The 72,089-nt window shown below is 36.4% G+C and overlaps 1 protein-coding gene across 3 annotated transcripts; it reads left to right on the top strand.

Annotated features, from left to right (window-relative positions):
* Positions 1-32,616: 32,616 nt before the first annotated feature.
* On the top strand, positions 32,617-51,267 carry LOC145052630 (uncharacterized). Of its 3 annotated transcripts, none has more exons than XM_079000477.1 (11): positions 32,617-32,964; positions 33,919-34,855; positions 38,129-38,176; positions 45,185-46,195; positions 46,952-47,881; positions 47,992-48,135; positions 48,793-48,899; positions 49,776-50,142; positions 50,240-50,446; positions 50,544-50,653; positions 50,739-51,267. In XM_079000477.1, exons 2-11 carry the CDS (start codon positions 33,932-33,934, stop codon positions 51,151-51,153), a joined length of 4,263 nt encoding a protein of 1,420 aa, XP_078856603.1. In that variant the 5' UTR covers positions 32,617-32,964; positions 33,919-33,931; the 3' UTR covers positions 51,154-51,267. The 3 variants fall into 3 exon arrangements, with proteins under 3 accessions (XP_078856603.1, XP_078856605.1, XP_078856604.1); XM_079000479.1 differs by having other exon boundaries at positions 50,745-51,267; XM_079000478.1 differs by having other exon boundaries at positions 47,992-48,132.
* Positions 51,268-72,089: the final 20,822 nt, after the last annotated feature.

Genomic DNA, 72,089 nt, shown 5'->3' on the forward strand with positions numbered 1-72,089 from the left:
TTTCCCCTTGACCCTGAGATGGTTCCCCCTAGATTTTTGAGAGAGTGATAACCCTTGGGTCGGTTCTTGTGTAAATGGTCTCGATGTTATCATTGTCTGAGTCTGAGGATACAGTTGAAGGTAGTGATCCTTTGCAGGGAGGGATAGGAGATGCATCCTCAAGAACTGGTACTTCGATGGTTGCCACCTGATCCGGAGTTGAGCTTTCTCCTTCAATTAGTAGATAGGAAGTATTGAGTGACGCTTCATCGGATAGAGTAGGACCAGAAACTTCGACATGTTGCTGTTGAACTTCCAAAGACACGAGAACTTCAAATAGTTGTGTTGTCTTTACAGGGTCAAAGAGATTATCATATTTTATTTCAACTATGTTAAGAGGACCCGAAGAGGATATGATATCACTTTCTAGGATTGCTTTAGTTTCATTCGTTGGGCCAGTGTTGCGAACGTAGTAGTCATCGAATCTGACGTCAATGCTTTCGACTATTAGTCTTGTACGTCTTATGAGAACCGTATAGGCTACTTTGTTTGTTGAGTAACCAAAGAAAATGCCTTCATCTGACTTCAGTGAAAACTTGTTCAAGTGATCCTTATTATCGATCACAAAGCATATACACCCAAAGATGTGAAAGAATCTGACATTCGGCTTGCGGTTCTTATGGCCCTCATATGGAGTTTTGCTGAGACGCTTGCACACAATGCTTCGGTTTTGAACAAAGCATGCCTTGGCCACTGCTTCGGCCCAGAAGTAGAGAGGAAGATTGGAAACATTCAGCATAGATCTGGCTTCTCCCACCAGAGTTTGATTTATTCGCTCTACTACTCCATTCTGCTACGGTGTGTAAGGAGCTGAGAAATTATGGCTGATCTCCTTTGAAACCAAGAAACTGTTCAAGAGATGATTAGAGAACTCGTTTCCATTATCACTTTGGATGCGTTGTACTGGTAATTGGATCTACAGTTCAATATCCTTGATGAAATTGATCATGATATGCGGTGTTTCAGACTTGAGTCTCAAGAAGAAGACCCATGTGAAATGAGTGAAGTCATCTACTATAACCAGTATGTATTTCTTGTGATGGAGACTGGATATGGTATATGGACCACATATATCAATATGTAATAGCTCAAGAGGATTAGAGATTGAAGAATCAATCACCATAGGATGGCTTGCTTTGGATTGTTTGCCACATTCATAGGCAGAGCACAAGGTATCGTTGCTAAATTTGAGAATTAGGAGACCTCGGACAAGTTCTCCGATGACCAGGCTGTTAAGATACCTGAAGTTAAGATGAGCTAGCTTGCGATGCCATAACCAGCTAACCTCGGATACTACTTTTGACAGAAAGCATAACTACGATTTTCCAATTATTAGAGAAACTTCCAAAGGGTACATGGTCCCTTCAGACTTAGATTTGATCAAGCATGTGCTTCTATCACTCATCATTATGTTGCAGTAATCCTTGTCAAATTCAACTTTGTGGCCTGCTTTACATAGTTGTCTTACACAAATGAGATTGTGTTTGAGACCTTCCACATACGCAACCTTTTGGATAGATAAATTCCTTGTAGTAAGAACACCACAACCTCAGATTATCCCATTCACGTTGTTGCTGAAAGTAACATTTCCACTGTTGTAGATTGGCCTGAAATCCCGAAGGTATTCTAACATTCTGGTCATGTGCAAGGATCAGGAACTGTCAATTAACCACTCCTCTTCTTGTTCCACCTTACACATCGCCTGAAATCTACACGGTTAGTTTGGGCACCCAAACAAGTTTGGAGTCTGGGGCTACAGGTGGATTTTTTATAGATGCATGAACCAAGGTTGCAGGGATGGATTTCGTGTTAACTTTAAATCCTAGACCTGGGTACTTGTGAGCTTTTGGAGTGTAGTGAGATTTTGAAGAGTTACGAGACTTCTGAAAAGTGCGAGTTTTTGGAAAGCATGAGATTTCATACAAGTACTAGGTTTTTGAAAAATATGATCCTTTTGAAAAGAACGAGGTGGGGCTCGAGATGAAACCTTTTGATGAAATCCAGATGAAGATTTTTTAGCATTACTCCTGACATTATTTTTGATCAGTGGTTTGAAAGGTGTCAGATTAGTCTAGGAACCAGTCCGAGGAAGAGATCGAACATTTGTGCTTTTTTGCTTTTGAAACAGTGTAAGGTGTGTATGCACATGTAAATATTTTAGGATGTGATTTTTCAAGAGGTTGATGTGATTTAACAAGTGTTGGTGTTGGCAAAATCCCCTTCCATTTTGGGTCGTCTGAGGAATAGATTATAAAATCATTTCTTCAAAAAGACTATACTTTCTTTTGGGTTTTGTCAGGAGTCTCTGAAAAAGTTTGAGAAACTGTACATTCCTTTTTGAAAAAACAGGTTGAGAAAGCAGGCTTTTCTGGACTCTTGGGATTTGAAATTTTGATTTGAAATTTTTTTTTCGAAAAGTTTTTCAATTTTTAATTACAAGTTTGAAATTCTTCTTTGAAAGCATTTTTGGCAAGAGTTTCTGAAGAACCACAGTCAATGAGATTCAACTACGGTTTCTTAGAGTCCTTAGATAGCTTTTTAAAACAAGGGCTTGACTCATCTGAACTAGATGATTCAAGATTCTTGGAACTTGACCATACTTCAAATTTTCTATAGGCAACTCATGATGGATTAGCTAAATGGTCACATAACTCTTAACTGTGGTCTGCGGTAAGGACGATTGAACTACCGTAGAGTAAGATTGAGTAGTGGGACATTTTATGAGGGGCGGTTGGTAAGACTGTGGTTCAAAATTGTAGTGGGCAAAACTGCGGTCTGAAGGTAATGAAGGAAAGTTTAGAGGAGCCTCGGGTCCATCCATAAGAGTTTCTTCATCAACAACTGATGAAATCTGAGATTCGGGATCAATTTTGTCAATGATAGGGATTTGATCACTTGGGTGATCTGAGGATTCAGGAATAATTTCCTCAATAACACAATTGTTGCTCAGATTATGAATTCAACCAAAATGAGCTCTGATGTCCTCTGGAAAAGTTTTGCCATTGATAGGGAAATGGAACTCTCGGTCCGGAGGAACATAGGGACGGTCTTTGTTAAAACGGGGTGATGAGTCCTTTGCGGTATTGTACCCATTGGACCAACCCCAATTACAATTGTTATCTATGGTTCCATTATTCACAAGGTTCTCAATAGCTTCGCTTTCATTAAAAAATCTTTTCTATTAAAAGATTTAAATGTACATTTTCAGTTTGAGCTAAATATCTTTGATTCAAAGCTATCCATAACCACATTTCACACAACATTATAACATCTTTTTCTAACACTAGATCCCTCTCTAACATAGCTACTTAGAGCCTCTTGTCCTCTAGTCGTCCTCTTACATGAAACTTCTCTTGGGACGCTATATTCTTCTTATCTAGGGCTTTGTTATAGTCTGTAAGGACAACAGCACATGTTTCATTTAGGTTGTCTATGAATGCTTGACAATCATGCATGCTATAATTAAGAGTTTGGATCATAAGTTTTACCTGCTCAACGATGCTTAGAGTTCCATCCTTAGCCACGTAGCAGTAGTTCTTTTCAAGCTTGGTTGACCCATCCTCATCCGCAGTTGCCATCATAAAGATCTTGCCTTTTCCCTTGATTTTGCTGTCCTCATCTTCATCTCCGGATAACCATACTTGATGGTCTCTCTTGACATGGGCTACGTATACCCTTTCTTTCTCCTTTTCATCCATTTCTTGAGTCATTCTAAGGTAGAATGATCTGTCTTTCACCATATTGGCTTTGCAATCTTTAGCATAGTGATTCTCCTTGTTACACTTGTGACAAATTATGACATCAGACTTGTCTTCATTTGAGGTACCTGAGTCATTCTTGATAGGTTGTGGTACCTCTTTGGATTGAGTGTTTTGAGGTTGCGATGATGGGTGGGGATTTTTTGGATACCGAGAATGGTTATTCTAAGGATTGAAGTTGCGGTTAAAGGGAGTCTTAGTGAACTGCTGATTTTTGTGGAAAGATGAGGGTGGTAGCCGATTGAATTGTAGGCTAACTAGAGCTCCTTCCCCTTCGATGAAGAGCTACCTGAAAACAAAACAAAAAACTGTAAGCACAAATCTTAGTGAGTTCCCCCATCTTACCACATACCATATATAACATATACTACCAAGCATATCCGGGTGCCCGACCTACCCTGCTGAGCATACCGGAGTGCTCAACCTACCCTTGCTAGGTATATCGGGGTGCCTAACCAACCCCTGTCAGAAATACCAGGATGTCTAACCTACCCCTCCGGTTTAACTTAACCGGTTACGGACTACCATATAAAAGCATAACATAATCATTCTGTCAAGCATACCGAGGTACCCGACCTGCCCTTTGGTCCTATCGACCGGATATGGGGACTATTCACCCTATTATCACATAACATCATATCATGCTAGCACATAAACATAACAGATACCAATATACCATATAATTATCACGAAGACAATTATGTATACCAAAACTCTTACTAGTGGGTCGGCCTTGGTGCCTTCGACCCACTTCTACTGGAAGGTAACTCACCTCAATGTCATGAAGTGTCTGAACTGTCCTCGATGCTGGGATAAACTCCTATCAAACTCCTACACATAAAAACCTTCCTTAATTACCATTTCATATTTTTAACCCTTTCAAGGGTCAAATCAGGTCAAATTCAAAGTCAAGGTAAACACCATGGTCAAAGTCAACTTTTGGTCAAATTCAACATCTGGTTTACTCAACTCGCCGTGTTGGTCCACCAACTTGTCGAGTTCCATAATCCACAAAATATTGGAACTTCAATTCTACTCTTTGATTATTTAAAGAAATTGTCGAGTTCTCCTTCATACAGAAGCGTGACCTTTTGCTTATGACTCGTCGAGCTCATCCTTGAACTCGTCGAGTCCTGCTTCATACAAGTAGAAGTGTTTAGTCCTTGACTCGCTGAGTTCTTCCTTGAACTCATCGAGTTCTTCTTCATATATGTTGGGACATCACCTTGAACTCGTGGAGTTCATCCTTGAACTTGTCGATTTCTTTGATCTTCATGTCCATATTCATGTCTATCTTGTTGAGTCCTCTGCTAGACTCAACCAGATCAATCAGAAACAGAAAAGTTTGGGAAACCATAACACAACTCGCTGAGTCCCATGAACGACTCGTCGAGTCCCCCAGAGTCCATGTCTATCTAGTCGATTTCAGTCAGGCTTAATGCATCTAGAACATATATATGACCTCCTAGGATCGATATAGCATGTAAAGTTACAAACTTTACATGCGTGCATGGGTTAACTAGCTCATAAAGACCTAGAATGAAGTCTACAAGGTGCATGGGACTCCCATGGCCATAAAGTTGGAACCTTTATGCCATATGAACCCATAAAGGTCAATATCTGAATATACAACCCCATAATATCTTCAGCCTCCATCCCTCTAAACCCTATAAATCAACCCCTAGCCCCTATTTGAATGATTCTTGAGCTTCAAAGTGGTTTTATGTGTGTTTTAGGTGCTTGAGGAGGATGAAGGTGTTGGATTTAGTGTCTAATCTCATAACTATAATTGGTATATACTTGACCCGAGAGTAGCATGATCCATTTAGGTTGCATGGCACCAGAATAATTTGTAGGATGGACTTTTGAGAAGAGGATATTTATGATTTATTAATATATTATAAGTTCTAATATATTAATACGAAATCATATTATTTAATTAGTATTGATCAAGACTTAGTTTGGAATTAAATTTGTGATCAAAAGAAACTAATTAAATAAATGGGGATTGCTTTGGTAAATCATTCATACTTATAAAGTGGGCATATGATCCATAGTTCTTCATGTTGGCTAAACCCATGTGGTGACCCATGGATAATCCATGGAGGTTAAAACTCATGGAGCATGAGGAATGTGGAATGTCATGCACATTAGGGTTTGCATGGTGTAATCGTAGTTGTGTTACACTATAGAAAGAACCCCATAGCTACCAAAATCGACATTTAAATGAAAGAAAATAGGGCTAGCTGATTTTGAGTGCAAGTATACTTCTCTCAAGTTCTTCCAAGTGTTGGTGGTGTTGTGTGAAGCATTTAAGGCATCACACTTGGGGTGCTAGGCTCTTAAAGGCTTAAGGAATCAAGCTACAAGAAAATTATGTCATTCTACTAGATTTTTGTATTACATATACTTCATGGTATGTTAGTTAGGATGGAGCCTTGGAAAAATCAAAGTTAGCATGTATAATAGAGAAAACATAGATCCAAGGTTTCTAGGGTTGTATGCACACCTTAGGAGTGTTAAAATGCTCAAAACCCTGCAGTAGTATCAGAGACGAGGCTTGTTTTCAATTATACTTGATGCAACTTGTGTTTATAGCTTTAAAAATCAAAATTTTGGTTGTCTAGACAGTGGATTCGTTGAGTCCAAGCAGAAATTCATCCAACTTGCCAAATCAGTTCATGCACTTGATGAATTGGTGCTCCAGATTGCAGATATTTGACTTTTAAAGTTGGAATTAGACTGGGATCATTACTCTATACTGTTTTCTACTTATAATCATGTTTTTGGTGTGCTAATGATCATGTTAATCCAATTTCAAAGATAATTGTCAAAGTTTCAAGTTTTATGTTAGTTTATATGATTCTTGAAAATTGTTGAACTGAATTATCCATGCTTATGAATTTTTGGTAGATCATATTATTTGGCAATTGCTTGTTAGTTTAATTGTTGATCTAAATTCCTTTTAATGTACTCCATAACTTGTCCTTAAGTTATGGAATTCCAAAAGTATTTTCCTTAAAAGTTATTAAAACTCATAAGTTATAGAAATGAAACGTTTTGAATAGTTTCAAAACTTGTCCTCAAGTTTTGGAATTTGTAAAGTCACTTTAGTAAACTTTAATTCCAAACCCTAGAATTTTAAAAGATTAAAATTCAATCCTTATACTTTATAGTATTATAAGTTAATAATATATATATATATATATATATATATATATATATATATATATATATAAAGATAAAGTCAGTCTTACCGTTAGTAGGCCTCATTCACGAAGCCGGTCTATAAGGGGGGGTATAAGGTTACTACCTATAAAATGGCAGTTTAATGGGTGTCCAATCTCACCCACCACTTCCTTGACTGGTGGAGGGTCGTTAGCCGAACGGGTAGGATAGGACTATAATTCTCATTAAGTGTAATGATAATAAAGTACCTAAATGTTTTATTAAATTCCAAATCTTAGTTACTTTAGGAAAATCTAAAATTGATGCTAATCCATGAAAATTGCACTTTGCACCTTACCAAGTCGTTAATGGAGTGTGTGTGGTTAATCGGCACATTAAATTGGAGTAGTAAGGGTGGCAAAGGGTGGCTTGATGTTTATCATAAGATCAATGGAGTGTGTGTCGTTAATCGTCACATTGATTGGGTGATAAAGTCGAGAATACTAAGCACATTTTGCATGGTTATTCACACCTTGTTTGTGATCCTCGGTATCCTAGTCTCAAACCTGAAGGGCATAATCGAGAATTAAACATGTCATTGAATTATTCAATGAATCTCAAAGGATCTAGGAGTTTCAATCCAATTAAAACCTAATATCTATTTCGTTTTTCATTGTGGAAATTGGTAAATTGTCATTTACCTACCTTCAAATATTTTGCAAGTTGGATTACTGCATCCATATTCCAATTTGTACAATATTGTGTTGGGTTCTAGCCTTAATATTTCATTTGGGTGTTATATTAAGGATTATATATCTAATCTAAACTTTGTCTTTCTTCTTTTCAGATGTCTTCCAACATTGCTTCTTGCTCAAACCCTATCGACTCCTTCTCTCTCATGAACCTTTGTAGGAGAGTCATCTTCGATGGTTCAAACTTCAATGATTGGATTAGGAACATCAGGATGCTCACTCGCTATAAGGATAAGGAATATGTCCTCAAAAAGGAGCTAAAGGAAATCGATGAGTCTTCTGCTACTCCTGAGGAGATTGATGAATTTAGGGCACATGAGAAGGATGCCATCAAGGTAGCCTGTATCATGCTTGCCACAATGTCGACTGAACTCCAAAAGTCCTATGAGGACTTCTACCCTTTTGAGATGCACCAGGACCTGATGGAAAGATACCATCAGAGTGCTCGTCAAGAGAGGTATGAAATAATCTATTCCATGATAACAACAAGAATGAAGGATGGTGAACCCATCACGGTCCACTTGTAGAAAATCCAAAGGTTTATGGACCATCTACTAAAGTTAAATGTGAACTTCCTGAGGAGCTGACGACAGATTTCATTTTACACTCCTTAACTCCATTTTATGATCAGTTCCGCATGACTTATCATATGAATAAGGAGGAAGTAACACTTAGCAAGCTTCAAGGGCTTTTGAGGACCGCTGAAAATGGTCTCAAAGGTAAAAATGTTGTTTCTACTCCTACCGCAATTGCCCTATTCTAGCAATAGGACAAGCGAAAGGGAAGAAGAGGAAGGCTCCCTCAAAGAGTTGCAAGGGAAAGTCTCTTGATGGATCCCATTCAAGTGGGACCAAGGATAGTTTTGCTGCTCCCATTTCCATTCCTAAGGAAGCAGAGTGTTTCTACTGTCACGAAAAAGGGCACTGGAAGCAAAGCTGCCCCAAATACTTGCAGGATGTTAAGGATCGGAAGGTTAAACCCACCTAAGCAGGTATTTATACTATTCTATTTAAAAACTCATCACATACTAACTCTTGGGTGCTTGACACAGGTTGTGGAATTCATATTTTTTCTAATATGCAGGGTAAAAAGAAGTAAGGATGTGGAGCACAAGAAGATAAACCTGATCATGGGGAATAGGAAGGTTTCACCTGTCACCAAGATTGGAGTTTATTCTTTATTGCTTAGTAGTGGGTTAGGAATAGATTTTAATAATTGTTTCTACTCGTCGGATATGGCGAGAAATATTATTTCCTTTCATGGTTTGTAAAAACAAGGTTTTGCGTTTTCGTTTGATAATGAAATCGGTGCAATAAATGCTTATTATATTGATGTTTTTATTTTTATTTTAAGGCATTACCTTGTAATGGTGTATATGAAACTGTGAATGTTGTAGACAACTTAGAAAATGATGTGTTGCATATCGATTCTTCCAATGAATTGGATAAAGCATGCTTGTAACATTGTCATTTTGGACATGTCAGCAAGAAGCGCATAGGCCAACTCCAGAAGGCTGGAGTTTTTGGAGTCATTCGACTTAAGGTCGGATGACACTTGCTAATCTTGCTTGCTTGGAAAGATGACTAAATCACCCTTCACTGGTACTTGTGAGAGGGGTGAGGGTTTATTGGATCTCATACACACCGATGTGTGAGGGCCCTTCGGAACCGCCACAAGGGATTCTAACCGCTTCTATGTGACTTTTATTGATGATTACAGTAGATATGGTTATTTCTACTTAATCAAGGATAAGTTAGAACCCTTTGACAAATTCAAAGAGTTTAAACAGGAAGTGGAATATCAGTTGGGCAAGAATATAAAGATGCTCCAATCCAATCGAGGTGGTAAGTATCTTAGTATCAAGTTACTAGACTATATTAAGGATTGTGGAAGTGTTTCATAGTTGACGCCACTAGGACACCGCGGCTTCATGGTGTGCCTGAGAGGCACAAACGAACCTTGGTGGACATGGTTTATTCCATGATGAGTCGAGCTTCATTACCAATCTCATTCTTGGTGTATGCCTTAGAGACTGCCGCCCATATCCTTAATTTAGTCCCTACCAAGAAGGTTTCCAAATCACCTCACGAGATGTGGACTGGGAAGGCTCCCACATTAGACCACATCAAGGTTTGGGGCTGCGAGGCTTTCGTGAGATGCGAGACTCATGACAAGCTTGAACCTCGGAGTGAGCAGTGTATTTTCATTGGCTACCCACATAAATCCTTTGGTTATATCTTTTAAAGACCGAGTGATAATGTTGTCTTCATTGCGAGGAGAGGAGTCTTTCGCGAGAGAGAGGTCATAGGACAAGGAGAAAGTGGGAAGAAAATTGACCTTGAATAACTTCAAGAGTCAAGCGGTAAAGGAACCTCAAACACTAGCGATCAACCTGAGGAGGAAACTCCTTTTGAGCCGATTGGCAAGTTTGTACCTCTGAGGCATTCCAGTAGAGTTAGTGTTCCACTTGTGTTGTATGGTTTCCATATAACATCTGAGGGTGACACATTTATCAGTGATAGCCCACTGATAAATTTGGATGAACCTAATAACTACAAGGAAGCCATGGCAAGCCCTAAGTCTGCTAAATGGAAAGAGGCAATGGACATCGAGATTCAGTCTATGTATGACACTCAACTTTGGAACTTGGTTGACAATGTATCGGGTTGTAAGACAGTCAGGTGAAAATGGATCTTCAAGAAGTAGACCGACGTGGATAGGAATGTACACACATATAAGGCACTGACTAGTTGCGAAAGGTTTTACTTAAACTCTGGGAATTGATATTGATGAAACCTTCTCACCAGTAGCGAATATTGATTCTATTTGGTTTATGCTAGCCCTTGTTGTATTTCATGATTATGAAATATGGAAAATGGATGTCAAAACCACTTTCCTTTATGGAAAGTTGGCTGAGGATGTTTACATGAGTCAGCCAAAGGGTTTTTTCGATGCAAAGTACCCTAATAGAGTGTATAAGCTTGAGAAATCCATTTATGGATTGAAACAAGCATCTCGTAGATGGAATCTTAATTTCAATGAGACAATCAAAGAGTTTGGTTTTTCGAGAAGCGAGGATGAGTCATGTGTATATGTCAAGGCTAGTGGGAGCATAGTTATCTTTCTGGTATTATACGTGGATGACATACTACTCATAGCAAATGACATCCCAACCTTGCAAGAGGCTAAGTCCAGGCTTGGGAAGTGTTTCACTATGAAGGTCCTCGGAGAAGCTGCCTATATTCTTGGGATAAGGATATCGACAGACAGGAGTAGAAGACTAATTGGACTTAGTCAAAGTACCTACTGGGATAAGGTGTTGAAAAGATTCAGCATGCATGATTCCAAGAAAGGTGAATTACCGATGCAGAGCAACGCCAGGTTAAGTAAAGCTCAGAGTCCGAGTATAGAGGTTGAGATAGCTAAGATGAGTCGAATACCTTATGCTTCCGATGTTGGCTCGATCATGTATGTTATGACTTGCACTCGCCCTAATGTGGCCTTTGCTTTGAGCATGGTCAACAAATATCAAGGGAACCTAGGAAAGGCTCACTGGACTGTGGTAAAGAACATTCTCAAGTACTTGTGGAGGACTAAGGAATGGGTCCTTACCCTCGGTGGGAGTGATGACTTGAGAGTGGTGGGGTATAGTGACACTAGCTTTCATATTGACAAGGATAATTTCCGCTCTCAGTCGGGCTAGGTCTTTACCCTGAATGGAGGAGCAATAACTTGGAATAGTTCCAAGCATGAGACAGTAGCTGATTCAACTTGCAAATCGGAGTATATAACAGCAAGCGAGGCGGTGAAGGATGCAATATGGCTGAAGAACTTCATTAGAGACCTTGTAGTTGTACCAGCTATAAAGGAACCTATGGAGATTTTCTGTGATAGCGAGAGTGCAGTTGCCTTAGCCAAGGAACCAAGGGATCACGATAGATCCAAGCACATTGACAGAAAATACCACTTCATTAGACATCGAATAGAAGAAGGACTCCTCATGGCAAAGTGGGTATCATCATATGAGAAACCGGCAGATCCCCTCAAGAAGGGACTGAGTAGGGTTAAGCATTTACAACATGCAAGGTGCATTGGGCTGAAGGATGATATTAGTTTTAATGATTAGATAGCTTTCAAAACTTGTAATAGTTGAAATGTAATTGAAATTTTATGCTTAAGTAAAAGGTGTTTTTTATTTACTAGTGTGGTACAGTCTTGTGTCAATCATTTACTATTGTTTCATTTTGCATGTTGTGACTTCCAGAATAATTATGTTATGGTATATCATATTATTCAAACTATCCACAGTCGACCATATATTGGAAGTAGGTATTGAATCACGACTGTCATGAATTTGGTTTGTAGATTTGTCTGAACGGTATTAGACATAGCAAGTTTGCTACAACATTCATGAGTGTTGTCTGAGTATTGGATTCAACCCGCGCTCACTTATATCACTTCATGGAATTTATCTCGAGTGATCGTGAGACGGTAATATCATATAAGTCTTCTAACCTATATATATGAGTTGTTGACTATGAGTTGGTTGTACAATGATAGTACGAAAATGCATCGGTAACTCGATGTTATAAAACGTGTTGTTGTGTATGATTAGATGAATAGTTAGTACAAGCATATACTGGAAAAGTTTGTCTGTTCCTTTTAGTCCTTGGAGGATTAAAAGAGATATCTTAGGCCCCTTGATGATTTTGTTTTGGCCTATGTATCGGGCCTGGTCAGAACTAAATTGTTGTGTTCGATTAAGTTCTATGTCAAAGAAATCGGAAATCGGGAAACAAACTGCTGGACAATAAGTATGACGTTGTTCCATGTATTTGTCTGGCTGATATCTTGAACATAGGATTATATGATCACTTATCTAAAATGGAGCGTCTCGTTTCGACAGAGGCTTTTAAGAGCTGCGATTACTAGTTGGTGTTTTAACTCGTACTTGCAGTTATAGTTATTAGACTTATCCAAGTGGGAGACTGTTGGATTTAGTGTCTAAGCCCATAACTATAATTGGTATGTACTTGACCCCGAGAGTAACATGGTCCATTTGGGTTGCATGGCACCGGAACAATTTGTAGGATGGACTTTTGAGAAGAGGATATTTATGATTTATTAATATATTATAAGTTCTAATATATTAATATAAAATCATATTATTTAATTAGTATTGATCAAGAATTAGTTTGGAATTAATTTTGTGAGCAAAAGAGACTAATTAAATAAACGAGGATTGATTTGGCAAATCATTCATTCCTATAAAGTGGGCTTATGATCTATAGTTCTTCATGTTGGGCTAAACCCATGTGGTGAACCATGGATACTCCACAGAGGTTAAAACCCATGGTGCATGAGGAATGTGGAAATTCATGCACATTAGGGTTTGCATGGTGTAACCCTAGTTGTGTCACACTATATAAAGAACCCTATAGTTACCAAAATCGGCACTTAATTGAAAGGAAAGAGGGCTAGCTAATTTTTAGTGCAAGTATACTTCTCTCAAGTTCTTCCAAGTGTTGGTCGTGTTGTGTGAAGCATTTGGGCATCACACTTGGGGTGCTAGGCTCTTAAAGGCTTAAGGAATCAAGCTACAAGAAAAGGTATGTCATTCTACTAGATTTTTGTAATACATATACTTCATGGTATGCTAGTTAGGATGGAACCTTAGAAAAATCAAAGTTTGCATGTATAATAGAGAAAACATAGATCCAAGGTTTCTAGGGTTGCATGCACACCTTAGGAGTGTTAGAATGCTCAAAACCCTTCAGAAGGAACTTCTTGAAGAGTTATTGCTTGACTTGGAGCTTTTGGATCCAGGCTTTGTTCACCTAAATCTAACTTCTAGAGGTATGAAGTCTCAACCTTAACAAATCTTTCTTTTAGATCTAGCTAGGTGGAACTTTGTTATCATATTGGTCCCTTTGTGGTCGTTCTTATGAGTATAACTTACTCCAGAACCTTTGAGCTTCATATTTGGCCTTTTTTGGGATTATGGAGTTATAAAGTTTGGATCTTGATGAGTATAAATCTTCGATGCATGATTTTGTAGTGTTTTGGTGAAGCTTGGGACTTAGGGTTTTGACTTGGATCCCATTGGGTCATGATAAATCATAAATTCAGGAACTTTATGACTTAAGAAGTCCCTTTGAATCAGATCTAGAAGTTTACACTAAGGTCTTAAGGTATTAAGAAGTTTTTTAAGACATTTTAGAGTGATTTTTACCTTTATAGTTCATCTTTGGTGTTGGGCTTCATTAAACCATGCAAAGGTTTAAAGCCTTCTATAATGATGTAAAATTTTCAAACAAAATTTCATTTTTCAACACGGTAAATTACATATCACACTTCTCCAAAACTTCAAGTATCAATGTCAAACCATAATTTCAAAAATAGTTTATCACAAATCCAGGATCCAATAATAGATATAACTCCAGCTCAAGTGTGTGTGTACAATCAAGCTTGTGCCTTCCCACGATCCTCGGAAGTACTTGAAACCAATAACACATAACACGGTAAGCACAAAGCTTAGTGAGTTCCCTAAAATGCCACGCACATATAATAAGCCACTCAAGGCTATAGCTCTATAAGACCCTCCGGTCAATGTGTCTCAGTGGGACCCTCCAGTCCCACAACTCGTTGGACCTTCTGGTCCGGTCTAAGTGAGGACCCTCCAGTCTCACTACTCGTTGGACCCTCCGATCTCATAGTTCGTTGGATCCTCTGGTCCGGACTAAGTATCTCATAATATAGCACACAGTACATATCACACAGAAAATACATAACTCAAGCAAGCACATAAGACCCTATGGTCACACATAATTACCACTCTAGGTAAAGTATAGTGAGAAGACTCACCTCGTAAGAAGTTGGATAATCTTGAACTCGAATCACCGGTCTAGCCTCCGCCTAACACACACAATAATTATCCATAATTAATAACAACTTTCACAAGGCTAGACTAACCCTTCCATACACTCATAGAAGGGTAAAATACCATTTTACCCCTCCATGGGCTTAATAGACCACATGTTGACCAAACCCTAAAAGTCAACGGCAGGGAGTACGCTATGCGTACTAACTCTCTACGTTGGGCATACTCGGCTGCCATGCAGGCATCGGGGATGCTCGACCCCTACGTTACGCGTACTGGGATTATACCAAGCGAACGTCCTCGTTTCACTCTCCGCATTTTTTTGGTCTTCATCATCTGGACTCCCTAAAGTCTCTTAATCCATAAAGTCAGTGACTTTAAGCGTTTTCATGGCCGATTAGGTCACAAACACTCAAAACACCCATCCCCTTTCCTTATGAAGCTCATAACTCATGCATGGCTTACTCCAAACATCCAAGATTGGATTTTTATGACTCTAGTCCACAAAATATACTGAAAAGGGGTAGATCAAGGTCTCTGGAGCTCATTATCTCAAAAAGTCTCCATCTTTTGGGACAAAACCCTCAAATACTTCATATGAATGAACCAATCAATAGAGTGAGAAAGCTTGAAGCTTTATACCTTTATGTGAAGCTTTCCACACAGCTAAGCTCATATCCAAACTCATGGGGCTCTCACTCCTTCTTCTACAAAGCTTCTTCTCTACTTCAAGAACACAAGATTACACTCACAAGCTCTCAAATGCACTCTCCAGCTATAATGATGAAGATTTACAGTTAGGAGGGTTTGGTGTCTGGGAATGGTGGCCAGGAATGAGGCCATCATGTCCTTTAAATAGGGAGCTCACTAAGAATTAGGGTTTCATTTTGGGCCTAGTACGCCCAGCGTACTAAGTAGCCTCCACGTCACATGCACGCGTTCGAGTACGTTGAGCGTACACTCAAGTACGCCTCGTGTACTTGTTTACCACCCTTTCTCTAATAAGGGCCAAAATGGACAAGAGCTTAAAAGATCAAGGTTTTACAAGATATACCTGGACTTGGGATGTTACACCTTCGACTTTATGGATCAAGTCACTTATATTTAGCTATTTTGAGGTTTTTTACGTCTTGGCTTAATGGATTAAGAGCTAGAATTATGAGTTGGTCAAATAGGAGGAGTATGCTAGGTGTACAAGCCTATACATGTAGCGTACAAGCTCTTAAGCCAGTACGCCCTTAGCGTACAAGCTGAGTACACCTCGCGTAATCAGTAGAGTGGGATTTTGGTATTTAGGCTTCGATTTGGGCCAACTTGTGGGCTTTGTTGTTTTGGGCCCTGTTGATCCATTAGGTTTTGGGTTGATATTTATTTGTAGAGGCACACTATGGATTAGGGCCCAATTTGGAAAATTGGGTCATGGATTGGGCCAACGTAGTTTTTGGTATTGGGCCTTGTGGATTATTAGGTGTGGGCCTAAGTATTGGTCTAAAAGTCTGTGAGGGGTAAATTGGTCATTTACCCTAGTAATCGATTTATGGGTACGGATTAGGACCTAAATGTTGATTGGGCATTGCTTTAATAGTTCAGGGATCGATCCACCAACAACCACAGATTATCCGCAAGATTCAACAGTGCGAGGTGAGTCTCCTTACTGGGTTTAGCAGGTCGAAGGCACCAATGTCGACCCTTATTTTTATGTTAGGATGTTGGGAGTTTGTGTGACCCTTTCATGTGTTATCGGCTGCTATATATACCGGGCAGGGCTCGATGTCGGGCGAGGCCTGGTGACTAGATCATATGTTATGGTTTATGATATTATATGTGTTAGCTAGATTATGTGATATGATTACCGGGCAAGGCTTGATTAGTAGATTCTATGCTAAGTTATTAATATATGATTTTATGCTTACCGGGCGAGGACCGATGTTGGGAGAGGCTCGATGGTTGTCGAAAATGCTATAGTCTTTGTGATTATCGCACTTTCTAGTAAGATTATTTGTTTATACGATTATGTGTATCGGGCGGGGCCTAAAGTCATGCGAGGCCTAGTGATTGACAAATATGTAATCTGAGAGGGGCTCGATACCGGACGGGGCCCGAGGCCCAATAGGACTCTAGACACGTCGGGGCCAGAGGGAGGGCAGGGGGCAGTATGTGATTGATGAATGTATGGTATATGGTAACTTGGGAAACTCATTAAGGTTTGTGCTTACAATTTTCAGTTTATGTTTCAGGTACTTCGGTTTTGAAAAGGAAGAGCTCGGGATGATTGCATAACACACACCATATATTTCCGCATTTTGTGATTTACTATAATTTAATAATGTTTTGATAAATCTAGATCAATTTGGTTTAATGGAAATGATATGTATTAACGATTTAGTAACTTAAAAACAAAAATAATAATAATAATAATAAAATAAAAAATTGGTATTATTTTTGGGACTGTAACATCCCAAAAATGTAGGCCAAAAATTTCATTTTTATTTATGTTATTAAATAAAACCATCAGTATAAAAACATTCATAATAAAGTCTCATGTCAAGACCCAAGTGACAGTAATCAAAAACATAGTATCATAAAACCATATCAGAGTGTAATCCCCAAGGATCTCATGTGCGGAAAACATAGTGTGATGCGTTGCGATCGAGCCAGCTCCTTTCCTTTGAAAACGAAGTACCTAAAACCAAAACTGAAAACCGTAAGCACAAAGCTTAGTGAGTTCCCCCATCATACCACATACCATACAATCATATCACATACATACTGCCAGGCATTTCTGGGGTGCCCGACTTACCAGGTACGGCCATTCTGGGGTGCCGACCTACCCATGCGGCCATTTTGGGGTGCCGTCCTTCCCGTGTCAAGCCATTATGGGGCGCTGACCTACCCATGTCGAGCCATTCTAGGGTGCTGACTACCCTTCGGTCCTAACAACCGAACCTCGGGGACTATTTCACCCCCTACTACTACTACTATCACATATAACATAACATAAACATATTATCAGACATATCTGGGGTGCTTGAACTACCCTTCGGTCCTAACAACTGAACTCGGGGACTGGTCCCCTACTACTACCTCTATTGCATATAACATAACAAGCCAGCATGCAAACATATCATCACATACTAGCAGACGTACCTGAGGTGTCTGACTACCCTTCGATCCTAACAACCGAACTCTACTACTATCACATACAACATATCATGCTAGCATATAACTTATCAGGTAGTAGCAAACCTAGATAATATCACAAAGACAATCATCTATCATACGTCTCCTAACTGTGGGCCGACATTGTGGCTTTAGACCCACCGCTACTGGAAGGTAACTCACCTCGCACTACTGAAGTCCCGTAAACACAATCCCACACTTGCTAAAGTCACGCAGACTCAACCCCAACTGTTGGATGACAGATTCCCGAATTGTCAACACCAAAACAACACCCAATTAATAATTGCGTCCCAACACATAACCATAATACATATTTGGATAATTACTTCACTACCCCAGGCTTGGCTTATATAAGCCCAAGGCCCAATCCACAGGCCCAAAGCGAATTAGGAATCAAAGCCCAGCATATGACCCAATTTTCCAAATTAGGCCCAGGCCTATATGTGGTCTTATTATACAATCATTAAGGCCCAACTATGGTCCATCTATGGCCCAATTTTCCAAATTGGGCCTAACCCTCCACATGGGACTTACCTTAGGCCCATTAAATTATTTTAGTCCATATAATTATTCTTGGATGGCCCATTAATAATCCAATCATCAAGGCCCAATAAAAAGGCCCAACAATAAATCCAAGTGAAGTTAGGGTTTCACATAAAATGTCGATTAGGGTTAAGTTTCCTACTTAACCCATTAAGGAATTATTCCTCTAAGGACTTAATCCATTAAGTCCATCATTCTTCTAAATAAGTCATATGATGTGATTGGGCTTAATCACACAATTCTATTCCAATGGCCCAAATGTGGGTCTCGAAAAGTCCAAGCCCAGAATCCCAAATTAGAGTTTTCACATGAAATGATGATTAAGGTTCGGTGTTTCTTTCTTAACCCATTAAGGACTTAATCCATTAAGTCCATTATGCCTTATGCTAGTTTGCCAATGATTATTAATTAATATTTAAGATTTAATAATTAATTCTCGTGTGTGTCCCAAGCAATTTCCACAAATTAGGGTTTTATTGGTATTATGGTGTTCCAATCCAAATATTAGCACATTTATCAATTTATTGGCCTTTTATGATAATTAGGGCTTTATTGGGCCTAATAAGCCCACTAAAATCTTATTAAGCCCATATGGATTTAATTAGGTCCATTAGAGTCCATTAAGCTTCATTGGGCCCATTAGAGCTCCTTTGCGCCCATTAGGGTTTCTAGCACCCCAAACGAATCTATCACAAGAGGCAAAGCGCACCGCACCCGACACGGCGCAGCCGGTGGCGGCAGCCACCACCCTACGGTGGTGATTTTCGGTTTTCTTTTCATTATTCCAATTTGTAGTACACTTTACAATGGTAAATATCAACTAAAAAACGCACACACCCACTAAACACACACATACATAGCGGTGTATGGTGGCAGCCACCACCTCACGGTGGTGACGGTGGCTTTTACCGGGAACCTCGGCTAAACAGATGTATTACAATTCTCCCCCACTTAAATTAGATTTCATCCTCGAAATCATTCCTTACCATTTCTCATGCACCAACCACTCAGAAACATGGTCACTACACTAAGCATGCCCTAGCATTCCCAGGGTAACCATGACCAATCTTTGCTAAGCCCTAACCATCCACAAGTGAGTGAATTTCTTGCAACAAGATCACATCTACTCCGTCTGAAACCTGTTGTCTTGAGATGGTCTGATTCCCCGATAGACCATTCATACTGAATCATTACTGATGGAACCAACCCGCTTATCCCTCAACTGACTACTCCACTTTTGATAGCTTGAGATTCTCATTATAAAACAGGGTCACAGACCCAATTATCCTTGCAGACCACTAATACTTGGCTAAGGCTCAGATACTCCCGTTGTGAGTGACTTGGAATACCCCAAACAATCTGTTATTCTGTCCATACTTGCAACCCAAAACACAAATACTAATACTGCTCACATGCTGGAACTGCTTGAACATTGAACTGCTGAAGCAGTATGCCGTTACATAGCTGTTTCCCAAGATCTATCGAGACCTCCCTGGTCTCAATTCATCCGTCAGTCATCTGAAATATTAGGTTTCAACCTGACTACGGAGCCGAAAGACTCATACACAGTCGCTCTACACAAATTCTGAACGAAATCCTTCTCTGAAACTAGTTGCCACTATGGCTCTAACAAACCCTCTATCTAACCAATCAGGTCCATGCATCGAATCCTATCATCATCAAATCCAAGGCTAAAAGTGATTGCTACCTGACCAATGGTATCCTTATCTCACCCATCCTGAAGCAGTCCATTGCTCCTTTGATCTCATAACTGTAGTGATGTCCCTACGGTCTCATTACTGGCTTTACCAGATCATATCCATTTGGGTAAATCCGAAATCCAATAGGTGGATTTCCATATCCTCACTGCTACACCAGAACTGGTGGGTACTATTGTTCCTTCTGCATCCTAACAATGCGCTCACACTATCTACTAACCTGGTGAATGCTACGGCTACACCCGCAGTCTCACAACACTCTATCCTTATCCGACCGCTAGTGAATGCTACGGCTACCCCCGCAATCGTACAACACTTCCCATGCTAACTGACCACTAGTGAATGATACGGCTACCCCCACAGTCTTACAACACTTTCCATACTATCTGACTACTAGTGAATGCTACGACTACCCCCGTAGTCTTACAACACTTTCCATACCGGGTCGGACACGCACTCGACCTAACACATCACTGAAATGGAGTCCTAACCGGAACTATGACATGGTTCCCAAAACCTACTATCATGTGACCCCACTGTATCAGTACCATACCCATGACCGTGTTCAAAGCGTCATAGTAAACCATGAAATCATCTACATCCTCTTGCAGGGTGAGAATCAGTGCCTCGCACAACTGCTGTCTGGGAGTATTGAAGGCTGCCTGCTATTCAGGCCCTCAACGAAAGGCCACTGACTTCTTGGTCAGTCGGGTCAAAGGAACCGCAATCTCGGAGAAGTCCCATGTAAATCTCCGGTAGTAACCTGCTAGACCCAAGAAACTTTGAATCTCAGATGGAGACCTCGAATTCTCCCACTGTATCACGACCTCTATCTTGGTCGGATCAACTAGCATACCCTTCTGGTTGACAAGGTGCCCAAGAGATTGCACCCCACGCAACCAGAACTCGCATTTGGAGAACTTTATAAAAAGTATCTCCCCCACTTAGATTCAACTAAGTCTTCACAACACACAAGAATTGAAGGATTCCCAATCCTTCTCACTTTCTAGTATCCCACTGATGATAACCTGTGCTTACTAATGCTTGCGATTAATCACCAATTAAACCTTGAGATCTCACATCCTCGGAATTCTCGATGAGTACTCTTTACATTTGATCCAGTCTGACACCTCGATCCATCTATTGAAGGTCTCAATCTTCACTCTAGATGACAAATCCTCGTTCTCATTTCCAATCTTGCAGTACCACTAAACTCTAACCGAACACAGCCCCTGCGAAAACACAATTATCCTGATCATGCGATGACCAACCACTCATGCATCTAACACCCGCGATTGACACTACCCTTTTCATGTCACCAGTTCTGTCCTAGCAATGGTAGTGCCTTGAACTCCAAAAGTTCATCCATTGACAATTACCGACCATACCTGAACAATGATAGAACCCCTGAACGTTGACTTCACTATATAACTATTACTCTAACCTTGACCGAGGATCTTCCCAAACAATACTCTTGCACAGATCTCAACAAAGATCCGGAGTGATAACGGTACATGCGGATCCCGCTCCGCAAGATGCATCCCTTGTGGGTTCATCAATGACTTTTCGGCCTGCAAGATGACGTATTTGATCCCTGATAACCCAAACACTAGCAGGAAACCGACACGAGATCTAACTTATCCAAACTTACTCATAACTCCAACGCGATACGTATCCCCAACATACATCTAATAGCAATAGAAGATGACATTCCTGCAACATCTGGTGGAATACTAATCACCTTCTGTTGACATGACCAACCCCGCTACCCTGTAGTAGCCTAAACCCCTGTAGCGACAAACTCTCTTGTACACTGTCCTGTACGTGCTGCACTGACTCTGGCCCTGCTGGCTCTTCACCTGATGATCAGAAATCATGGGTCTCTTCCCGATACCCCTACTATACGCACCTGGGACACAACTCTCTTTTCAGGGTGCTCCCAAATCGATCCCGCATTTGCAACTCTTGGAAATCATATCCTTCAGGGTCTGACACCCTGTCACGCTCACTAGCTCTCTTACCAATGGCTAAGCTACAACAACTGGAACATCCTCTATCCCCAAACTGGGTCACAAACTCTTCCCTGAATCTTCTTAGATTCTCCAAGACTCTCACCGATTCGAGTATGAATCCTGTGCTTTCAGTAGTACGGGCCCAATACTACCTTCCACACCTATCCATACTTTCCTCAGCAATCCTCCCGGATCCTCCAAGTCACTTCCTCAACTGGTACACCCAAGTCTAACTGAGCCTCACTACTAACTCACTAAAGTATATCCTAGGCTTCCCTAGGTTTCCGAACTCACCCAGTCCTCAGCTGATGAAAGATTCTCAGTAATGTCAACTAGCTACCTCATGAATATAGCCACATGCAATAGAGATCAGATAATCCTTCAAGTAACAGACTCATCCGTATAACGGTTAGACTCAAACGAGAGTTGCGCAATAGGGTCAAATTTGTCACTCTGAGATTATCCAGCCTGTGCCACATGTGACTTAGCATATTAACTTAATAGATAACTCACATTACTAAGATTCCTACAAAGCACAAAGCAAGCATCATTCAGAAAATGGAAAATCTAACCATCATATTCCAATAAAATCATTCTATCCTCTAATCAGGAATCTGTACATGCAATTCAAAGGCTCATACAATCAGGCATAACCTAAACAGGCTATCCTATCACTAACTGATCAGTACTAGCATGCAAGTCTACAAGCACATATAATAGGCATATAAGGCATCCTCCTAGATCCTTATACCTAATCTAGCATGTAGTTCTCATAATCATATCAGAGCATAACATATCATAACATGTGTGGGTATCTTGGGGAAAACTTACTTGATCTCGACTGATTGCACGCATCACACACCTAGTTCTTTTCAAAGTTCTGTTCTCTTTTCAAACTTCTTTTTATAAAATGATTTTACTTTTTGAAAATCTCCATACCAAGTCCTTAGTTTGAGTTTAGACACACCCGAGAGCATGCTCGATTCCCTCAAACCAAGGCTCTGATACCAACTTGTAACATCCCAAAAATACAGGCCAAAAATTTCATTTTTATTTATGTTATTAAACAAAACCATCAATATAAAAACATTCATAATAAAGTCTCATGTCAAGACCCAAGTGACAGTAATCAAAAACATAGTATCATAAAACCATATCAGAGCGTAATCCCCAAGGATCTCATGTGCGGAAAACATAGTGTTATGCGCTGCGATCGAGTCAGCTCCTTTCCTTTGAAAACGAAGTACCTGAAACAAAAACTGAAAACCGTAAGCACAAAGCTTAGTGAGTTCCCCCATCATACCACATACCATACAATCATATCACACACATATTGCCAGGCATATCTGGGGTGCCCGACCTACCCGGTACGGCCATTCTAAGGTGCCGACCTACCCATGCGACCATTTTGGGGTGCCGTCCTTCCCGTGTCAAGCCATTCTGGGGTGCTGACCTACCCATGTCGAGCCATTCTGGGGTGCTGACTACCCTTCGGTCCTAACAACCGAACCTCGGGGCTATTTCACCCCCTACTACTACTATCACATATAACATAACATAAACATATTATCAGACATATCTGGGGTGCTTGAACTACCCTTCGGTCCTAACAACTGAACTCGGGGACTGGTCTCCTAGTACTACCTCTATTGCATATAACATAACAAGGCAGCATGCAAACATATCATCACATACTAGCAGACGTACCTGAGGTGTCTGACTACCCTTCGATCCTAACAATCGAACTCTACTACTATCACATACAACATATCATGCTAGCATATAACATATCAGGTAGTAGCAAACCTAGATGATATCACAAAGACAATCATCTATCATACGTCTCCTACTGGTGGGCCGGCATTGCGGCCTTAGACCCACCGCTACTGGAAGGTAACTCACCTCGCACTACTGAAGTCCCATAAACATAATCCCACACTTGCTGAAGTCCTGCAGACTCAACCCCAGCTGTTGGATGATAGATTCCCGAACTGTCAACACCAAAACAACAACCAATTAATAATTGGGTCCCAACACATAACCATAATACATACTTGGATAATTACTTCATTACCCCAAGCTTGGCTTATATAAGCCCAAGGCCCAATCCACAGGCCCAAAGCAAACTAGGAATCAAACATATGGCCTAATTTTCGAAATTGGGCTCGGGCCTATATGTGGTCTTATTATACAATCCTTAAGGCCTAACTATGGTCCATCTATGGCCCAATTTTCCAAATTGGGCCCAACCCCTTACATGGGACTTACCCTAGGCCCATTAAATTATTTTAGTCCATATAATTATTCTTGGATGGCCCATTAATAATCCAATCATCAAGGCCCAATAGAAAGGCCCAACAATAAACCCAAGTGAAGTTAGGGTTTCACATAAAATATCAATTAGGGTTAAGTTTCCTACTTAACCCATTAAGGAATTATTCCTCTAAGGACTTAATCCATTAAGTCCATCATTCTTCTAAATAAGTCATATGATGTGATTGGGCTTAATCACACAATTCTATTCTAATGGCCCAAATGTGGGTCTCGAAAAGTCCAAGCCCAGAATCCCAAATTAGAGTTTTCACATGAAATGATGATTAAGGTTCGGTGTTTCTTTCTTAACCCATTAAGGACTTAATCCATTAAGTCCATTATGCCTTATGCTAGTTTGCCAATGATTATTAATTATTATTTAAGATTTAATAATTAATTCTCGTGTATGTCCCAAGCAATTTCCACAAATTAGGGTTTTATTGGTATTATGGTGTTCCAATCCAAATATTAGCCCATTTATCAATTTGTTGGCCTTTTATGACAATTAGGGCTTTATTGGGCCTAATAAGCCCACTAAAATCTTATTAAGCCCATATGGATTTAATTGGGTCCCTTAGAGTCCATTAAGCTTCATTAGGCCCATTAGAGCTCCTTTGAGCCCATTAGGGTTTCTAGCACCCCAAACAAATCTATCACAAGAGGCAAAGCACACCACCACCCGACACGGCGCGGCCGGTGGCGGCAGCCACCACCCTACGGTGGTGATTTTCGGTTTTCTTTTCATTATTCCAATTTGTAGTACACTTTACAATGGTAAATATCAACTAAAAAAATGCACACACCCACTAACACACACACACACATACATGGCGGTGTATGGTGGCGGTGGCTTTTCCGGGAACCTCGGCTAAACAGAGCACACATACAATCTCATAACAATCGGAATTAGTAATAACACATGAACACACACCCATAAATACATCCACGGCCACCTCTCACGGTGGCTAGCGGCGGCAGAATAAGTAGAAATGACAGCCACAACGGCGAAGCGGCATAAAATAGTGGTGGCAGCGAGATAACGACCGCACATACACACCATTCTCGAGATCCGGAGGCAGCCACCCACCTGGTGGTGCTCATTGAACGGAATAGAAACCCCCCAACAACAGGGATGACGGCTAGGGCTTGGTATCCCGACTGACGAACGGCAGCAACAATCCATCGCACTCCCTTATAGCCCCGATGTCCAGAAACAGCCCCCATCTTCAGTGGATTGAGTGTACAGTGGTCCTTAGCTTGACATCGGCAGTAGAGCGGTGACACCCTTGATGAAACGGTCGCATGGTGGTGGATACAACACCGAGATCCAACCACAACCCTTCGATCGGTCCTTCCCAAGAGCAGCGTCGGTCTCAACATGTCTCAGATTCGCCGACACTCGATACGGAACACTTCTGGTGGCTCACAACTTCGAATGGTGTACGAGAGTGGCATTATTGTGGTGTTTGGACGATGGAGGAGCGGCAACAACAACTATCCTCATTGATCGGAACAATGAACGAATAGAGGGGGCGGCTGACTCCACACATGGCGGCTGAACTCCCTCTTTAGGGTTAGGGTTCCCGTCAGCATTATATACCCGGTGGCCCCCTAAACTTCTTTCCATAATGACATAATCAACCACTCCTTCCTTCTTTTCTTTCAAAATAAGTTCATATTTTACACTTTTAACCCTGCCTTCAGAAATCTTTACAAACTGAATCCAAAAGTTGCATTTTAAGTTTAGAATTTACTTTTAGCCCCTGACTTCAAAATCCTTTATAAATTAATCCGAAAATTGTATTTATTACTTTATTTATTTATTAAATAAATAAACGAGGTATTACAGGGACGTTACACAATCTATTTATGATAACCAAGTTTGGAATTTGGTTGATTATGTACCAGGTCGAAAGACAGTTGGGTGCAAATAGATGTTCAAGTAGAAGACCGACATGGATGGAAAGGTACACATTTTTAAGGTATGACTAATTGCTAAGGGATTTACTCAAACCCAAGGGATTGACTATGATGAGACCTTTTCACCAGTGGCTAAGATAAAGTCTATCAGGATAATGGTTGCCATAGCTGCCTTTCATGATTATGAGATATGACAGATGGATGTCAAAACCTCTTTCCTAAATAAGAAGTTGGCTGGGGATGTTTACATGAGTTAGCCAGAGGGTTTTTTACACTCAGTTTCCTAATAGAATATGTAAGCTTGAGAAATTTATTTATGGATTGAAATAAGCATCTCACAGTTGGAATCTTTGTTTCCATGAGAAAGTCGAAGAATTTGGTTTCTCTAGGAGTGAGGAAGAGTCCTGTGTGTATTCCAAAGCTAGTGAGGGTATAGTAACTTTCCTAGTATTGTATGTTGATGACATACTCCGTATGGGAAATGACATTCCGACCTTGCAAGAAGTGAAATCTTGTCTTGGGACGTGTTTCACCATGAAGGATCTAGGGGAAACAACCTATAATCTTTGGATAAGGATTCTAAGGGATAGAAAGAAAAGACTTATTGGTCTTAGTCAAAGTACATACTTGGACAAGGTATTGAAACGGTTTAGTGTTGAAAATTCCAAGAAAAGGGAACTACCCATTCATAGTATTGTTAGGTTGAGTAAGACTCAAAACCTCAGTACCAATGAATAGATAGCTGACATGAGTCAAGTTTCATATGCTTCGACTGTAGGTTTAGTCATGTATGCAATGATGTTTACTCGCCCTGATGTGTCTTATGCTTTGAGCATGGTCAAATGTTTTCAAGGAAATCCTAGTAGATCTCATTGGACTGCAGTGAAAAACATCCTTAAGCATTTGCGAAAGATAAAGGAAATGTTTCTATTCCTTGGTGGTGGTGATACTTTGAGAGTGAGCGGATATAGTGATGTCAGCTTTCAAATAGGATAAGAAAACTTTTGTTCTCAATTGGGCTGGGTGTTTTTGTTAAATGGTGGTGCAGTTACTTAAAAGAGTTCCAAATAGGAAATGGTGGCTGATTCTACTTGTGAATTAGAGTACATCGCAGTGAGTGAGGCATTAAAGGAAGCGGTTTGGTTGAAGAACTTTATCGGTGATGTCGGAATAGTCCCGACCATTCAAGAGCCAGTTGAACTTTTTTGTTATAACGAAGCTGTAGCTTCTTTGACCAAAGAACCCAAGGACCATGGAAGATCCAAGCATATTGACATAAAGTACCATTACATCAGAAATAAGGTTGAAGAAAGCCATTTCCTGGTGAAGAGAGTATCCTCAAAAGATAATCCTACAGATCCTTTCACAAAGGTTCGAAGTAGGGTTAAGCATAACCAACATGCTAAGAGCATATGATTGAGAGATGGTATTAGTTTTAGTATTTAGTTGATAGTTTGAAACTTGTAACAAAATAAATGTAATTGATTTTGGTGATTAAATAATAGAGATTATTTATGAGTATGGTTACTACCTTTTTCAATTGTTTATTCTTTTGTTTTGCTTTGCATGTTTTACTTCCTTGATGATTTGATTGTTTAAAATTCCACTGTCATTCATACTTTTGGAAGTAAGTAGTGAATCAAGACCGTCATAGATTAAATTGTAGGTTATCTATAGGAGTTAGACATTGAAATAAGATTTGCTACAATGTTCATGAGTAATTAGAAAATTGATATTTTGATAAACTTAATCTCAGAGAATTACTTCCATGGATTATATCACGAGTGATTCTGATACGATAATATCTTTTATTCTTAAAACGAAGATATATAAGTTGAAATTTACAAGTCGATTGTGCATTGGTATTACGAAAACGCATCAGTAATGTGATATTATCAAAAGTTGACATTATAGTGTTGGACTCAGACTGAATTGATGTGTTCAATTAGTAGTCTGATGAGGTCATCACAAATCGGGAAATCAAGAAACAAAATTTTAGACAAGAGATTTATTGTAATCCATGTCTCATGTCCATAAAATATCTTGAAGAATGGAGGAATCTTTGATCACTTAACTTAGGGTTGATGTCTGATCAGATCAGGGTCTGGTGGTTGCTTTGGAAAGCATACTTTGCTGTTTAATTTAGAAGTTATACTTGTAATTGTAGTTATAGACTTATCCAAGCGGAAATGGAGTGCGCTGTCACGAACTTCCACCAGTCCTTCGCTCCCAAGCGAAGCTGGTCCAGCGTGAACCGTACCCTAAGATGCTCTGGACATGAAACGTGTAGAAGCACCCCTCAATGTCAAAAATCCACCTCATCGCGGCTATCGGATCCTGTGTCCCATCAAACTCTGGTGGCTTCGTGTTGCTGAACTTTCGGTACACCAACAAGTCACCTCCCTGTGGCCTGGTAGCAGCGATGGCTGCGGTGGCCGCAACAACAACAACATCAGTAAGAGCAGCATACCACTCATCAAAAGTCTCGATCAACGTGGTCTTGATATACCCAAACATCTCCGGTATCTTAGCTCGTATGGCCGCAACCACCTCCTCATGAATCATCCTGTGAATCTCCTCATCGCTGACATTGCTGCTCTCTGGTGTGTGGCGCGTACTCTCCATGATGTATCTAAAATACAACATAAAAATATCAAAGACTCGCTAGAATGCACACACACTCGATAACTCAACCCTACTTGTACCCTAGTACCCTAAGGATTCTTACTTGGACTGCGCACTGATCCGGTGTGTTTAATAGTACGGGCCCTATACTACCATCCACACCGCATCAATATTCACCCCAAGTCCTCCTCCTAGGATCCCAGCTCACAAGTACTCTAATCTTGCTATGCATAAGCTACTCTCTAGCAAACCTCTCGCAAGCTCCTCGCTGCTACCTATTCACTCTTAAACATCTCCTAGTAGCAGTAATCTCCTAGGCTAAGGCATCACAAATCAGGCCACTCTAGTCCTAATATGAGTATCTATCCCACACTATCATGCATAACATATCATATCGAATCTTATAACACCTCATGTAAGGGTATTTTAGGAAATCACCGTTCGGGTGCTGGCTGATCGTACACACTGCTCTGCTATGCTCGTTTCAAAACCTTTTACTCTTTTAGAAAAATTGTTTGATTTATGAAAAATTCTCAAATCTCTCAAATCCTCAGTCTGAGTTCAGATACGCCCGAAGGTGCATCCGAATCCCTCAAACCAAGGCTTTGATACCAACTTGTAAGGACGTGAATTTTCAAAACAATTTTTCACTTTTAAAAACATACATTTATTCATAAAATAATATCAAAACATAATGTATCCAATGTTATCATAACAAAACATATCCCAGAATCTCAAAACATAAACTCCATGAGTGTGTACGAATCATGCCGGCGCCTTCCCGCGATCCTCACTAGTACCTGAAACACATAACACATAACACGGTAAGCATAAATGCTTAGTGAGTTCCCAAAATACCACATACAACACATATTAGCCACTCGAGGCTATAACTTTATATGACCCTCTGGTCAATGTGTCTTAGTGGGACCCTCTAGTCCCACAACTTTGTGGACCTTATGGTCCTATCTCTATGGACCTTTTAGTCCTAACTCTGTGAACTCTGAATCATACATAGCACAAATCACATAGAAATCACACCATACAAAAGCATACAAGATACTCTGTCACATAACTCTAATTACCATTTTAGGTAAAGTATAGTGAGAAGACTCACCTCGGGCAACTCGGTAAATCTCGAACTCGGTAATACTGGTCTAGCCTCTGCCTAATCACATGGAATAACTACTCTAATCAATACAACTCTCAAAAGCTAGACTAATCCCTCTCTAAGTTCTCTCAGAAGGGTAAAAGACCATTTTACCCCTCTTATGGCTCAAAGATCCAATCATTGACTAAACCCTAAAAGTCAATAAAAGTCAACCCTCTGGGTTACGCTGCGCGTACCAGATCTATACGCTGGGTGTACCCAAAGACATCACAGAAATAGGGAACGCGACCCCTTACATTGCGCGTACTAGGATTACGCCTCGCATAAATCCCAATTTCATACTCCTTTGATTTTGGGTCTTAAACGGTTAAGACATATACTCATACTTCAGATCTGACTTCCCTATGGCCATTTAATCCATAAAGTCGGAACCTTTAAGCCTTTGCATGGTTGTAAAGGTCACTAATCACTCTAACACCTTACCTCTTTCCTTATAAAGCCTAGATCTCATGCATGGCTTAATATTAACGTCCAAGATTGGATTTTTATGAACCCACAACTCATAATACTCTGAAATACAGTAGATCTAAACTTATGGAGACCTTTTGCTCATAAAGTCTCCACCTTGGGACCAAAAACCCTAAAAATTGGTCCATGAAACACAAATCAACAATAAAAAGGAATTCTCTGAGCTTTTTATCTCTAAGTGAAGCTCCTCCCTCTGTAGAACAAAGATCCAAGCTTGCACTCCAACTTCTAGCCTCCACAAGAACCTCATCTTCTTCTTCACTAACACACAAAGGCACTTTTTAGCTTAAGAACACTCACACACTAGCTTGGAACGATAATATGCTCTCCTAGGGTTTTTCTCTTAGGAATGGTGGTTGGGGACAAGACCAACACATTCCTTTTATAGTCCACAAGCCACAATTAGGGTTTGCATCTGGGCCCGCTACGCCTAGCGTAACCCTGGGTACGCCCAACGTACTCATTTGCCATAACTTTCTGTTAAGGGTTAAATTTGGCAACTTGGAAAAAAAAGAAGGGTTTAAGAGATGCACCTGAATTTTGGGACGTTACACCCGATTTATTAAGTAATGAAATAATGTCAAATGAAAGATGCCCTAAGCGATTGTGCCACAATTCATATGATGCACTTATTTTGGAAGATTTTAAAGTAGAAAGAAAAACTTGATGTCCTTGCTTCAGCACATATAATCCGTTCTCACATTTGCCCCTTGCCAGTATTTCCTTTGTTACCCGATTCTGAATTACAGAAAATAGATTAGAAAATAAAACATCAAGAGGAGCATCATGATTCAGCTTGCTAATGCTTAGGAGATTCTTGGTTATATTAGGGATAACAAGCACAATTTCCTCGTCCTGAATATTTGCCACCAGGTGAGTTACCACGAGAGAAAGCAATAGAGGATGAGGACTGGCGAGTGGCGTTGAAAGCAACAGTGGGAACAGTAGTTCCATGGATCGATTTTAGAAATAGTTCATGAGATTTATCTTGGGATACGAGGGTACAAAAGCTTGGAGCTGGTTTGAGGGCACAATAAGTAAGGGATAAGGTTTCAAACGAAGCTCCAAGGCCACATAAAAACCAATGGTTTTTATTTGTATCATCAACAGGGCTACCGATAGCGACTAGCTGATCACATATGGATTTGAATTTTGCACCAAACTTTGAAACAAAAGATGATCCTTTTTGAAGTTAACGCAGGCTATCACGAAGAATGTCCATACGTTTTTTAGAATCTTGTCGATAAACAACTTGAAGAGCATTCCATACTTCGTGAGTTGTGGTAAGACCTAGGGTTTTGGCCATTACAACTTCAGTGAGAGAAGCTTGAATGATGAGAAAAGCTTTTTGATCTGCTTCGAGCCATAAGGCGTACGCAGGGTTTGGGGCAGAAACACCAGTAGCATTAGGGGCTGAAGTTTTTGAAGGGGCAACTATGGTGCCATCGATGTGGCCCGATAGTTTTTGATATGCGAGAACGGTGAGAAGTTGATTACGCCATAGTAAATAATTTGTGGGGGATAGTTTGACAGTGATCATGTGGAGAATGGTGTTAAGAGAAAGAGAAGAAGAATCAGAAGATTGGTTGCCGTCAATCATAGTGAGAGGAAAAAGAGACCTAATATGATACCATATAAGGCGTATAAAGTTCACCTTAAAAGATTTCCTTGTATTCAATACTATATATAATACAGAGAATACAAAGATAACATAACAAAATATGCTAAAATATAGAGACTAGATAAATACAATAAATAACTATGATTTATCGCTAATAAAAGAACTAACATATTGCATGGTCTATACAAAGTTCACACCAATATAACCTTCTTCAAGTAACATCTAACAATATCTTAGACCAAAAGCAGTTACAATAAACTAAAAGTGGTGGAAACTATAAATATATAATAAACTAAAAAGAAATGGTAAATATAAATTAAAAACTGTTCATAATCACAAAAAGAAATCAAAATAATATAAAATAGTCAAAAAGTCATGTCTGTAATCATCAACTTTTTAAGTGCGGATAAAATTCCCCCGTCAGATTTGCATGATTAGATAAATTATATTGTAGAGGCACTTATTGCTTCGTCTTCTTGCTTCACTGGTTGTTGACGAAGGGACTTCACTGGTTGTTGACGAAGGGACTGGGATTCGATTTGGTCATCCTCACCATCTTCACAAAATCGATCCTTAGGCGGCGTTCGGTAGCGGAATCTTCGATTTATGAACCATTGACCAGTCTATCGATTTCATCTAAACGCAGGACTCAGCTACCACAACATCGAAATTACAACTAAATATGTTCGCAAATCAGCAGTGAATAATTCTTTTATAAAGCATTAGGCTTTATTCGATTTCCTGGTACTAATTTCTATTCGAGTTCCTAGTACTCATCAAAAAAAGATATTGCAAGGTTAGCATCTCTTTCCCTGTAATTTTACATATCGAAATTTCCGAACATGTTGTGGTTCATCAATTTTTTCGCATCTCAATTGGTGAACTGCAATTATAAATTTTGAGTTCAATTTCAAGCTTAACATCTATTTTGACCAAACAATCTGCAATGTATCTTTGATAAATTGGGATTGTCAATGGTATATTTGTTAGTAATGGGATTAGAAATTTCAAATTAAAACCCAAAACAAATGTGTGATGGTCAATGGTGTTGGGGACGTTTTGTTTGTGGCTAATCTCTATGCTTAGTTTGTTAGCTACTTAGGTTAGTGATTTGATATCTTTGGCCTAATATTGCTTAGTTTTTCCACGTGATTGTGTTGTATCTGTCATCTTGTACCTTCCCAACTTGTTGGTTCTTTGTTTTCAATATATTTTAGCTGTTAATGATTTTGATTTATAATTTTGGGAACAAAATCGATTTTGGTTGATGATTTTGATTTTCATCTTGTTCAAGATTTCTGCTGGTTTTTGTTATAAACTGCAACTTTTCATTATAAACCTTTTAATTTCATTTTGATGCAGTTATGCCTAATCATCAATCAAGTGTTTGACCATTCTGAATTTTGGGTTTCCAAAGTACCAATCCCATTGGAATTAGTTGTAGGTTTGGGGGTTTGGGTTTCCAAAGTTCCAATCCTTTTGAAATATTGATGTTTTGAACTCTGTCATTAAGATCACATGGGAAAACCACAGTAAAAATCTTCCTTTCCCTGACTTTCTATGTTAAGTTGTTTTTTGTGGTTAATTTGGTATTACTCTTTACATTTTATCCGGATCTTTTTTTTTGTGCTGTCCCTGACGAAAATTCCTGGTTAGTTAATGTGTTTGGCTTTATATATCATCAGTGAACCTCATCACCCTTTGTGCCTTTTCAGTTGTTACAATCTGTTTTCTTGAAAACTTTTGTCAGAAACAAACGAATCATGTGGTCCCTAGAAAAGTTTGCTCACTTAGGAATTCCTCTGGAAGATATATTACAAGCAACAAACAACTTCGCTGATGAATATATGATTAGGCGTGGTGGTTCTGGACAAATCTACAAAGGAGTGCTCATTGGGGCTGCAGGCTCTGTCACTGTCGTATTCAAGCGGCTTCGTAGAGCATTTGGCCAAGGATCATCAGAGTTCTGGGAAGAGATTATGGTTCTTTCTGAATGTAGACATGAAAATATCATAAACTTTGTTGGCTTCTGTGATGAGGGGAACGAGATGATCCTTGTCTACGAGTTTGCAAAAAATGGAAGCCTCGACCTACATTTACATAGTGCTAACCTCACTTGGTTGAAGCGCCTCCAAATTTGCCTTGGTGCAGCTCGTGGCTTAAGTTATCTTCATAATCCTACAGAAACCCAGCTGAGAATTATTCATGGTGACTTGAATAGCGCAAATATTCTTTTAGACAAAAGTTGGCATGCAAAGATAGCTGATTTTGGCTTATCTACAATTGATCCGCAACTCAGTGAATTTGTTACCAATCCCATTGGTACATTTGGCTATGTGGATCCTCAATACATTGAAACTGGTGTTCTAACAAAAGAGTCGGACATATACTCTTTTGGGATGGTATTAATGGAAGTTCTTTGTGGAAGACTAGTAAATGAAAAGGGGAAACCGCTTCTTGGTGCTATGGTACACCAGTATTATAAAGAAGGAAAACTTATGGAAATCATAGATCCAATTCTAAGAAAACAAATGAGCGCAGATTCCTTGGATCTTTTTTCTGCTATTGCATATCAATGCCTTAAAAGAGAACGCAAGGAACGCCCGTCGATCATTGAGGTTGTGGAAAAGCTTGAGCAGGTTTTGGAGCTTCAACATAAATTTGAGGAGGCGTTAGCACATCAACAAGTAAGTTGCTATATACATTGACTACTCATTTTCGATCGTTATTTCATCAATAGTTCATTTAAACATCTATATGCACTATATAAATGATCACGTGCAAAATTTTATAATGGGGTGTTGGGGAGTTGTAAATTTAATTACTACCCGCATTTCAACTCTTATACTTGCGGCAACAAATTAAATTTATTCTTTGTATTTAATTTTTGGAGGCAGTCACACAATTCAAACAGTGTAAAATTTGAACTACCATGTAAACCTTAACAAACTACACAAAATCATATGACTTAAAAATGTGAAGAATAGAGAAAGTACAACTAAACACTTAGATTGTGTTGAGTGGGCATAAGTAGTTTATTATTTAATGTAATTTGGTGTTGAATAAGACTATTGAAGTAGGTTATAAAGTTTTCTTTTAAATAAATATTTAAGATAACTTCTTAATAATTTTATTACATTTTTTCCCACAAGTTTGCAAATACATCTTAAATGCTCATTTTTCGCTAAAAATATACATATAAATATATATTATAGTTTTTATTTTAGGAGAGACCAAAACTTTTCGTTATGATGGTGTTCATTTCAAATTTTTTTTTTTAACACCCTTACCAAATAGAAATATAATAAGAGATCAAAATAACGCATATTATAGTTTGACTTTAACTTTTTTTTTTTTTTTTTTTTTTTTTTTTTTTTTTTTCGTTCTTTCTAAATTTTAGAGTAATTAACATTCCAAATAAATTTTACTAAAAGGACCATAATTATTTATTTATTATTTTAAAAATTATACTTCAAAACAAATTTTAAATCTCATTAAAAAAACATTGTAATCAAGAATAATCACATTTATTTGAATAAGGTTTCATACCCAATTACTTTAAATTTTAATAATATATCCAAATATCATTTATGTTATGTTATATTTTTCATCTAACTTATTATCTAATTTTTTCTTTATTACTTTATTACTTAGTTAATTAGCGACATCTTGTTTATTAGACACTAATTTTTTTTTTTTTGCTAAAAGCTATATTGTCAGCTCATACACTAAACACAAACTTAATAGTATGGATAAATTACCTTAATCTCTGTACTTATATATGCTGAAAATTGGTTAGGGTTTAAAATTTTCCTACATCCACACCTCTAAGTATTTGTGAACCTTAAACATTTGTATTTATTTTATAGGACAAGAGTAATTACTCCGTAAATGTTAAATGTTGTATGCAATTTTCTTTGAATTGGCCCCAAGAAACCCTAGTGTTTTCATTAAAAATCTTTTAGAGATCTAATGTAAAAAAAGAACACATATAATAAGACTATTTTTGCAATTTACTCTTAAAGTTTAAATTATTTAAGTTTTTACCCAATCAAATTAAGTGTTGAGAAGTTCGCATATTTGTTTTTTTATAGGATGATGAAACCTTTGACAAAATTTTGATATACAAAAATAGGATCGGTCCTGGGGATTTAAATATGTTTAAATGCGCAGAACGAACCAGAAAAAAGCTCTTACCACTATATATATATATATATATATATATATATATATATATATATATATATATATATATATATATATATATATATATATATATATATATATAGGTTCAGGTTCATTTGAGACCATTCTAATTTTGTGAGACCGTGAGATCAAATCTAAAAATAATTTTAAAATGCAAAATAAATGGAAAAATCCAAAAATTCTTTTTTTAAATATTATTTTCGGAACTTGAATTAACTAAAAAAAATAAAAAAAATAAAAAAAAATTCTATTTTTTTTGAAAAATACGTCAAATATTCTAAATAGAATATTACACTGTACATATTCTAAAAATAATTTTAAAATGCAAAATAAATGGAAAAATCAAAAAATTCTTTTTTTAAATATTATTTTGGGAACATGAATTAACTAAAAAAAATAAAAAATAAATAAAAAAATGCGTCTCACGGTCTCACAATTTATAGGTGATCTCAAATGAACCTAACCCTATATATATATATATATATATATATATATATATATATATATATATATATATATATATATAACATAAAAAGTTGGGCCTTTACATTTGCCCACTTTGCACCCTCAACACCCTCGTTTACAAAAACAATACAAAAAAATCAATCAAAAGTAAAAGCAAAAGCAGGCAGTTAGGCATGAGGCCCACAACATACTATCAAACACCTTGCAAACCACTTTCAAACTTGTCATCTCATTATCGTCGTTGTAAAATTTCCCATGCCAATCTATATATCTATCTTCTATAGGGACCACAATTTATAAAAACATATTATTAGTTTATATATATATATATATATATATATATATATATATATATATATATATATATATATATATATATATATATATTCGAATTCAAATTATTGAATTTGTATGTTTAATGCATTAAATTAAATACTTATTATTATTTAAATGCTATATATTTTAATAATTATATAATAATTAAATTATAATCTATTGTATTCATGTTAATATTGTATTAAAAATTAATTAACTATAAATAAAGAAAATAATTTTTTTAGTTATAAAATGTTTCTTAACGTATCAAGAGAGATCGTATATGAATGAATATAGACACTACAATGAGAGTAATTATAAAAAGGGAAATTTTGTATATGGCATTTTAAGCATCAAAATATCATATATATGCTCAACTTAATTTGTAAGTATCATATTTATTCTTCATAAACTTTCAAAATATCATATTTTCCCAAATCGTTTTTTTTAACATTTTTAAAATATTATAATCATTTTAAAATATTATTTTTATCGTTAACTACAATACCCTCTATATAAATCTATGTTTGAAATACTATAAATATCATCATAAACTATTAAATTATTATATTTACCCTGATTATTATTTTAATTTTAATAAATTCATAAATATCAATACATAAGATCAGACTCAAAACTCTAGCAAAATTCAAACTAAGCCATTTAAAAAGAATTCGAATGATTTCTATTTCATCATTGCTCAAAATCACAAAAATAATTTATGACACCAAAACACCAAAACGGTTTATAAAACCAAAATGGCGTTTGCTTATGTTTCTATTTCAAGCTTGATTTCATAAAGTAGGTTTTTGTTTCAAGATTTTGGGAGTATATGGTATTTAGGTTAGCTCCAAGTGAAAACAGGGTGTATATATATATATATATATATATATATATATATATATATATATATATATATATAATGTGAATTAGAAAAAATATTTATGTACTAACTTTCTTTTTATAAATATTAGGTTGCAGATAATTTGAAAGACAATCGAGAAGGTGAAGAGGACTTCAAGGTACTGAAATTCAAAACTTAAACATAATTATCATAACCCTTTTTCTTCTTTCCTTCAAAAATACTATAAGTCGAATTCTCAAAGTGAGGTATTGGGTCCAAAACCAACCATATTTCATTGAACTTGGGGGTAGTTGTGTTGTGAGGTTTCGAGGGTACCCATGGGAAATTCATTAGTAGCAAAACAAGTGTAGTTTTTATTGTAGAAAATTAGTTTAATACTTCTTAAATTTTAATGAGATATTTAACAGCTAATTAATCATTACTAATTAGTTAAAATCTTAGTAAAAGTACAAAATCTTATAATATAATATAATAATACTCTAATACAAAGTAAAAAGTTGCATTCAAAATAATAGTTACTCAAAACATCCCATTGTTTTAAATTCTAATCATTTAATTTTATTAATTTTCTAATTTGATAAATTATATGATTTTTTTTCTTTTATTTTGTTTTATTTTTATATAATAAAATAATAAAAAATCAAATCAATATCTATCGATGTTCATTTTAATTAACTTTCTTTATATTAATTTTTTTTGTTTCTATTTTTCAAAATAAAACATTCACGTGGATGTCTATGATTGAACACAAAATAGTCAAAGTAAACCTTCAATTATGCAATTCAAGAGTACAAATCAAGATCCTTATAGACATTTTTTTATGTGTATACATCATATTATATGGGGTTTAATTTGTTTCATTTAAACTAAGAATCAAACGGACACAAAAAGTATTTGTTTTGGAAGCCTTGAATGTGCAAGTCATTTTTAACAAGGAGAAAAACAACTCATGGCTCCTACTACTACCAAGATGAATCAATGTATAACTTATACTTCAACCAAGAACAAGCAAGACAAAATTCATATCCACTTATGAATAAAATTCCAAATGAATTTCTTTCATATGTTACAGTTATAGAAAATATGGTAGGAGATGAAAATTGTGGATTCCAAGTAATAGTTGTTTCCTTTGATCATGGTGAAAATTATTGGCGTCAATTTCAGTCGGATTTACACAAGTTATTGTCGTATCTACTTGGTCACAAATTTCATAAAACTAGATTAAGAAAATTTCAATTAGTGATTTGTATTGTTTTAAATGTCACCATAAATCACTTCATACTCTTTAGGGTGTGCTACTAAGTCGTCGTAAATCCGAATATTCTTCACTATGACTGAGGCAAACAAATGTTCGAAAATCCACAACAATAACATTTTCTACATGTGTGCGTGTGTGATTTATGGATGAACGTTGATAGATTTTGATTGATTTCATTATTTATTACAATACAAAAAATTAAATAAGAATAGGAATAATAAGAATAATAAAATAAAATAAAAGTAAAATATCACATAATTTGTCAAAATAAAAGAGAATTTAAAATGATTAGAATTCTTTTAAGATGATGAGATGTTTGAATGATTAAAATGGAAACGTGGTCTATTTGGTAAAAGAATTATTAAAGAATTAAAGAAATTTATTGATTACACCCAACTCAACTTTAGCTTTGTGTGAAATAAATAACAACATATCCTATTTATATTGAAACCTGAAGTTGTGAAAAAATAAAGAAACTTTCTATGTCATCCCACTTTTCAAATCAGAATTTTCATTTTTAAACCATAATAGAACAACTCAAAAACCTGTTTTTCCTTAAAAGATCATGGTCATACATTCATTTAAAACATCGTTACAATATAATAAAGAGTTTAATGGAAATCTTAAAACATAATTGCTTCCTCAATACGAGTACAATCACATTGGAGCCTTTCCGCGATCAGAGGAATTAAGAGGAATCAACTGAATAACATTAATTTTACAGCTATAAACCAAAATTTAGTGAGTTTCCCAAAATACCACATATAACAATATACATACAATGCATAAAAATAATGGCGTTCATCACAAAGCTGGACCGTCATTTGGTCTTCAGGATAAAGTTGGTCCGTCCTGAGTATTTTGGCCTCAACACAAAAATTGGACCGGCCTCAACTTTTAAACTTATAATATGTTGACATATAATAGGAAAACAATAAACAATCCAACAACAATAAGCAAAAGACTAAATTTTTCTGCTTACCTAACAACATACTATAGTATATCTACATCCTAACATACATGTGACACATACTGTAATATATGGTACAATGATAAAAACTCATCTGAATATACTTTCATGACTATCAAATAAGATTGGCCGGTCAAAAGAGTTGGGAGACTGGACCATTTTGAAATATAGCCTTGCTGAAATCCAACAACCAAGAAACGTGTCTATAATAGACACATCTCCCGTAAGTAGACCCATCAATAATTTTAACTGGAATTAATGACTAATCTAGTATCTATAGGTTCATAATGGCTACAAATATAATCAGTTATTACTTGACGTAATCTGGACGACTATGTGTGTAACTTCAATGCTTCCTTTCCTTATAAGTATCCCTCCAAAACTTCTAGAGCTTCGCTAATGAGATTACATAATAAGAAATCGAATCATGACGAACCAAGATCTCGAGAGGGAGAGAGATTCTTGAAAGTGAAAAGGTGCAAGGAAGGAGTGAGGGTGGTCCTTTATTTATAGGGATGGAAATCATTGGACGCGCCACACCCTAGAAGGGATGTGCAGTGCACTTGTTGCAGGCCTGTCATTTTTTAATTGGTGGTGGTTGGTTGGCTAGTGGCATTTAATGTCGCCAACTGCCCTCATTGTCGTCAGGTTTCTGCCATTTTCTCACTAACTCTAGATAATTGTAACTTTCTCATACGAGTTCCGTCTTTGATGTTCTTTATCTCCATGGGTTTGTAATTCTGTCTACTACAACTTTCATGTTGAGCAATTTCACTAAAGCACAATACATTTTTACTTTATATTTTATAGACTAAAGCTTCTTCTTATAAAATATTTAAAATGAAAACAGGGTGTTACACCTTTTGAAAAGGAAACAAAAAAACCTAAAAATGTAACAGAATATGTTTTCCAGGAAGCCCAAAAATCAATCAAGCTTAGTGTTCATAGAATGGAGGTAGGTTGTCCTTCGGCTTTCCTTCGGAGATTAGGTAAGGGATGAAGAAGTCCAGCTGATTGGAGGGTTTCCCACTTATTTCGTTGACACACGACACATTCTCGGATAAAAACATGGATGGTAGCCTTCCAATCCAACCCTTCCAATAAAAATCACTACGTATCTGTTCCATCGCCTTATGTACCCCTTCATGAGTGGCATTATGAACCATTGAAACCACTTCATCTACTAGTGGAGAGCTGGATTTTAAATATACCTACCCGTCATGAATGATCAACCAGTCTTTAACAACCTACTTGTTGTCCTCATTTCCGTCAATTATCCTTCTTCGCAACTCCCGGAGTTCATCATCTGTTTCAATTTCAACGCATTAGAGTGTAGAATATTTTTGGTTGCAAATCTAACATCAAAAAGAGTTCTCCAGTCTCATTTTGTTCCTCTTTTCCTTGATAGTGCATCGGTGGCTCAGTTTAACGACCCTGCTCTATATTCGATAGTAAAGTCAAACCCAAGTAATTTGTTGATGCAATGTTGTTGTGGAGAGGTGGTTAGCCATTGGTCAAGCAAGAACCGGAGGCTATAGTGGTCGATTTTGATCAAAAAGTGTCGAGCCCATAGGCAGGGCAGCCAATGAGCCACCGCTTTGGCCAACCCAATTAGCTTATGTTCATAGGTTGGAAGTTTTTGATGACGATCAACCAATTTACGACTGAAGAAAGCCTTCTGCAATATGACACCAATTCCACTAAGTGATACATCACACTCAAGGATAAAAGCTGCTATGAAATCTGGAAACGCAAGAACTGGGGAATTGGAGAGCGCTTCGTTCAACTGATTAAAGGCGAGTTTGGACTCGAGACTAAACGCAAAACTCTTACGACATAACATACCCGTCAACGGAATCGCGATAACCCTGTGGTCCTTGATAAACTTACAATAGTACCCCGTTAACCCGTACAACGTTCGAATGTTGTGTGGTTTTGGCCAATCACAAATGGCTTCAATCTTTATTTGATCGACTGCCACCCCGTTTTCATGAACAATGTGCCCCAAATAAGCTACTTCTCGGCTTCCAAAAGTACATTTCGTTTGCTTCAAATATAAATTGTGCCTGCAATAGCTCAAAAACGATTCGAAGACATAGAGGGGCTATTCACTAAAATATCATCAAAAAAAAAATGAGAACACACTTATGTAGATACGCATGAAATACTTCGTTTATCAAGATTTGGAATGTGGAGGGGGCATTGGATAACTAGAAGGGCATTACCAGAAATTCAAAATGTCCATGGTGAGTGCGAAATGCAGTTTTCTCAATATCAGGCTGGAACATGAGTACCAGATGGTATCCCAGTGTTAGATCCAACTTGGTGAAGACTGAAACACCATGCAACTCATCGAGGAGCTCTTCAACCATAGGTATCAGGAATTTATCTTTCACTGTTTTTGAGTTGAGCTCCCTGTAATCCATGCAGAAACGCTACATTTTTTCATGTTTTTTTGGCTAGTAGTATGGGTGAGGAAAACAGTGATTGTCTAGGTCTGATAGTTCCACTTCTCAACATCTCTGTGCATTGCTTTTCTATTTTGTCCTTGAGAAGATGAGGGTACTGGTAAGGACGGACAGCTACCGGTTTGGTGTCGGCTTTGAGACGGATACGGTGGGCATAGGACCGAGAGGGAGGCATCCCTTGTGGCGTTTTAAAAATATTTTCAAATTCATCCAAAAGTTCGTCTAAATTTTGTTCTAGGCTATCGTTCTAGGTGAGCACTGCCAAGCTTGTTGCGTCGGAGGACTCGCCAAACCATTTAATATTCTTCCTTTTAACCGTGAACTCCATTTCCCGGACCATAAAATCTCATAATATCTTTCCGAGTTGTTGTAGCCACCGGATCCCCAAGACTATATCAAACCCTTCCAAGGGGATGGCAAACATAGGTGCACTGAATTCAAACCCCTGTACTTCTACTGAAAAGTCCTTGCTAATTCCACTACTAGTCATTCGACCACCGTCAAGTAATGCATCTCGGAGCCCGGGTTGGTGTTGGATTGGCACACCTAGCTGTTCCACTGCCTTCCTTGCTATGAAATTGTGGGTGCTCTCACTGGCTAGAAGTACCCAAGAAACCCCATTATGGATCTTATCCCGAACCTGAAAGGTTTGGTCCGTCTTGTCGCCTCTTATTGCATTTAATGAAATTACAGGAGTATCTGATCGCATTTAATGAAATTATGGTAAAAAAGTGATTAGCTTTTTTCTCCTACGCTTGTATGGATTGTCGGACTAGACCGTCACGATTCTTCTCTAGATTGGTTCACCAAAGGACCCAATCCAGACCTTATGGTGGGCTAATCAATTTGTCCGACTACGTTGTTGAACCAACATGTTTGATCTTTCTCGACCTCTTTTTATCCGTCAGAATGCTTTGCATCATTCCCTTATTGCAAAAGACTTGTTATTGAGTTTCGTTTATCCTTATTGTCACAAATGTTGCCAATTGACTTGTTGCACTCAGGATAAACTGAGAAAAATGAGATACCTTTGCTGATTATTGGTGGCTAGTTTTCAGGGTTTCTGCTTGATATGCATATAGGAACGAATTATTTAGAATGGATCATGCCAACATGACTAAACAAATCATTTATAACTTAGACACCATACAACCAACTAGCTAGATATGATGGATAAACATTAGATCCCATAAGATCAACCTTTTAAACATTCCTTTCGTAGACATTATCAACATCTGTTTCTTTATCATTTGTCGGTGATGTTTGATTCCCATCACCCTATTTTTCTTGGAAATTTTGGTCTTTACTCTGGGAATCATATATAGATCTAAGATATGGGCAAAATATGTGTCGTAAACAATATCTGATTTGTAGACGATACCTACATCAAAGATGAGATTCGAATGATAGACAAGACTAGTATTACACTATTATGATCTAAACTAGTCTCAAAACCATTGTCATCGGTGAGACCATCATCAATAGGCAACGTATCAAATTTTCTTGTGATTTGGGTGGCTAAAAATTGTTTATTATTACGTCGCACTCACCGTCTATCTGTGACTGTGAGGTTTAAAACTGATATGTTCTTAAGGGCATTCACTATCGTATTTTTGTAAAAGTTCCTTAATGCTAATTAAGACTTAACATGTTATCTATTATTTTTCATACATGGATGGACCGGTTTATGGTCATAGAGTGATTCCAAACACATACCAGATCTCACAAAGAAATTATATATATATATATATATATATATATATATATATATATATATATATATATATATATATATATTCCTCTTGATCTTGTTTATAATTTACAATATCCTTTAGTTTCAGGTTTTTTTTTTTTATTTTATTATTTTTTTTTTTTATTTTTTTATTTTTTATCAATATTGTTTATTTTAAATAGTTTAATTTATTAGAAATATACTTAAAATATAAAATAATTTACACCATTACAGAAGGTTATAGTCGATAATTCTAAAATGAGACAAATATTAAATATATATGATATGTCAAAATGGAGGCGAAGTTACACTTTGGAGGAGCTACGTTATCTTAGCTAATGGAAATATATAATTATAAAATTGAACACTAGTTCTAAATTTAAAAAAAGAAAAAGAAAACGAGAGAGAAAATGTACAAAAAAAAAAAATGAACGGGAAACTAGAAAGCACATTTTGTAACGAAGTAGGGATTCATCAAATAGACTGTGCATGCATTTATAACTAGTAGTATATTTTTGATCATAGGAATTGAAGTAAAACAGCATAAGGCATGAGGAAATTTAAGATAAAGCAAAAATTTGCAAGACAACTAGCTAGTTTCTATGGATCTTTTGAGTTTTCTGAAATGATAAAAAAAATATCTTTGAGTTATATGTGATCCTCATGTGTGTAGTAATATTATAATAAGCGGGAAATTTAACTTTTATTTTCCACTACACCGACACTCAATGTTGCAGGTGAAAAACATGGATCATATGAAAATCCCACTAGAAGATATAAAGTCAGCAACTTATAATTTTCACGATGATTATAAAATTGGAATTGGTGGATTTGGGAAAGTTTACAAAGCAAAACTCTTCCATTTCGATTTTAGAAAATATGTTAAACAAGGTGGATATAAGACAGTTTCTACGGTGGAACTCTCAAGCTACCAAAGAACACAAAGCACTGTTGCTATTAAGCGGTTAGATAGGAATTCAGGGCAAGGAACTGGGGAATTCTTGCAAGAAATCTCTGTGCTCCCTTACTTTACACACAAAAACCTTGTCACACTTGTTGGATTTTGTGATGAAGATCATGAACGTATTCTTGTGTATGAGTATGCCTCGAATGGGAGTCTTGATAGTCATATTGAAAATAATGATATTCATACATGGACAACACGTCTTCAGATTTGCCTGGATGCTGCCTATGGGCTCGACTTTCTCCATAATGGTGTTGGAGAACATCATAGGATAATACATCGAGATATAAAAAGTTCCAACATTCTATTAGGGAGAAACTACATAGGCATGATTAGTGACTTTGGGTTGTCAAGAATTAGCCCCGCAAATCTGCAAGCGACCTTTCTCATGACTCAAGCTGCTGGCACACTCGCGTATATTGATCCAGAGTATGTCTTGACAAGTACGCTGACAAAGGAGTCTGATGTTTATTCGTTTGGAGTGGTTTTGTTCGAAGCATTGACTGGAAGACTGGCTCGATTCCAATTGTCCAAAGATTACCCAGAACTTCTACCTCAGATGGCTAAACGTTGCTTCCAGCAGAAAAAAGTGAACACGATTATCGATTTGAAGTTCAAGAAAGAATTTGAGAAACTTGGCTCTTCCATTATAGATGATGAAACCTGCCCAGATTCCGTAATGATATTTGCAACAATTGCATATAAATGCTGCCAAGGAAAGCGAGTGGACCGGCCCACAATGGCTGATGTCGTGAAAGAACTTGAGAGAGCATTCAAGTCTCATGTAAGTCATTCATTTTGTTGGTAACATAGATTTCTGGTAAAAAGCTAATATTAGTGTTTGGCAAATTCTGATTATACCTATAGTTAAATCTGTTGTGGAAGTAATTTATCAAAAACTCTTTATTTAGAGTAAATTACACGAATGGTCCCTATGGTTTAGGGTAATTTGCACGCTTAGTCCCTAACTTAATTTTTGAACTCGGAAGGTCCCTACTGTTTGTTTTTGTTACGCGCTTGGTCCCTTTCTTACCTAAAAGGACTATTTTGTCATTAATTTTTTAATTTCTTTAAATAAACACACCCCCAACCCCACCCCCTCACCTTACCTTACCTACCTCATCATTTTTCTCTATTTAAATAATAGTCTTTTTAGGTAAGATAGGGACCAAACGCGTAACAAAAACAAATTGTAGGGACCAAACGTGTAACAAAAACAAACAGTAGGGACCTTCCGAGTTAAAAAAATAAGTTAGGGACCAAGCGTGCAAATTACCCAAAACCATAGGGACCATTCGTGTAATTTACTCCTTTATTTAATTCAATAAATAAGGAGGAAGTAACTTGTCAAAAAATTCTTATTAAGTCAATATGTTTTTCTAATATTATTCTATCTAAACATTTAAAATAGCTTAGGTGTCAAACCACAATGAGTCAATAAGCACTTTAAATAAGTAATCTCAAACACCCCTTAAATCGGAAACAAGAATGGATACATAATATTACAAGGCTTACAGTTATCTTTTCGTAATTTATGCAGGTGAAGGGAGTGGAATCCCTTAGAACGACACTAGATGATGTTATGTCTGCTACAAACAATTTCCATGATATAAAAGACCAAGGACCACTGGGGGAGGTGTACTATGGGGAACTTTCTCACTTCAGTGGACATAACACGGTAACCATAAAGCGGCTCCATCGTTCGGTGGATTCATATGGAGAAGAATTTTGTAAGGTGATTGCTAGCCTTTGTAGGTATAACCATGAGAATGTTGTTCCAGTTATAGGATTTTGTGAAGAGAAGGGTGAGAGGATCGTTGTTTTTGAGCACATGGTTAAAGGAAGTGTAAAACAGCATCTGACCAATAATAGTCTAACATGGAAACAACGGCTCAAGATATGTGTTGATGCTGCACATGGGTTAGCTTACATTCATAGTCATACTGAAATCGATCAACAGTTGATTCATGGTGACATGAAAAGCAGTAGCATTCTTCTTAGGGACGATTGGAAAGCTGCGATTTCTGACTTCATCATATTCAAAGGTGCAGGCAGTTTAGGCTATCTTGATCCACTCTATATGACTACAGGCTCCATAACACAGAAATCAGACGTGTATTCTTTTGGGGTTATTTTATTTGAGATCTTATCTGGGAGATCGGCAGTTGAAAGGATCAAAACTGATCAGAAACAACAGCTTCGTGAACTCCCAAATGATGAGGCTCAACTGAAAAGTGCAAGACCGACAGTTGAAGACGAGCGAGTGGTGTTTCTTGCACAGTTGGCAGCAAAAAGCTTCAAAACCCAAAAAATACAAGATATTATCTTTCATGCTATAAAACAACAAATTGAACCACAATCGTTGGAGATATTTTCAACCATTGCCTATCAATGCTTGATGGAACAACATGAGGATCGACCAACAATGGCTAAAGTTGTAGAGGAACTTGAAAAAGCCTTCAATTGCCAGGTAAGTTCACCTTGACGAGTAGAGAAACTAATGAGCCTTCTTTTAATAGCAAGATTCAGCAAACTGCTTTGCATGCAGTTATAATGTTTTCATCTTTCACACATACACAGGATGAGTGGGAATGGGAGCAAAATCTGCCAACAGATTATAAGAAAATAATCCAAATGTCAAAATATCCGGTGCCCTCCACTATCTCAAAGAAGGATCTCCATTCCCTATTTTCTTCAGGAATCCTCCTTAACAACGAAAAAGTGGTGACTCAATCTCTTTTACCATTATATATGTTTTCCTCATTCGAAATATACATCGATAGACTATAGTCAATAATTCCATGTGTTGGTTTTCCTTGGAATATCTCTTCACTACCATATATAGCATACATGCCTGCCAGAAAAAGAAGATAATATAATAGCACTATAATCAAAATTTTGCATCTAGGAATCATTTACACAACATAGGCTTTTATTTACATATCAAGGAAAAACCACTGTGGGTATTATGTTTTCTTCAAATGAAAGGAATGTTTTTTTTTTTTTCTAGATGATCTTGCAAGCTCAATGCAGCACTGATAAATGATATCTAATATAATCTAATCTCAAAGAAGGTAAAGGTGATTGAAAAACAACTCAAGGCTCATCAGAGGTAGAAACATGAGATCCAAACTCCAAACAAGCAACAATATTGATAAATAACCAGCCATCAATATTATACAAGAAACAAACTAATCATTCCATGCAAGATATAATATATATCAGGACAGAAAGTAACCATTTAGATAAATAACTTATCATTCTCACTGTCTTCTAATCCTCTCGACATCTTCTCTCAACATTCCATGCCTTTTCATAATATAATTAATGCTCTCCGACTCATTTTTAATTTCAATTTTTGCTCATCTTTTATGGCAACAGTGGTTTTCAATAAGCATGGATGGATCAAGAAATGAAATGATACCGGCCAAAAGATTTTCATACAATGATGTTTCTTCTCTGAAGTGGAGATCCATTCAAAAATCAAGGTTCTGTCTACTTTATGTGATTACCACCACTTTCTATTAACTTTTTAAGTCAAGTGATACATGTCACTTAACTTAAAATCATTCTGTTTGGAGTGAACTCTAGCATAAAAATTTCTACTTCTTTTATGAAGTGGAACGTTTGCATCAAATCCATGAGGTTAAAACCTAGCTAGAGTGCATGAGCTTGCTTCGGGAACCACAAGTTTTATAAGTGACTGTACTAAGATATGGTGGAAAACATGTTGGGCTTGGGATCTAAACTTCTAATGAAGTGATAGAAATTCCCTTAGTTTTGTCAAATCTATGTTGAAGTAGAATTCACATTTTTGACTTGAGCCAACGAGTTTTAACAACAAATTTCAAAATATGGGGGCTTGTTTTGTAGTTTTTCTCATCTTATGGGCACATAATTTGGTGGTCTTTTGAGATGTGGAAAATGAAACTGCTGTGCTATGATGATGTGTATATGTGTTTAGTGTTTACAAAAGGAATAATTAGAAAAGAAACAAGAAAATGAAGAACCAAAATTTGCTTCTCATTTTACTTGTGGGGGAACAAAGAAAAGAGGAGAATAATGGAAATGGCAAATCTCAAAAACTCTCCGTAACTAACCTGATACACATTATTAAGCTGCAGCCAAACAAAAACAAACGCTTGAAAAAGACAAAAGTACCCTTATTCACTAAAGATCTTTTGACTTTATTTGGACCTTTTGACCAATTTGTAAGCCACAAATTAAACCCACAGAAACATATATTTATTAGAATCATAGTCTAACATGTAAATTATGAGAAACTACCAACACTTGCTCCTTTTTACAATCTATCAATATGTTGGATAGCATACGATTTTCTGAATCGTAATATGTTTGTGCAGATTTCCAAAGGTCGCAAAGATCTTGGACATCTCAAATCTTAATATTGGAGTTCAGATAAATGCTGAGTTCTTAACTCCAGAGACGATGTATGGAGCTTACCTAGTTTTCAAGTTTTATGATCGAAGAAAGGTTTCCAACAGGCCGATATACATAAACCTTAAATATAAAAAGGCGGGTGAAACCTTAAATGCATATTTTGCAGAGTGGAAAGAAGGTGGAAGTCAGTGGTTGAGAGTTGAATTATTTCGGTTTCAGAGTGATCACAGAAGTACTGATTTTGAATTTCTACTAGAAAGCTTTTCAAAGTATTATTGTGGCATAGGGGGAATATTTGTTGAAGGCATAGAGTTTAACGCCATTCCAATGGTAAATCAAATAGTTAGTGTACCTCTCTTCTTTTTTGTATTTATTTTGGGGAAATTTGTACAAAAATATCATAACGTGGTCATCTAATTGTCTATAGGTGGACTTAGAAAAAAATAAAAAATTGAAGGATGGAACAAACATGGGAGGAGTCTTGAAAACAAAGTTGGAGATGGACTCAGCAGAACAAATGATAGCCGATAATAAAGAAATTATTAAGAGGTCTGGAAACAATGTCCAAAATGCCTCCAATGTAGAGCTGTGCTTACTTCTTTTCAAAGGAGTTCTAATTGACAATGGTGAAAAGGTCTGATGTTTTTCTTTTTCTTAACACAAAATTTGAAAAATTAATTACATATTCTTGTGGTATCATAATGATAAGCGTGTAACTCTATGATGAACAGTTATTCTCCCTAAGTGAAGTCAACGGGAAGAGATGTCATATGCTACCTGCAAAAGCAATTATATACAACTCTTCAAGTATAAAGTTGTGCAACCCTCCAACCGAATCCAGGTTTACTTTATTACTCCTTTCATCTTAGGTTTACTTTAGCAGATTTCATGGAATCACTTAAATTTATAAGACTTAATTAATGTAGGTGCAGATTTGAAGAGGTTGTTGAGATTCTATCTCACCAGGATTTTCGTATCAAATGTGACATTGAGACCAAAATGCTCTCATCAGATACAACCTATGCTTGTTTCCTTGTGTTCAAACTTTCAAAAAAATATCGTGGGCTCAAGTGCCCAGTGAAAGCACGTGATCTAGTACCTCATAGAAAGGAAAGAACCAAAATCATTTCTTTCAGGTACCCAAACACAGTGAATTTAGACAAAATCAAATGGATTCCAGAACAGAGAGAAGATGGATGGATGGAGGTTGAAGTGTGGGAATTTAACGTTGATAGCACGCATAATGATGAGTTTGTTCCTATGGATTTGAAACTGACATGTTATGAAGAAAATATGTCTGGTCTTATTGTGTATGGCATTGAGTTCCGTCCTATAGCATAAGTGTATATTAAGTAACATTTATACATGTTCTTCTAAGTGTATGGTAATCTGTTATTACATCTTTTGTGCTTTTATATTAACTTAATAAAGGCTCAATAGAAGATAGTTCCTCAATACTATGCAGCGCATAGCTAGTTGCATGTCTATACAAGACAAGATAAACTTCTTTTTATAAGAGGGAAAATTACAAAGTAAAAGAAAATACACACAAGAGCTATAGCATTTGTTTTTTTTGTTTATATGGCATCAAAAGTTACAGGGGTGCAATACTATTAATAACCAGAAAACATACCAGTAGAAGTAATGTAATCCTCAAGTGGACATACATGATGATCATCTTAGCTGGAGGAAGCAAAACAACCATACCAACGATTTTCATATACCATGAACAAACCCTTCATCAACCACTCCAAAAGCAGGTTCGCGCTCTTAATTAGAACCCAGATGCAGACAAACGGATGAGTGTTAGCCATAACTTTCAACCCACTTGTATACAATTGATATCGATCTTTCACAGGTAAGGTCATTCATTTTCAAAAGATCCTCTCTCTCTCTCTCTCTCTCTCTCTCTCTCTCTCTCTCTTCAAGACATTATTAAAAAAGAAAGGTTTTAAACAATGCTGGATTGTATAGCTACTTGGAATTTAGTAATGAAAATGGTGCAAAAGATTTTGACTATGAAGAGATAGAAGTTTGGTCCAAGTGGTTCTGTTGATTATTCCCATGGAAAAGAGACTTCATTTATAATGAAAAAGCTACCTGGCTTCCCATTCTTTGTCTTCCTTGTTCTTTCCCATAATTGTTGGGCAATTTGGTAAATTTCTCATTCCCTTTACTCTATCGATTCTGATGACCCTAATCTTTCTTTTGGTCGTATCTGCACCCACTTCCGCATTAAATTTTTATCAATTCCGTGATTAATATAGAGCTTGATGGGGCTAAGATTTAAGTCCAATCACATTCCCATTAATATCTCTTGACTTCATAATCGGCCTCCTATCTGTTGTATTCCTCCACGTATTTTGGGCTCTTGGAATACTTTTGTACTCGGCAGCCCAGCCCGTGAGCCCGGTAATGAGGAGTCCATCTGCTCCCAAGATAGTCCCAACTCCCAAGTTCCAAGTAGAGTGCACAATACAAAGTGGTTTTTTGACAACCAAATGGAGAAAACCAGAACCGGTTTTGAAATAACCGAACTTGTTAGAACTGAACCGTCCGTTTGGAACTGGTTTTTACCCGATTTACACAAAACGAACAAAACAAATAGAACCGGTTAAAAAACAAGAAAAAAAAAAAACAACAATTTTTTTTTTTTACAAATTTCACCTTCCAATAAATATCGAACCCATTATGAGCAAAACCAGTTTTCTATAAACGATTCTAAAAAAATCAGTTTTTTTTTTTAACTAGAATAAGTTTAAAACTTGTGTTTGTGTAGTATATGTGCATAAGAGACGCGAGACAACCCCCGCATGGAGGTGGGTATGGCAGGGCTTTGACTAGTTAATAGGTCCATCAAGCCATGCATGTGGGCTTCATACAAACTCATTTTTTTAGGTGTGCTCAGGCCTTAATCGGGCTATACATAGTATTTTCCTAGAGTTAGTTGAAGGATATTTTGTATAATCAGAGGTATATAATAAGATCATACTTTCATTCATTTATACTCTTTTACGTTTGATAGTTTTGGGTCTTATATACCATGGTAAAATTCTAAACGATGGTAATTATTCATGAACATATATATATATATATATATATATATATATATATATATATATATATATATATATATATGAAAGACCTATATGTATACAAAGTACATAGGTGAATAAATAAGTATTGAATAAAAGACATCACTTCTGAAGGAGTATAAAAGACATTATTTATAGTTAAATAATGGTGTACCCATGTCGGTTATTAAATAAAGAGGGGATATCGACCACAGATTGGGTAAAAACAAAAACAACAATAAAAGGCCTAATAAGGAGAAATGACCACATCGAACCGGTTATATCCAACCCGGTCGATAAAAGAATAACCAACAACCGTCAAAAATAAACCCGAGAGACAATCCTAAGGCACAACGTATAAAAAGCAACACACAAGGCATGACCTCTAAGCCAATTCAAAATATGCTAGCATTCTATGAGATTGACATTTTGTGACATTGACATTCTGTCAGAATTGTATTGCATGAGAATGATTTTATACAAGGAGCCTTTCTCATCAGGTCTTCAAGCCATTCTTCAAGCCATTTCTATCACAAATTCATTGTCAAATACTTTATAGTGATACACTTGTAACAAGTGCACATTAAACATATAATTAATTAACTACAAATTCTATCAGAATAAAGCAATAATATTCTTATATAATAAACTATTCTTTTAGAATGGAAATATTATAAAAAGGTAAACAAGGTCAAAGCTATGATCAGCCCATATGTCTGTTTGCTTCAACATCATAAACATAAGGAAAAGTCACTTTGCTTCAACATCAAATCTATGGTCAGGATAGATGTTTGCTTCAACATTATAAACATAGATTGAATCATCAATACTTCTAGCTACAAGTTCTCTACCATCAAAAAATGGTAATTTCTGAAAAAAATAAAAAATTACAAAAACCCAACTCAGAAAATGTAATCAAAGATCAATAAAGTTCATGTAAACTTACCAGCATCTCCTCATTAACCGGTGATTCCATCACTAACCATGAATACAATCTGAGACTGTTATATTTCTCTTTGGCGTTTCATCAAACACTTTAAGGGCGCTCCTAAAAATGTTCTATCATAAATGAATTGATATAGCAAACAAAATTATATGTATCATGTGAATGAAGTAATCCTACGAAACATGATCCCATTACCACCATCAATATAATAAAGTAATAAACATATGTTTCATAATCATACATTCTTGAAAAAATAAAACAAAAGCAAAAGTTTAAACATATACATTATAGCATAGCCTATACCAACGTGGGTGGCTAAAAATCACAATCATCACATATATATACAAAGGTTTAAAGGCAAGCAATCTATCTACCCCTTCTAGAAAAATCTAAATTGACCGACTTTACTGTGATTTCCCATCTTTTTAGAATTCAATTGTTATAATGTTTGTTGCGATGTGTATGTGATAACAGTTTCTGTACCATGTTTGGCAAGTGCGCTATTAATATTTACAAACAAAGAAATTGGCACCAAGCAATATGAAAAACCACATACGACTATAACAAAGGAATCAGATTGATGAATGAAGAAAAAAAAAACAAATGATATAATAAGAAAAACCTTCGATTCTCTTTTTGCTTTGCGAGGATCAAATCACCCATTCTTTTTAGCATTTCAAGGATTGATGCGATGATTATTATGTTGTTCCTTTTTTATGGCATCATCGAGGATGTGTGAAGATCGGCGGCAATGATTGATGCGACATAGAGGCCGACGGAATGATGGACTGTGTGAAGGTCGGGGCAATTGTAGGGTTTTTTCTACAGGAGGTTTTGACTTTGACATCCCATATTTAAAGGGATAATAAATATACCAATTATCTACCATAATTAAATATGCAAAGATTACTATAATACCCTTAAATGATTTATTTAATTATTTATTATTTCCTAAATTCCTATGGTGCATTCATGCACACAATAGTTACTAAAAACATTTGAACCTAGCTCTCTCTCTCTCTCTCTCTATATATATATATATATATATATATATATATATATATATATATATATATATACACACACAGAGAGAGAGAGGGAAATTAAATATCCTTCTACTTTTTGTTCCTACAAATCCTCCTACCAAATTAAATAGTGACATGTATAATATTTAATGCCCATTTAATGAAATTTTATGATATTTTAATAAACTAATATGACATATGTCGTTATTTAATTAGATAGAAGGATTTGTAGGAACAAAAGTAGAAGAATATTTAATTTCTCAGATATATATATATATATATATATATATATATATATATATATATATATATATATATATATATATATATATATATATATATATATAGGTAAAGGTTCAAATGAGAACCAAAAAAGGTTAAGAACCGTAAGAACCTCTAATTTTAGATGTTTATAAAGGGTTTAGGGTTTAGGGTTTAGTGTTTAGGGTGTTTATAAAGGGTTTAGGGTTTATGGTTTAGGGTTTAGGGGTTAGGGTTAAGGGTTTGGGGTTTAGGGTTTAGGGTGTTTATAAAGGGATTAGGGTTTAGGGGTTAGGGGTTAGGGTTTAGGGTTTAGGGTTTAAGGTTTAGGGTTTAGGGTTTAGGGTTACCCTAAACCCTTTATAGACATCTAAAGTTAGAGGTTCTTACGGTTATTAACCTTTTTTGGTTTTCATTTGAACCACTCCCTATATATATATATATATATATATATATATATATATATATATATATATATAGTACCCCATAGAAAGGAAAGAACCAAATCATTTCTTTCACTCACCCAAGCACAGTGAATTTGGACAAAATCAAATGGATTCTAGAACAGAGAGAAGATGGATGGATGGAGGTTATAGTGTGGGAAACTATGTTTGATAACACTCATAATGATGAGTATATTCCTCTGGATTTGAAACTGACTTGTTATGAAGGAAATATGTCTGGTCTTATTGTGTATGGCATTGAGTTCCGTCTTATAGCATAAGTGTATATTAAGTAATATTTATACATGTTCTTCTAAGTGTATGGTAACTGTTATTACATCTTTTGTACTTTTATATTAACTTAATAAAGGCTCAATAGAAGATAGTTCCTCAATACTATGCAGTGCATAGCTAGTTGCATGTCTATACAAGACGAGATAAACTTCTTTTTTTAAGAGGGAATATTACAAAGTAAAAGAAAATACACACAAGAGCTACAGCATTTGTTTTTTGTTTTATATATATGGCATCAAAAGTTACAGGGGTGAAATACTATTAATAGCCAGAAAACATACCAGTAGAATAAATGTAATCCTAAAGTGGACATACATGATGATCATCTTAGCTGGAGGAAGCAAAACAACCATACCAATGATTTTCATATACCATGAACAAAGCCTTCATCAACCACTCCAAAAACAGGTTCGTGCTCTTAGAACCCAGATGCTGACTACCGGATGAGTGTTAGCCATAACTTTCAACCCACTTGTATACAATTGATATCTTTCACAATTAAGGTCATTCAGTTTCAAAAGACCCTCTATCTATATTCAAGACATTATTAAAAAAGGAAGGTTTTAACCAATGCTGGATTATATAGCTCTACTTGGGTGACCTATATGTACTCTTGGAATTTGGTAATGAAAATGGTGCAAAAGATTGTGAAGAGATAGAAGTTTGGTCCAAGTGATTCTGTTGATTATTCCCATGGAAAACAGATTTCATTTATAATGACAAAGCTATCTGGCTTCCCATTCCTTGTCTTCCTTATTCTTTCCCATAATTGTTGGGCAATTTCGTAAATTTCTCATTCCTTGTCTTCCTTATTCTTTCCCATGGAAAAGAGGTTTCATTTATAATGGCAAAGCTATCTGATGACCCAAATCTTTCTTTTAGTCTAATGAGAATTGTTATCGAGATTTATGAAAGCAAATATGATTTGAGTGATTGAAAAGTAAGAACACGAAGAGTAAATATTAATCAGATCTTATATTGATGAAGACTGATTATAGAATAAGCAGAAAGGATATTTGCGTTTCAGAAAGTTATCATCTACTTCTATCCTCAGTCTCTATTTATAGGGAACCTGAGTGTACAAAAAATATACTAAGTCTAAACAATACACTTCGCACAAAATTGACTTAGTAAAATAACATAAAGATGTGAAACTAAACAAACACATTATTCAACTTTTACAATTTTGCTTCTACAATCTCCCCCTTTGTAAACAATCGAAGCTATTCAGTCCACAAGCTTTTGAACAACAGAGTGAATTGTCTTTCGCACTTCTCCATACTAGGAAATCACCTTCTTGAGATCCTTCTTGTCTCCTTCATTATTCTTCTTGCAATTGTTCATACGAACAATAAAGTGCGTATATTGCGAAGAAGTATATCTTTCCACCTCTGAGACTTTAAACAAGAATTTATTGGGCTTCCCCTTCATATCTCTTCCTGAAAACACCATGCCAAAAGGTTTCAGGCATATTTCCCCAACAACATATTTTGATAATGCTGACTGGGATAAGGTTTCTTCCCAAGGAACGTTCACTTCTCTTCCCAACGTAGTCGCCAATTGTTCATCAGTTAGAGCTAAGCAATTGTAGTAATTGTCGATATATGTCTTGACATGTGCGAAGCCTATCTTGAACACTTCAGTCTCAGATCCTTTGAGCTTATTCTCTTCCATATGTTTCAAAATGAGAACCACTTGAATCAAATCGTTGCAGTTCATCAGAGGAAAGTCAGCTATAGTGAAATCATACTGCTTGTTGTCAGCTCGAATAACAATGTAACGGAAATTTTGAAGCATGTCTTCAAACATCGTATCTTTCTTGATTGTTAACACCTTTTTGGTCTTCATTAAAGACCAAACTTCATCCGGATTCTTCCCCAATACAGCATGAAATCTGATTTTCATGTGTATGTAATCATCAGGATTATCAAACTTCTCGCTAATCTTGTATTGAGCAGTAATGAAGAGCATTTCGTTGATCGGAAAATCTAGCTGACAATTGTCTGAATTCGCAATATCATAACTTCTTTTTGGCTTCTTCTCGAATTCATACATTTCCCTCCCCACAACTTTTGACTCTATGGTTTCATAAGAGTACAGCTTCGCAGGATCTCCTTTGTTCATCATGGGAGGATCACTTGCCCTTTGCCTTATGATGCTTTGCACTTGCCTCATCCTTTCTAACTCTGCCTCAACCTCAGCTTTCTTCTCCTCCTTCTATTTTTCGTACAATATTCCTTTTCCTTTTCCCACAACATTTGTTTGAGGTTTTGAACTCGAACTTCCTTCTTTTGCCCCAATTGAAATTCCTTTGGCAATCGGTCTTGTGGTTATTGTAGTTGAGGAAATTGGCATTGTAAGTATTGGAAGAGTAGATTTAAGCTGGGTAGATATTACTTTTCCCACTATCTTTGCATCCTCCTCTTTACTTAAAATTTTCTCTCCCCCTTGCACCCATGAGAAAGCAGGTGGGGCACTCTTCGGTAGTAAAGAGGTAAAATTGGCGATTGGTGCAAGAGCTTTCTGAATTGCTTGTTCCAAAGTATTAACCTTTAGAGACAAGAACTTAGGAGTGAGAATTTGTTGAGAAGAAGACTGTGAAACCATGGTTTTCAGCTCAGTCACCAATTGGATCAGCTGATCAAACTTCTCCTGGGTTTCTTTGTGATTAGCTTCAAGCTTAGGGGCAGCAACAACCTTGTGCACTTCTGTAGCAACCACATCAACCTTCTTTTGAACTTCTATATGTTGAGAAGTTATATCCCTGAGCTCCTTCGCAAGTTCGGTTTTCAACTCTTCAAGCTTAAAGTTGACATCCTCCCGAACTTTCTTCACATCCTGTACAAATAAAACATGGCGTTCTTTAGCAACAACTTTTATGTCCTGGACCACCGAAGTAAAATTCCTCCCTTGAGCTTGAATGCGAAGCTTATTATTTTTGTCAGACTGATTAACCTTCTCCATTATTCGCTTCTCAGCACCCTTAAGCATAATATCAACCTCCATTGCTGAGATAGAAGACATCCTGCCAGAATCAGCTTGCGACTGAATAATGGCATTCAACTTATGATTCAGGATTTTAAATTGCTTTCCTGTCATAAGCATATGATCAGGTATATCCTCCTCCTCTAAATCAAAGTGAATGTCTTCAAGTACTCCTCCAAAGGCTCCTCCGTCAGTTTCATTATCAGATAAAGGTTGCGAAGGTTGAAGAGTTTCTGGTGATTGTGAGGGAAAAGGGGTTGTAAATGGGTTTTGAAGTGGATGATCAAAAATAGATGAGGTTGTGGATAGTGTTGTAGATGGAAATGATACAAGTGGTAAAGAAATGGTTAAGGTGATTGGTAAAGTGGTTTCAACACTCGTGATAGGTGCCCTCGTATCAGATATGTTGACAACCGTATCTGAAATAGGTATCTCCTCAGAAACTGATTTGGTAGTGACTATTTCGAGTGGTTGTGAGGAAACTTGTGAAACTTGAAAATTTGATACAGGTAGATCAAAAACAGTTACCGGTGTAGAGATTAGTGGGGTGTCAAGAACCACTTCTTCATCTGAGGACTCATTGTGAATAATACGCTTTCGCTTTTTCAACAATGTTTGTTGCATTTGTTTCACAACATCTTGAGCACGTTGTCTCTTAGATCCTGGAGAGACAGGAGCTGGAATATTGTGAACGGTAACCCCTTTACTGCTCACCTCAGTCTTGCGAATCTTTTTCAATACCCCCGATTTTGAGGGTATTGTATCCTTCTTTGATTTTGGTGAGGTTTCCACTATCTGAATCTCCTCATCTTGACCCTGTTTCGAAGATTGAGCAGTTGCATCATTCTTGATAGCCTTCTTCTTCTTTGAGGGTTTAGTTGCAACGCTTAACAAAATGCCAGTCTCCACATTTGGATTGAAAGTCTTCATGTAGCGCACCAACACCTTGTGAGTTGGAGAAACCTTGTTAAGCATCACATCTGGAATGCGAGCAACATGGGTAAATATTTCCTCATTATCTTCAACCACTTTTGGAAATTGATATAAAGAGAATTCTGCAACCTCCGCATCCTCTGGTACTGAAATTCCCTCCTTTTCATATACCTTTTCAAGAATCAAGCTCCAATACCCTGCACAAGATATTCCTTTTTCTGAATTTGTGTTTTCCAAACTCTTAACAAATTCCTTCCATAACTGAGTTGCATAGTCTACACTGATGTCATAATACAATCCCATTACCATGGCATAAACCTCCATACGCCCCCTATCTAGACCAATTGTGCGTCTTGTTAGGCATCTGAGAAAAATGCCAAACAGAAGATTCCATATACACGGTAACCCTGACTCTGAAGTCACTGATCTTCTCCAGGGAGGGTTGTTTGGAATCTGCAAGAGTTCAACAAACATCTTCTTAGAAAGTTTAACATGTTTGTTGTTCATCAAGTTGAAGGTTGTCACATCAGTAGTATGGTTGTATGATGCCGTTGAAGCTGCCAAAGATAACCATGTCATCGGAACAGAGAAGGAACTAAACATGGCGGTGGACAGGGGTGATCGTTTCAGGGCAACGATGAGCATCTTCAATCCTTCAGGATAAGAAAAGACATTTGGATCAACTTGATAGTTGGTGCTTTGGATTTTCATCAGGGATTAAGAAAGAACTTCATCAGTGTTGGATTGAGTGGCCGCCATTGTTAGGGTTTGAAAGAGATGAAGTTGAACAAGTTTGAATCTTTTGAGGTTTGTGAGAGTTCTGTTCGCGTAACCGTATATAGTGATCTTGATCCCCCTTTTATAGTTTACCCAAATTGATTTGAAATTAAAGCGGGATGCATTTAATGTTAGTGGCACCTTGAAAATCGGATCATGACTACAAAAGATAACCATGCTTCAAAAAGTAACTGTCACATCTCCTTGAAAACCGGATAGAATACCAACCATCTTGAGTACACAGCCTGTCAAGTTTTCCGTTATAGAATTTGAACCGTTAAAACCCTTCGCATGGAGGCAAGGCTCTTTCACTTTTGGGATGTAAAGTGAAGTCATATGCCAAATTTGCGAAATCATCAGCCTGAGTTGGTTTTACTCAGAACCTCAAGGATTTCGTGTGTGCATTGTGTCAACAGAATAAGATGATAAACAAAAAATTTTGGAATTCTGTGATGTCAAAAATTCAATTTGACATGAAGGCAGTTAAACCCCAGGCAAAGGTTGCTTCATTAATCATCAAGAGAGATAATCAACAGCTTGTGTATTTTCCCGTGAATTACAATCGAATACTTTTTGATAAATATCGAAGGGCTTCTTTTAAAAGATATTTTGGGTTGGTTTCAAATTTCATTACATATCAGCCTTAACATAAGGTGAGAAATTGTAAATGAAATTACTTGTATGACCAATGTAGTCAGTGACAAGTTGGCTTTTGAAAATATTTATCATGACTAGGATTTGCGAATAAAACTCACACAGAAATTATATTCATAAAAAAATTTGTACTGGATCTTGTTGGGTAACAAACATCGTGGGTTGCGAATGTTTGATCAAGACCACACATGTGAATTGAATATGATTTGGAGTTTCGAAATTTTGGTACTGAAACAAAAGTTTCGTTAAAATCTGGAACTATGTTCCCCGTCAATTCCTTAAGGTTTATGATGTTTGGGTTTCACTTCCATCACGGTCTCATGATGTTAGATCATAAACACAGACTTGTGATTTGTCTGGGTTTTGATTGGTTTTGATCAAAGACCTTAAGGACAAATCTCTTCAAAAATTTAGATTCAAAGAATTGTTTGGTATAAAAAGATTGGTTAAGAATCGCAGTGTACCTCTGTTATAATGGACAAAACAGAAAACTCTTAACATCAATGAAAAGAGTAAGGTAGCTCAGTTGACTAATGTGAATTTAAGCCTGATTGGGAAAACCATTCGTATGAAAGATTCATTAAGGCTTTTAGTTTTCACACATCGAGTCTTGTTGAGGCTTTTGGTCTACATACAACAGCATGCTTGTAGGGACATCCTAACTAGTTTTTTTTTTTAAAAAAAATTGATACCTTCCCGTAGAAACATATAAGCATGACCTCTTCGCATTAAGCCCTGTACTAAACTCACAGCACACAATGTTTAAAGATCAAAGAAAACAAAAATATTTTTGAAAATTTTGAATTTTTCAAAATTAAAAACATAACAAAATAAAATCCTTTTGGATTTTTAATTTTTCAAAATTAAAAACATAACAAAATAAAATCTTTTTGGATTTTTAATTTTTCAAAAACAAAAATGAATAAACATAAAATCTTTTTGGATTTTTTGATTTTTCAAAAATTAAAAACTACAAAATGAATCGCAAGCCTAACCTTAGTTGTTATGATCGCAAATGCGAAGAGATGTGGATGCAAAGCCATGCAAAGCCTCTGGATGAACAGTAACATCTGAACAAGTTTGACTCATAACTGTTGATCGAAACTTTCATGCTTGAGTTTTTGGAATTGAATTCGCATCAATCATCTCCAAACATGCTAAAATTCTAACAAATGATTATTCATCAAGAGGTTTTGTAAAAATATCAGCAAGTTGTTCAGTTGTTTTAACAAAATGAATTTCAATATTTCCATCTTCCACATGATCTTTGATAAAATGATATCGAAGAGCAATGTGTTTTGTCTTTAAATGTTATACTGGATTATGACAAATGCAAATTGCACTTTGCGAATCACAATACAAGGGAATCTTTTTCATGTTTATTGCATAATCATGAAGTTGACTCTGAATCCAAATAATTTGCGAAGTGCAAGCAGCAGCAGCAATGTATTCAGCCTCAGCAGTTGATATAGCCACACAAGTTTGTTTCTTCGATTGCCAACTTACCAACTTCCCATCCAATAGTTGACATCCACCACTCGTACTTTTCCTATCCAAAATACATCCTCCTAGATCAGAATCTGAAAAAGCTTGAATAAAAAACCCCGTTTTCGAAGGATACCAAAGTCCTAACGAAACTGTTCCCTTAAGATAGCGAAAAATATTTTTCACTGCAGTCAAATGAGGTTCTCTGGGATTAGCTTGATATCTAGCACAATTACAAACCGAAAACATAATATCAGGTCTACTTGCAGTTAAGTACAATAAAGAACCTATCATGCTTCGATAAAGTGTTAAATCAACAGCAGGAGCATCTAAGAAGGAGTTAGTCTTGTTCCTACTACCATTGGTACTCTTAGTTTCGTGCTATTGGTCATTCCAAACTTTTCAAGCAAGTTCTTTGTATATTTTTCTTGATTGATTAAGATTCCATCCTTGTTCTGCCTTATATTCAATCCAAGAAAATTATTAATTTTTCCTATCATGCTCATTTCAAATTGACTTTTCATTAGATTTTCAAATTCAATTGACAATGTTGGATCAGTCGAGCCAAAAATAATATCATCAATATAAATTTGAACAAGCATTAGATGATTCCCTACTTTCTTGCTAAATAATGTGGGGTCTACTGATTCTTGTTTGAATTTAGATTGTTTCAAGAAATTTGTAAGTGTTGCGTACCAGGCTCTTGGTGCTTGTTTTAATCCATATACAGCCTTATCTAGGATGTAAACATGATCAGGATGTTCATCATTTATAAACCCTGGTGGTTGTTCAACGTAGACTGTTTCTTCTAGTTCTCCATTTAAGAATGCACACTTAACATCCATTTGATAAACATCAAAGTCTTTGTGAGCTGCATAAGCTAAAAATATGTGAACTGCTTCAAGTCTTGCAACAGGTGCAAATGTTTCTTCATAATCTATTCCTTCTTGTTGCGAATAACCTTTAACCACTAGTCTAGCTTTATTGCGAATAATATTGCCATCTTTGTCAGTTTTATTTTTAAAAATCCATTTTAATCCGACAATTGAAACATCAGAAGGTTTAGAAATTAATCTCCAAACCTTGTTTCGTTCAAATTCAGCCAGTTCAAACTGCATAGCAACAACCCAATCTGAGTGTTCCATAGCATCCTTCACTGTCTTTGGCTCTATTTTCGAAATAAAGACATTAAACATACATAGTTCTTGGTTCGCATTCAGTACCTCATTTTTCGCACGAATTTGAGCTCTTGTCAACACAGTATCTTGTGGATTTCCAATTACCTGTTCTTTTGGATGATTTCTTGTCCATTTCTCAAGTGGTGGAAAATTAGGATCATATTCCAATGGTGCATCCTCATATATATCTTCATATTCAGAACCTGAAACAGAAAAATTATCATTTAGTTCATAAAAGTCATCATTTTTATCAAGATTAATTGTCTCTGTTTCATCATGCTCCCCCTCAACATGATGTTCTTCTTGATGATTTTGCGAATGCTCCCCCTCAACATGATGATTCATATTTTCATTCTCCCCCTCGAAAGTTGGCTGGCAATCTTCATTGTTGATCGTATGCTCCCCCTCCATACGAGCATCAGGCACACTTTCGCAAGATATTGACCTTGTAGTAATTGTCGAATCATCAGTATGTTTTGAGGATTCTGATGTGTGATTGTCAGGAGCATTATTTTTCGCTTCAATTGCCCTGTCAGGTATTCCGAAAATTAAGTCATAATCAAAATCATTTATTTCAGAATTATCAATTTGAGTATTTGAATCAACAAGTATTGATTTGTTTTCAAATTTACTATCCGTTTGTTTAAGATAGTAATCATCAAATGTTAAATTGAAAGTTTCTTCAACTTTTCTAGTTCTTTTGTTAAGCACTCTGTATGCAACTGAATTCTGCGAATATCCTAAGAATATGCCTTCATCAGCTTTAGCTTGGAACTTGGACAAAGTATCTTTGAGATTCATTATAAAACACCTGCAACCAAAAACATGAAAGAATTTGACATTAGGTTTCCTATTATTGATTATTTCATATGGAGTAATATTGAATCTTCGATGAATGAATGATCGATTCTGAGTAAAACATGCAGTGGAAACTGCTTCAGCCCAAAGATATTGAGGTAGATTCGCATATGTTAACATGGTTCTGGCTGCTTCGCATAGAGATCGATTTCTTCTTTCAACAACACCATTTTGTTGCGGAGTATATGGTGATGAGAAATTATGCGAAATGCCTTTGCTTGTGAGAAAAGAATCAAGAGTTTGATTTTTAAACTCAGAACCATTATCACTTTTAATTTTGCGAACATTCTTTTTCAGACTAAGCTCAATCTTTTTGATAAAATCAATCATCATCTGAGCAACTTCAGATTTTAACCTGAGAAAAAATACCCATGTGAATCGAGAAAAATCATCTATAATAACTAAAATGTACCACTTTTTATTGATTGTAGCAACAGTCGACGGTCCACATAAGTCAATGTGAAGAAGTTCCAACGGTTCTACAATATTTGAATCGATCAAAATCGGATGACCTTTTCTATGTTGGTTTCCTTGTTCGCAAGCTGCACACAGAGAATCATTGTCAAATTTTAGTACAGGTAACCCTCGAACTAAATCTTCAGTGACAAGTTTGTTAATATTGCGAAAGTTCAAGTGTGACAATCTTCTATGCCAAAGCCAGCTGACATCATTAGATGCTTTTGATAGTAAACACACAGCAGGTTTTCCCACAATTGGTTTGATGTCTAGTGTAAACATATCACCATATCTTTTGGATTTGAGAAGTACTTCATTTGATTTCGCATTTGAAATGATACTTCCTTCTTCATTAAATACAAATTGGTTTCCAGTACCAACAACAAGTTGTGACACACTTATCAAATTATGTTGAAGTCCTTCAACATAAGCAACTCTGTTGACAGTGAATTGTCCATTTGTGACTTTCCCATAGCCTTTCACTTGACACTTGTGATTATTCCCAAATTTGACTACTCCTGCATTTTCTAAGCTTCTATAACCTCACAAGTTTTCCTTTCTTCCAGTCATATGACGAGATCAACCACTATCAATATACCATTCCGTATCATATTGCTCGTCATACATCACCTGCATTTATTGGAAAGTTTTAGGAACCCAAGACTTGTTGGGTCCATTATTAGTAGAATGAAACAAATTCTTTGAATTTAAAAACCATGTTTTCACTTTTTTTGTGACATAATCCATTATATCAACATCATCAGATCTAGATATTGAAATATAGTCGTTCAATAGTTTTGGATTTCCATTGATTGTAATCTCTTCCTTCACAACATTCGCATTTTTGATAACTGGTTTCCATTTTTGAACCGTAACTTGCGAATTATGAGATGTTGAACTAGCAGTGGAAAAGTTATTTGCGAACTTGTCAAATGCATTCTTGATTTGTTGCTCTGAAAACATCACACTTTGATATTTTCTTCCTTTCCCTTCAATCCAACGATTGATCGTACTTACATCAGATTTTCCTTTTGTATATGAAAATTTTGTCGGTTTTGAGACTGAAGGATTTGGAAAATTTGGTTGTTTTGGTGAAAATTTCACTTTTGCTTGAGTTGAATTTTTCAAACTTGATGAAGTATTCGTGAATTTGCCAACATTTTGAAACTTTTGATTATTTACAAATTTTTGCAAATTCTCAAATTTTCGATTGTGGTCATATTTGCGAACATATGGAATTTTGTCAACAAAATTTATTGGTTTATGAAAACTTGAATCTGTTTGTTTATTTTTGCTTTGAAATTTTGATGATGTTGTTTTTGAAATTTGTTCTTTTTCAGCTCTTGGTTTGTCATTAGACACAATTTGCCAGAAAATTGCTTTTCTTTTTGAAACATTATTTTCTATTGAATAATTTCCAACCATCAATTTGAATTCATGAGAATTTAATTTTACTTCAGCCTTTGGTTTTTCAAGTTTTTCAAAATCTTAATTTGCTTTTTCACCTTTAACCACCCATTTTTGTAATGACTTTTGTTTTTGAAACACATAAGGATTTTGAGTTAAATTGTTTTCTTCTGTGTTTTGATTTGCGAAAAAACCTTCAGTAGTTGATCTTAGATTATCTTTTTCAATCATTTTGTTGAATTCAGGATGAATTTTCTCAGCATTTCCAGTAGTGACAAAATCTTGATTTGGAAAAATGGTTTTATCAGTGCATACAAAATTTGGATATACCACAGTGTTGGTTTCTAAATAATGTGCGCCTTTGTCATTTAAAATTTTGTCAAATTCTTTTGTATTCTCAAACACTTGATCAACCACAACTCGTGGAGGTATTTCATGTGAATCTTTCACTTCTTCTTTGTTTTCATCAGTATCAACAGATTTCCAACTTTCAACTTCCACATTATCAAACTTACAATATTGTGAAGTTAAAGGTTTATCAATTTCATCCTCTACTATCGAATCAACTATAATTTCTTTACCTTTGATCTTAGATGTGATATTAATGATTGACAATTGAGAGCAATCAACCTCTTCTTGCTCTTCTATCTCACTGATTTCACTCACATTATCTGAATTGTCATCAATATCAGCATAATTGAATTGATAAGCAAGAGTTGAAGTTTCTGTTTTCTTTAAGATTTTCACCTGTTCACTCTTTGTCAAACTTTCATTGACAATGTTAACCAACTCATCAGCATTCAGAAATTCATCAATTTTGACAATACCATATGGATATCTATCATCAGGTATTTTGTCAAATTGAGCAATTGTACTTTCGCAATCATAAGAAACAACATCAACTTTTTCACGTTCATACTCAAGAAAAGGTAAAAGTTTCCTATGTTGTTCTTTGCTAATGTCAGAAGAATGATGTAAAGCGGTTAATTTTGCATACAATCGTTTGGCAGAATTACAATATATGTTCCTTTGTGCTAGCAACAACCTAACATCAATTGTAAGATTATTCCTATCACAATCTACATTTTTGATCTGCATTTCAAGTTTTTCTACTCTGCTCCTTTTTATTTCTAATTCTCTTCGTGTCTCACCTAGTTGCATATTTAATTTTTGAGCTTCAGTACTAGCAGACACAATAACATAATCAAAATAACCCACAGTATCATCAAATGAAATGATTTCAGTATCATAAGCAGATAAAGGAATATTAAAAGATTCAAGTATTGCACGTACCTTGGTGGTCATGGGTGATTTGTCTGTGGATTTGGATACGAAGCATCTCCCTGAAATGTCCTCTTCGCAATCTTCAAAACTTGCGAACATGGCTCCATGTGTGGGATGCCTCATTTCTTCATCATCAGATCCTAATGACCAGATTTGATACGTTCCACTCTTTTTATCAGCAGATTCACCCTTCGCAACTAGAGACACTCCTTTTGTCTTAGCGCGCAACTCTTCAATCTTTTCATAACAGTATGCTTCATCTTTAACTTTTTCTTTCTTCTCTTCTTTCTTTTGCAACATGCAATTGACTGCGAAGTGATTCGCACCATTGCAGTAGTGACAGTAAATTCCTGAGTCACCTTTCAGCTTTTTCACTTCTTTCGCATCTTTTTGTTTCTCTTCAGCTTTCTCCATTATCTTCCTCTCCTCTCCTCCAATTTTTGTGACTCCACTTTTTGCATTACTAGCCTTTCCTTTTGGATTAAAAGGCTTTTTGAAAAACTTCTTAACTCTATTGTTTGAGTAAAATGCCACAGCATCATTATCAGAGTTTATCAAAAATCCTTCATTATCTGAACCATCTTTTTCATTAACATCAACTTCTGATACCTTTGAAACAAGAGCCAAAGGACCTCCAATACTCTGTTTTGATTCTTCATATATTTCTGAAACTTCACTTTCATGTGTTTTCAGCTGATTGTAGAGATCATTTAAATGAGTTGTATCAAAACTCTATTGATTCTTAATCATCATGCTCACACTTCGCCATTCCTTGCGAAGGCCCATAATGAAAGTTAAATTGAACTCCATGAGAGACCTAGTGATTCCATACATATTGCAGCGAAACATAAGCTCATTCAGACGATCATAGTAATTTTCAAGAGTTTCAGCATCCTTTTGTCTGAATTCCTTCAGTTCAACTGGACATTGCTTCACAGAGTTGATCTTCATCTTTTCGCTACCTTGATACTTCTCTTTTAGAGTGTTCTAGATCTCCTTTGCTGTTTTACAACTACGAATGTAATTATAAACCACAGGAGGAAGAGCACCTCTTAGTTCCCTCATGCACTTCTTTTCATTATTCTTCAACCGTTTTTGTTGATCAGCAACTTCAGCAGATGCAGTAGATGGTCCAATTGGTTGAACATTAGCAGGAGCTTGCACTGTTCCATCGATACAATTCCAAAGTTCTTCATCAATTCCATTTAAGTAATCTTCCATTCTATCAGCCCACTGATCATAGTATTCTGTAATTAACATCGAAATTTTGGTTGAGGAACCAAGCAAGTGAGAGAAGGAAGTCATTGTATTCATGTTGAAGTTCGCCATTGATGAACACATAGATTTTCAGAAAGCTTGAAAAACTTGATGAATTTGAGAATTGATCAATTGAATTGATCACAAATCACTGATCGATTACTCGACTAAACAATTCAAAGACAGAATCAATTCAAATCTGAAGATCAAATTTGATTTTCAAAACCAAAATGCGCAGAAAATTTTGAGTAAAGTTGCAACTCAAAAAGCAGATGATTCTAACACGAAAATCAGATCGATGCAGTTTGAATCCTGCTCTGATACCAATTGATGAGAATTGTTATCGAGATTTATGAAAGCAAATATGATTTGAGTGATTGAAAAGTAAGAACACGAAGAGTAAATATTAATCAGATCTTATATTGATGAAGACTGATTATAGAATAAGCAGAAAGGATATTTGCGTTTCAGAAAGTTATCCTGTACTTCTATCCTCAGTCCCTATTTATAGGGAACCTGAGTGTACAAAAAATATACTAAGTCTAAACAATACACTTCGCACAAAATTGACTTAGTAAAATAACATAAAGATGCGAAACTAAACAAACACACTAATCGACTTTTACAATTTTGCTTCTACATGGTCGTATCTGCACTCTCTTCCGGATTAAATTTTCATCGATTCCGTGATTAATATAGAGCTTGATGGGGCTACGATTTAGGGTTCGTATCAAAGAATCAGAAGAGCAGAAGAAAATTTCAATTTTCGGCGGAAACAGAAAATGAAATCGCTTGGAGTCGATTTTAGATCGTGTTGGAGAAACATAAGTTCCGATCATGATTCTTTAATTTGACTCTGACGAGTTTATCAAGATGAAGCTGTTCGGAAATGTTGTTGTATCGATTCCCTGGTCATCACCCCTGAAGTCCAATCACATTCTCGTCAATCATCTAGGAGGCGCCTCTGCCGCAGATGCGCCCCTCTAGCAGTCTGACACTCCGGCCCTCCCAATATCTCGTGGACTTCATAATCGGCCTCTTATCTGTCGTATTCCTCCACATATTTTGGGCTCTTCGAATGCTTACTTTTGCACTCAGCCCGTGAGCCCAGTAATGAGGAGCCCATCTGCTCCCAAGATAGTCCCAAGTAGAGTGCACATTGCAAACTGGTTTTTCGACAACCAAATGGAGAAAACTGGAACCGGTTTTGAAAAAGCTGAGTTTTTTAGAACCGAACCATTGGTTTGGAACCGGTTTTTTACCCGATTTACAGAAAAAAAAAACAAATCGAACCAGTTAAAAAACCAAAAAAAAAAAAAAAAAAAAAAAAAAAAAAAAAAACAATTTTATTTACAAAATTCACCTTAAAAAAATCAAATTGATTATAATCAAAACTGGTTTTCTGTAACATGTTCTAAAAAAAATCAGTTCTTTTAACTAGAACCAATTTAAAACCGGTGTTTGTGTACCTCTAATCCCAAGTATATGTGTACAAGAGACACGAGACAACCCCTACATACGAGCTGGTTTGGCATGGCTTTGACTAGTCAACAGGTTCAACAAGCCATGCATGTTGGCTTCATACAAACCAATGTTTTAAAAACCGGTTTGAACCGGCCGGTCGAACCGGTTGGACCGGGAACCGGGAGAGGGAGCGGTTCAACTATCACCGATTTTACATTGATTTCTGAACCGGATTGAACCGGCCGGTTTTTAGAAAAAACCGGTTGAACCGGTTAAACCGAATAAAAACACATAAAAAAACCATTTACATAATAAACTTTGGTAATTTTTTTCAAATCTATTTAGTTTTTTCTAAATAAAAACATATGGTAAATGTTATAAATTCTTTTGATGTGTTTGTATTCATCAAAAACTATATTTCGTTTCGGTATTATACTTTATTTTCTTTTTGACGTATATGGATTGATGTAAAACACTAAAACTTATAGTTAAGTATTATTTTAATGTATTTGGATTCATCTACAACTTATTTTTATATGTATTTTTAATGTTTGAACTTGTAAACATCAAATTCATAATTTCTATATGTACGCATGTGTAGGAAAATAGAAAAATACATGAAAAATATAGAAACCGGTTCACCCGACGGTCGAACCGGTTAAACCGGGAACCGGTCACCATACCGGTTCAACTAAAAAATCGGTTTTTAAAACATTGATACAAACTCATTTTTCTGATGTGTGTTTGGGCCTTAACCAGGCTATACACAAGCTTTGTTTTTAGACAAGCCCAAACTATAACTACCCCACTCTTTGGACTATGTCAGGTGTTTTTTTTGGTTAAAAAAACTAGCTTATCTCGTATACAATGCCTATTTGATCTATTTTTGTGTTATACTCCCTCCATCCCAGTAATATTGTCCACAGACAAAAAACACACAGAAAACATTAATTACCACTAACTTTATATAATAAAATGACAATTTTGTCCTTACTTTGCATTTAATGTTCCATTAAATGCTTAGTTGGTTAAGTAATAATAAGGGGGTATTTTTGTAAAAATATTATTTATTTTTAGAAGTAGACTATTATTTTGGGACAAACCAAAAAGGAAAGATGGACTATAATTTTGGGACGGAGGGAGTATGTTATAACATAGTACTCTCCTATAGATAGTTATAATTAGTTGAAGGACATTTTGTGTAATCAGAGGTATATAATAACATCATACTTCCATTCATTTATACTCTTTCATGTTTGATAGTTTTGGGTCTTATACACCATGGTAAAATTCTAAACAATGGTAATTGTTTATGAACGTAAAGGGTATATGAAAGACCTATATGTATTCATTTAAAACTACAAGGACCTAAGCTCTAATTGTTCAAAACTTGAACAAGAAGGAAATTCTAGAATATTCATGTGGTGGCCGGATTTTAAGAGCCTTTTAGGGTTTATAGAATTCTTCATGTGGATAATAAGGAAACTGGATAAAGT

Source organism: Lactuca serriola, chromosome 5 (assembly GCF_051521515.1).
Source record: "Lactuca serriola cultivar US96UC23 chromosome 5, Lser_US96UC23_V15, whole genome shotgun sequence".
NCBI classification, from domain to species: Eukaryota; Viridiplantae; Streptophyta; class Magnoliopsida; order Asterales; family Asteraceae; genus Lactuca; species Lactuca serriola.

What these genes read in the sequence shown, in the direction of transcription:
- LOC145052630 (XM_079000477.1), top strand. Translation starts at nt 33,932, where the DNA reads ATGTGGTCCCTAGAAAAGTTTGCTCACTTAGGAATTCCTCTGGAAGAT. An exon ending in TAATTGACAATGGTGAAAAG is followed by an intron (nt 50,447 to 50,543) that starts GTCTGATGTTTT and finishes TATGATGAACAG; the next exon opens with TTATTCTCCCTAAGTGAAGT. An exon ending in AACCCTCCAACCGAATCCAG is followed by an intron (nt 50,654 to 50,738) that starts GTTTACTTTATT and finishes TAATTAATGTAG; the next exon opens with GTGCAGATTTGAAGAGGTTG.